General features: G+C 44.3%; 1 protein-coding gene and 1 long non-coding RNA gene across 2 annotated transcripts; one reads left to right on the top strand and one right to left on the bottom strand.

Moving 5' to 3' along the window:
• Positions 1-25,780: 25,780 nt before the first annotated feature.
• OLFM4 (olfactomedin 4) lies at positions 25,781-47,241 on the bottom strand. Its single transcript, XM_039253143.1, has 5 exons — positions 47,043-47,241; positions 42,100-42,252; positions 35,974-36,186; positions 34,839-34,998; positions 25,781-27,826 (listed from the first exon to the last, which is right to left on the bottom strand). Exons 1-5 carry the CDS (start codon positions 47,226-47,228, stop codon positions 27,024-27,026), a joined length of 1,515 nt encoding a protein of 504 aa, XP_039109074.1. The 5' UTR covers positions 47,229-47,241; the 3' UTR covers positions 25,781-27,023.
• Positions 26,111-30,027, top strand: LOC120245913. Its single transcript, XR_005531929.1, has 2 exons — positions 26,111-26,171; positions 29,822-30,027. It is a non-coding gene; the product is annotated as an uncharacterized LOC120245913 (long non-coding RNA).
• Positions 47,242-72,089: the final 24,848 nt, after the last annotated feature.

Here is a 72,089-nt window from a genome sequence, read left to right as displayed (position 1 = left end):
TGCTCTCCATGAAACTCTTCTCTCTTTCTTCTGATAGTGCTCTCTGCTCTTCCACCCCTCAAAAAAAAAAAATCTTACTTTTTAGAAAGTCTGTCATGTATACCACAGGATACACTGGATTCACTTTTGGGGAGAGAGGAATGATTCTTTAAATAATAACGGGTAACACTTATTGAGCATTTGCTATGTGCTAGGAACTAGTCTAGGTACATCATATATATTAATTCAGGTAAGTCTCACAACCCCCAATGAGATGGTCTGTTATTACTTAATCCTCATTTTACAGATGAAAAAATTAAGGCACAGAGAGGCCAAAAAACTTGCCCAGGGCCACACAGCTAGTAAATAGAAGAACTGGGCTTTGACTGACCCAGGCAGTCTGACTCCACAATCCACATTCCCAACCTCTGAACTCTTCCACTTTCCAAAAACTTTTCACCATCACCTCTCGTTTTTTAAGTAAGATTGGAATAGAATGCGTGTTAAATCTGGCCCCTTAGCACTGCTTTCTGATCCTTCCAGCATGCTGGCTATGCCTGTTAGTCACAGTGGATCACAGACACCCAGAAGATGAGAAGAGCGGAGGGCCAAAAAGAGACAAGCTGGTCTTCAGAGTTATAAAAGGAAACTGAGAGCTGCTCCCTGGGCTTTCAAACCGTTTTTCCTCCACCCCAGGGCATCATCGTGGGGGACGAGGCTCCCGGGACCCCCCAGCATCTGCCAGGGCAGCTCCACTCTCAGCTGTCTCACACACACAGGGGTGCTGGGATTTATACTGAACATAGAGATTCATGGCTCAAAAAGGTTCAGAAACCCCGAGGGATGGAGCAATCAGCTAGGTGTCAGGCTCCTTAATTGCTACGCCCTCCTCACGGCTGATTTACACAGCCCTGTATTCCCTGGAGAGGAAAGGCAGGAGGGTGGAGACCAGGGCACACGCTGGAGTCTGTCTGCCAGGGAAATCTCGATGACTGTCAGATGTCCTCGCCTCAAGCAGGGAGAGCATTCTTAGGGGAGGCGGACAATTAGAGAAGACGGTGACTTTATCTTCAACCCAGAAAGGCAAGCTTAAAAAAATGTTTAAGGGTAAATGGAAATAAGATGAATCTCTAGGAGCCCTGCAGCAAGCGCAGAGTATTTGGAAATCCATTTCTTCCCTTACCTTCAAAATTCTTTAATTCGGTTACACAGTGTCCTCCTGTGGGCCTCACACTATTTCTCACTTGCCTGTCTATGCCCATGTGATGCTTAAGAAGACCCACAAACAGAGGTGTGTGTGTGCATGTGTGTATACACAAGCACATACATAGGAGATTTAAGCCAGGCACCAGCCGGGTGATCTACCCTGGGTATATTTTTCAGCGAGGCATCCGTAGATCAGAGAACCAATGTCCTGTTGGCAACCCATAACATAAACCTTACCCACGGCACCCTCAGATTTACAGGCTTCAGAGAGGCCACAGAGCAGAGCAGCGGGGGGAATGATGGAGTTGGAATGTCCATGTTGGGTCTCAGTTCTGTCACTTACAAGCTGTGAGATTTCAAGAGATTCCTAACAGTCTCTAGAAACAGTCTCTGCCTCCCAGGTTTATCCTCTGCAAAATGGGACTAACAATAGTGCCAGTTGGTAGGATTGTGGCTCTAGGCATAAAGTGCTTAGAACAGTGCCTGGCACGTGGCAAGAGTTGAATAAGCATTAGCTATATAGCTGCCGACATGCCTGGCAGCGCCCTCGGCCTGTGCTATGTCAGCCCAGTTAAGTCCACTTCTACTCTGGCCCCGGTAGGAGTTCGGGGCTGCTCTTCTGCAGAGTGCAGATGGCCACAGTTCAACAGGAAGATGAGCAGCCATCTTTGCTGGAGACAAAACAAGTTACAAGGTTCCTGGGGGAAGGTGGCACTTCATTAGGCTTTCTTCATAGCTTAACTTAAAATTGAAAACGCTGCCTGAAGCATCCTGTGACCAGAAGAAATATTCTTCATTCACTCACCACATATTTATTGAGCGCATCCTTAAAGTAATAGCCAGGTACATATAAACACTCCCAGTATAAATGCTATTCTAAGTGCTTTCTATCCACTCATAGCAATACTTCAAGGGAGGTACTGTTATTCTTTCCCATTATGTATATGAGGATCAGAGAGGTAAGGTAACTTGCCACTGGTCACACAGTATCCAGTGGAACTAAAATTCCATCAGAGATTTGCAAATCAAAACTACAATGACCTATCACCTCACACCTGTCAGAATGGCTAAAATCAAAAACACTGGAAATAACAGGTGTTGGTGAAGTTGTGGAGAAAAAGAAACACTAATGCAGTGTTGGTGGGAATGCAAACTGGTGCAGTCACTCTGGAAAACAGTATGCAGGTTCCTCAAAAAGTTAAAAACAGAACTCTACAATCTAGAAATCACACTACTAGGTATTTACTCAAAAAATACAAAAACACTAACTCAAAGGGATACATGTACCCCTATGTTTACTGCAGAATATTCTTTATAACAGCCAAATTATGGGAACATCCCAAGAGTCCATTGACCAATGAATGGATAAAGAAGTGACATAGATGTTAATGTAAATATATGTTTATATAAATATATTAAATAGTAGAATATTACTCAGCCATAAAAAAGAATAAAATCATGCCATTTGCAAAAACATGAATAGAGCTAAGCTAAATAAATCTGTCAGAGAAAGACAAACACCATGTAATCTTATTCATATGTGGAATTTAAGAAACAAAGCAAATAAGCAAAGGAGGGTAAAAAAGAGACAAGCCAAGAAATAGACTCTTAACTACAGAGAACACATTGGTGGTTACCAGAGGGGAGGTGGCGGGGGGGGGGGGGGGGTGGGGGATGGGTGAAACAGGTGAGGGGGGTTAAGGGATGCACTTGCCGTCATGAGCACCAGGCGATTAAAATAAAAACTTCGAAATCAATCAATCAATCTAATAACTNGACTCTTAACTACAGAGAACACATTGGTGGTTACGGGGGGGGGGGGGGCGGGGGGGGGGGTGATTTCACGGGTGAAGCGGATTAAGAGCACACTAATCATGATGAGCCCTGAATAGTGTATAGAATTGTTGAATCACTGTATTGTATACCTGAAACAAATATAACTCTGTACACTAACTATACTGGAATTAAAATTTTTTTTTAAAAATTTAATGTTTTTCATTTATTTCTGAGAGGGAGAGACAACATGAACAGGGGAGGGTCAGAGAGAGAGGGAGACACAGAATCTGAAACAGGCTCCAGACTCTGAGCTGGCTGTCAGCACAGAGCCCGATGCAGGGCTTGAACCCATGAACTGTGAGATCATGACCTGAGCCGAAGTTGGACGCTTAACTACCTGAGCCACCCAGGTGCCCCTAAGATTTTAAACTTAATAGAAATAAAATAAAATTCCACCAGAGCCAGAGTTTCATTTTTGACCACTCTGCCACTTCTCTCGTGCCTAAATAATTCAGCCCTCAAAACTCCACATACTGGCAAGGTAGGCTGTCCTTTCCTCCTCTTCCTCTGTCATCCGTGAAATGGGAGGCTGCAAATCTCAATTCCTTTCTCGTGAACTCAGAAAAATCCCAAGGCTGCTTCTGTGCACACAACACACCAATACCCGAAGGGAACACTGCTGGAGGAAGCATCTCTATTAGGCCACACAAAATCCAGGCTTCAGTTTAAACTTTTTAAACAAAACCCCTCTAATCTCTCTGCCACCACATCAGACAGAAGGTGTGAAGACAGGCTTCCTTGTTTGCAAACTACTAATGTAATTGTGATAAAAACTGTCTTGGTGTGACGGTCTTAGCCATTAAAAAAAAAAAAAAAAAATCCTGGTAGGTATTTTGGGCCTTAAGCAAAGAGAAGCTATAGAATCCTTTTTTTAGAGAAAAGAAATCCTTTGTTTATTGTAATTAGCAGGCAGTATTTTGTCAACTGAACAATAACACGAGGCCTGTAGTATAGATAGTGTAATTACAGAGAATTCTAAAGGTCTCTAAAAATATTTCATAGTGACATCAAGTCAAATCATGTCTACCTCTATCCCTGACACACACATACACACACACAGGACTCAAGGACACCTTGCTCCCTGATTTAGCTACACAATTTCCATTCAAACTAGGGACAGTCACAGAGCTAACAAGCCATTCAGTTCTTTGAATTTTTATTAATAGAAAAAGAAATCCGTAAGGCAAATCCTGTGATTACGAGCATTTTTAGCACAGAGGACTAGACAGCCGTTCCTGGAAGGGTCCCTTGAATACAGTGTCATTCAGGCTCCAGGTCTCCTGGGCTCAGCAACGGGGCAGATATTACGGTCACCTCGGTTCACAGTGGCCCCTCTCAGCAAGGAAGAGGCTCCCTTCCCCATTTCAAAGGGCACAAGAGCTGCCCAGCCCTCAGTGCCCTCCTGTCCTAGCAGACGCCAGGTTGACATGAAGGTGAAGCTTTTTGGCTCTTTCCTGGGCAGCAAATCCCTGCTGGTGTTCAGCCTGGGGAAGCCCACGCTCTGGTGGCTCCCCGTCAGGACTGCAGACCTCACCACACTCCGTGGCCTGGCAGAGCCAAGGAGCACTTGGGGACCGTCACGCCTGGAGTTGGGGGTGTGGCTCTGCCTTGGGCTGGGTTTGAGACTTGGGGCCTGGGCCTGGGCTTCTCTGAACCTTGGTTTCATCATTAATCAGAGAGTGACAGTAATCCTTACTTCACAGGGCAATTGTGAGATAAAAGTGTTCTCTCCACAAATAATGATGATGGTGATGATTGATGATGATGATGATGATGATGATGATGATGACGACGACGATGGGGCACAAAGAAACTTTGGGAGACTTTCATGGCCTGAAGGTGGTGATAGTTTCACAGATGTATATTTATTTCCAAACTTATGGAGTTGTATACATCAAATAGGTACAGCCTTTTAAATATCAGTCATACTTCAATTAAGGTAGTTAAAAAAAAAAAAAGAAAGGAAAATATACATATAAATACTTGGTAAGTGCTCAATTTCAGTCTTCTTGGTTTTCTTTCTCCTCTTATGTAGTTTTCCCTTCTTGTCCTAATGGAATTAAGAACTGAAATGGTTGAATAACTATCTTGACAATAGTCTTTGGCAAAATTCTGGAAAAGGTGCCATGAAAAGGATGGGATGGTGCTTACACAGCATCCGAATGCCACTAGCCCACCACTAGCAATGGAGAGGAAACCCACATGCGAGGAGGGAGGCTTGGGCCCTGAGGCTACCCGTCCCCTTGGGGTCTTAGGGTGCTATCCGCTGTCAGCCCCATTGTTTTCATGTGCTTGTCCCTTCCCTTTGTCCTCCAGCCCACAGGTACCTTCCACCAGTCCCTTGTGACAAAGCAGAGACCCGGCCACAAACGTTTTGGAAGCTTACACTAATGGCAAAGGGATCAAAAAGATAAATCAACAAAAAATAATAAGCAATCTGATCATCTGGCTTACACACGTAGTTTATCCATCTTTAGTGTTTGGCCTCAATGAGGAGGTCTCCCGGCCTGGCTGCCTTTCTGCTTCCATGTGGTGAAGGTCACATTTAGCCCCTGCCATCCTGGAGGGATCCCATGAATCTCCACAGCAGAAATGGCCAATTCACAACCTAAAATGCTTGCATATCTTCCCGAGGCTGCTCAGAGCAGACATCACCAATCAACCACAGGACTCTTCCTCATTGAGTGCAGATTTGGACGCCGTACTCTAGGTATCAACCACCAATCAGCCGAAGTTACACCAACTTGTCATCCCTGCTTAAATCCCTTAAAGTCCTTATCAGAGAAAGCAGAGCCCCCAAGAAAGCCAGAAAACTCCCTATCATGCCTGATTAAGATCCCCTTCTGAGTTCTGGCTCCTGTCTGAAGACTACCTTGTCTCCGGGTGAGAGATCTGCCAGAAATGACACACATCAGAGGAGCTTACGCCAGCCCACAGAGGTTCCCTCTTTGCTCAACAACTCAAAACCATGCATTCGTATGAAGGGCAGTAAGAGAGAGTTCCTCACAGAAGTCTCCTCTTATACTTTCCACCTACCCCACAGGCCCAGAATCAAAACACCAGATGCCACGGTATTGGCTGGAGATGGACATCTTCATCATGTTGAAGTATTGATGTCATCACTCAAGCTATGGTTACCCTCACTGGGGACAGAGAAAAGTGCAAGCCACTAGTTGGTGAAAAGAATACCTGTGCCTGATACTGTTTTCTTCCCTAAAACCAGATGAATACCTACTAGGAATATGAAGGTTCTTGTTCTAGGGGTGTAGTTACAATGGGGCCCAAGCCATTGGGAGGAAATGTGAAGAGGGCTCCCTCCTTTTCCCTAGCTTTCCGCCTTCCTCACCAACTGGTTCTGGGGAGAACCAAAGGCAAGAGTGCCTTCTAAGTACTTTACTTGGGTCATTAAATTTTCACACAAACTCTGTGAGTCATATATTCTTAATGCCCACTTTATGGATAAGACAACTGAGGCTTAGAGAAGTTGAAAACCTTTCCCAAGGTCACATAGCTTGAAACAGGCACCGTACAGCTTCAAATCTTATGCTCTTCCTCTACCATGCTGGCCCTCACATCAAACCCTGCAAGGCACAGCCAGGGGCCACACACAAACCCAAATGATCCCAACCACGGTCCTATTGCCATAGTCTATGGCCTTAAGAGATGGAAGAAAAACTTTGACACCCAAAGGAGGCTTTGATAACATTAATCACATTATAAAATATTGTGGGATTGTTCACAGAAATAACTGGTGCTGACCAAATGCTGGAATCTTTTGATGACCCAAGAATTCTAATACTGCTTCTGTGGTCATCAACTTGATATGGACAAATGAAAGCAATGGCTAATACCCTTCTTCCAGACCAAAGATTTAACCACAACCAACTCATTGCAAGTTCGGGCAGGTTTCCTCTGAAATAAATCTCAAATCAGTCTACTTTTTTCTGCCTGCACACCCACCATCCTGGTCCAAGTCACTATCATATCCTTCAGGAGCAGTGCAATAACTCCTCTCTTGTGTCACTCTGTTCCCAGCTTCTGGCCCACAGCTGTCACACTCCTGGCTTTTAGAAGCCAATGACTGCTGTTAGAATAGAATCCAGGCCCCCTGTGATGGCCTCCAAGCTTCTACCTGTTCTGACTCCTGTCTGCTCACCTTTTATATCTGATTTATGTGCTTTGTTATCTATGTTTTTATCTGTTTCCAGTAGAAGTTTCTCATGGGAAAGGAGACCTTTCTCTCTTATTAATAGGCGAGTGCGCGTCGAATATATGAATGAAGGTTATCTATGACACATAGAGGAATACAAACTCTCCCCTATAGGTTTGCTCAGTGTGTTGGTTCTAAGGACTAGAGAAGTGTAATGACCTGGAAATCAGGAGCCTTGGGTTTAGTCATTTCACTGCTGCTTAAATTCAGAGCATGAGACTGGGAAAACATTTTAACAGTCTTTGGCCTCAGTTTCCCTATCTGTTAGTTCTGCTTTTTCCACGAACAGATGCGATCACCCTCCCGATTCAGCAAACTTTATTGACTATTTGCAAGGCACTCCACTGGGTACTGGCAATGCTAAGATGAACGACACAGCACTAACCAAGAAAGAACACACAGGTGATCTGGGACCAGATACGAGGAAGTACATAAACAACGTCTGCTATCCTACTATGAGCTCCACTGGAAACCCACTGAAGATACAACAATGTCACGATGGAGCGAACTGCTACTTTTATCTGGTATTCAGTGTGGAGACAACTCTTGAGCTGGGCTTTGATAACAAGCCGATTCCCCTGCCGGAGGATCGGAGTAGTGCACAGGAACACGTGCAAAAGCGTGAGTAGAGTCATGACCTATCTAAGTGTATTTTAGACAGATTATTCTGACAGCAGCCTGGAGGGTGGATTAGGAGGGAAGCACAGTAGAAACAAGACAGTGGAGAGCAAGCTGTGGCAGTAATCCAGGCGAGCAGGGCACCGAAAGGAGTCGCAGAGAACTGGAGAGAAGTAGCCTAGGCATGAGCATTAGGACCTGTGGTAAGTGCCTAAAGCCCGGGAGAGTTGAAAGTTCCTAGCTTGGGTGATTGGTGGTTGCCTTTCCCCCAACGAGGCATGCCGGAGGAAGGTGCACTTTAGGAAGAAATGTGCCAAGTGCCCTTTTGAACATGGGAGTCCGCTCCCACAGAAGCATACTAGCGCAAGGTGCTGTGGCCAAATTCTTGTGTTAGCGTGGCAGGAGGAGCTAGAACTGTGACCAGATCACCTCACTGTCCTGGCAGGAGGAAGGCAAGTGATGATTGTCTCTTTCCTCATGGGGGTGTAGCGAGGCTTTGTTTTCCTATTTCACGGGTGGCATCACAGCCAGATGAAAGGAGCTCTGTGAAGCAGGAGCATAAGGAGATGGGGCACAAAGAAAGGCCTACACGGCTGCCCAAAGTGTAGGAGACAGGTTTGCTAGGGGGTCATTCTGGCTTCATAATGAGATTTAAAGATCCAGAGATGAGAATCAAAAGATACAAGCAGCAGAAGATGTGGATTCATTCTTTCTCCAGATGGATTAACATTTGGATTATTTTTCCCAGATGTGACCGGCCAGGATTAAAAACCTACCATGCTTCTCTCGCAAGGGGACAGCATGGGGAGGCAGACCCAAAGGGCTCCGAAAGACAGCTGTCAGCTCAGCAGCTCACTGTGGGGACCATTCTGTGCAGAGGTGTGGAGGCTGGGACCAGTCAGGCTTCAGGCCCGAGAGATTCAGCCCTTCACCAGCCTAGGGAGCCACCGCGGGTCCCTCCACCCTCACAAAGCCCAGATGCCTGGAGAAAAAAAAAGAAAAATGTGCTTAGTACTAAGCACCAGATGGCTCCTTTTCAGATAAGACTTTCAAAGTGTCCAGAGTGTTCTTTCTTCTCAGCTCACCCCTGAAGCAGCCTCTCTGATGGCACCTGCCCCCCACTCCCCCACAAGCTGCTCCTCCCTGGGGCCTCTGTGAAAATGGGTCAGCCTTGCTGTGTTCTAGAAAAGCAGCTACCCCCCCCCCCCCGCCCACTTACCAGTTTCTGGAAGAAACAGCACCTTCTTGTGCCTGCAGGGCTTGGCTCCTTCATATTCACCCTTTCCCTCCATCCCACTCACTGCCTAGATTCTAGAACTTGAGTCTTACCCATCCTTCAAGGCCCTGATAATCACACCTCCCCCCAAAGCCTTCCTAGATTGCTTAATTGGAGTTTCTCTCTCCTTGTTCTCCTGTTGCACTTTATTATAAACCTGTGTTAAGTCTACTTGCATTATACTTCCGTGGCTCTAAGTTTCCCTCATACACTTGATTTTAAGGCCTTGGAGACCAGAGCTGTGCTTGGCTCACCATGTTAGCCTCGGGGCCTGCCACAATGAAGCTGCTTAATCAATGTTTGCTGGGTTCATTAGATTAGGTGAGTAAAAGCTGGAGGTTTTACTGTTGCAGTGAGGAGAGGCAGGTGTTCTCAGAATGAGTCTGTTCTGCTAGAGAAGGCTGGATTTCATAACCTGGCATTATTGCAGGGGGACTTAGGGATGTCTGGCAGGAGCCATGGTTATAGGTGTGGGAACATCCACTGGTCAGTCCTGCCGGTAGGGAGGAGGAACCACATCGCGGCCCTGGGAAGAGTTCGGGCTCAGATATGGCGGGTCGAATCCTGGCTGCCTATACCAATTTTGAGCCCTGAAATAACAGGCAGGTGTCTTCTCTTGGTCTGATCCTCCATTTCATTATCTGCAAAATGATCATAGTTATTCCTACCCTTGCAGGTAATTGTAGGAAGATAACTGTAGGTACACAGTGCCTGGTACATAATAGATACACAGTGAGTTCTCTGAGTAATTCATTCAATGATGGAGAATATGAATGAGGACAAGGCACTGCCTGGAGACAGGAAATCCACAGCCTGTGAATAAGGTGGTTCTTGTGATACAGGTTAGTGACCATGTGTAGGTGTGGATACATCTGTATGCTGAGCCCCTGAGACCTGAATTCTGTCCTTAAAAGTCTGGGACTCATAGAATATGTCAAATAACTTTTCTGAGCCTTGACTCCACTGGGTCAAAGCTATGCTTCCCATTACCTCCACATGGTTCTTGTGAATAATAAACCACCACAAGCTGTTGAGTCTTTGATGAAATGCAAACATATTGCACAGCCCGGTGCCCATCCCCTAGTAAGCAAGCCATGAATAAGGGTTCCTTTTATTATGATCTTTTTTTCCCTCTAGACTCTAGGTTCCATGGAGTCAAGATCTATGTCTGTTTTGTTTCCCACCCTATACTCAGATCCTTAACACAGAACCTGAGAGGTGGGAGTGGAGTGTGCTTTATGAATATCTATTAAAGGAATTAATACCCATCTGGCATTTTTTAACTCTAGAGCATGGAGTCTGTGATGATCCTCAATGTTAATTTCATTCCATGGCATTCAATGATTTCTAGTCAGATGAGGGGACCAGTTCAGGTCAGGAAGTATTTCAGCCATTAAATCTGTGATTGCATTGCCTCATGAATAAAAATAAATCAACATTTTTTTTCCTTTCTCTCAATCTAGTTATTATCTTTGTGCAATAATTGGGGATTGGGAGAAGTTCTTGTTCCTTCTCTGTTAATGTTGACCAACAAACTTGTGAACTTGAATGCATGTTAGTAATTAGTATTGATTAATTTGATTTACAAGCTTGGGCACATAACTTTACCCTGGAAATTCTGCACATTTTCTTGACCACAACACAGAAGGACAGAGAATAATTGGAATCCTGATCACTATGAGCTTCCTCTGGACCAAAGACCCACACTTCTGACCCTTCCCAACCTCATGCCTCCACTAGTGGAAAGGAAGAGGGAAGCCACAATTTGTCATGTGCCAAACTTTGTGCAAGGACTTTGCATTTCTCTAGTAGTATTTCATGCTGCCCACCAACAAGTAGTTTAGATCTTCTTCTGGGTACATTTCCCTTCTCCCTCAAAGTCAGGTTTAGCCACATGATTTGCTTCGGGCATGGACGTGTGAGCAGAAGAGATGCACATTCTTTCTGGGATAAAGTTTTGAAAGCCAGCATGCTATTTTGCACACTCACTTTCTCTCTGCCATGATGGTGTGCCACAGGATGAAGCCTCCTTCAGGCTTGGACTCAGAGTGAGGATTATCTGGAACAGAATTCCCAGCTAACCCCCAAGAGTGAGTGGCATTAGCAGGAAGAAAGTCTTTGGAGGTTTAGGACACTGAAACTTGGGAAGTCATATCTTACCGCAGCAGAATCCAAACTATATAATACATTAGTTCATTTAATCCTCATAAAAAAAGATCCATGAGGTGGTATTGGGAGATGATTCTTCATGGATCTCATGCATTTCTACGTACATGTCTTACAAGCAAAGCTATAGCTCCCTTTATTCCAGAATATCTTCTCAAGGACATCTGTATAGCAAATGGCCTGGAAAGGTAAAGATAGTATCACCGGCCAGGGGAAAAGGCAGGCATACTTACTGCTCATTATAAATTCAGGACCCCTAAGCCTGGGGTCACTCTCCTATATAACACTGCTCACTGTGTGTGCAGGTAACCAATGATGCCATTTGCAAGAAGTCATACAAATATGGTGATATTCATGTTTTTCTATGCCATAAGTAATAAAATTGGTTGTATCTGACCCAAAAGTCCATGTCTTCTGCCAGCATCTTTGAAACTGTGACAGGCTAACATGTTAGATGCAAGTAAGGTAAGATTTCAGGCTTTTCACAGTTCTTGATGGTGGGTATTAGCATCACTATTTTAGATATGACAAAACAGAATCTCAGAGAGAATAAGTTACCTAAAGTCCTGCTACTAATAATCGGAAAATATCATTTTTCCCATTATCCCCCATCACTTACTTTGAAAAAACAAAATTTTAGCTACCATTTATTTATTTCTATATTCCTAAATTCGTTCATTCACTTATCCAATTAATGTCTACTAAATAACTAGTTTTCAAGCACTATGCTAGAATGCTATTTTCCAGCGTTCTTTAAAAATTAGTATTGAATTATCCCAACATACCTAGTTTTGATACCTAAAGCAAGACATGTGAAGTTGTCTCAATCTCGGCATACACCATACCCATTTGCAACTGCCATCTCTCCAGCAAACAGATGACCTAGAGAGTGTATCAAACTGTCAGATTTCCCATAATTTAATGTCAAGGATACATTATGCAGTGACAGGTCTGGGAGCTCTGAAGATCTCTGGAGGAAGTACAGAGTATGTGTAGACTCAAAGACCTTTGGGGGCACCAAGGGCGCTCAGATCCAAGTAGTGGCCTCACTCCATCCCCCTGCCCTCCTGTAGGCACTGCAACAGGATGAAAAAGCACTGGGGGCTCTGCATACCTAGCATAACTGAGCTGCAGTGGAAGCATGCACCTCCCAACTACAAAGCCCAAGGCTCTCAGTTCCCAGGAAAATTGAACAGGAGCCTCTCACCTATCTGCCCTCACGCCATCGTTTTCCAGTGGGACATAATGGAAGGGACTCGGGCCCATAGATCCGGGTTCAACTCTTGATTCAAACTCTAATCTATGTTAGTGATCTGGGTGCAAGATTTTTAACTTTTCCGAACTTCAATTTTTTGATCTGTAAAGCAGGATAATAATATCTCTAATTTATAAGGTTTTTATGGAGATTAATGAATGAGATCCCATAAGTAAAGCACAATGTCCAGCACATAGGAGTCTTTCAATAAATAGCAGCAACTCTTATTACCATCACCATTTGCTTTGACTGAGTAGACAGAACATCCCGTCAAACAAAAAGAAAATTAAAAACTAGGTGCAGAGCCACTGGCTGAACGCCAAAGGGGAAGATAAAGCACTGTAATTGCCTCTCCTGGGAAAAGCAATAAATCCAGACAGCTGTGCTGCTCCCACTCTGTGGCAGAGAACTTCTGTCCCAGAACCCGAGCGTACGCCATGTACAAGGCACTATGTAGGGGTTATGTAAGGGGTACAGAGAAGACGCAAGGGCTGTTCAGCCTTCCAGGAGCTTATTATCTACTGAGACTGGCACAAAGGGAGGATTAGATAATAAGAGATACATAATAAAGGTAGGTAATCTTTATTATCTACCAAATTTTGGACAAAGGGAGGATTAGAAAATACTGCATTATGGGGAAAACCGAGAAAAGGGAAGTGATGTGCACAGGTGTTCACGGAGGGTGAGCTTTCATTCTGGTGACAGGGCGTTAAGACATTCTTCATATATGGATATTTCGGATGGGTACTGATGAAATTTCAAGAACATGGGAAAAGGGAGGGCAATTCAGCAAAAGGAAAATAATGAATCCGACAAAGATTGGGTCCATTAGGGAACAGAAAGTAATGTGGTTTGGTTGGAAAGTGTTATGGGGTAACCAAGAAACAGAGTCTACACAATGGATGGCCCTGAGGGTGTGCTTAATCCGGTCCTCTGTGAAGAGTGACAGGCTTAGAACTCTGTCTAAGCAAGACTAACCTGGCGGCTCTACATGCGACAGGCTGGAGGAGGAAGACTTTGGCCGCAGAGAGACCATTTAGGTTAAAGTATGAAGCACCTGAGGCCAGAAGAATGGGAGCCTTGAATTGGGGAAGCACCTGCAAGGATAGAAAGGGTAAATCCAGGAAAGGTGAAAATTCTGGATTCAAGGAAGAGAAGCATGAGGAGAAGCTTAGCAATATCTAAGCAAGTAGCAAGCATCCCTGGGCTGGACCTAGAGAGGTCTCAACAAAGCACCCCTGTGATGAGGTCACCACCCACACACTATGGAGACCGCGTGCCCCAGGGATCCCTACTAAGCAAGACCAGATTTGTCAAGGGTGTAGGGAATGAACTGGAACAGCAACTTTCTAACAAATAAGGGGTATCATCCACACAGCAATAGACTTAACAAAGAACCCATAGGCTTAACTGTTCTGAAAGCTTTGAAAGCTGGGCATGATGAAGAATGTCATTCCACTGGTCAAAAGACTGAATTAGGTCAACTGAACTTGCAAGGTTGGCTCGGGTTTGAGTGTCTCCAAACCAAAGTACACAAGGCTTCCAGAGGAGGAGATTCCAAAGGACTCCCCAATCAGGGACATTTCCAACAGTCCTATATGCAACCCAGGAAGAAAAGGAAGAGGAAATTAATTTTCAATTGACTACAGATGTTAAGTATCTGACTACCCCTTTTCCAATAACAGCCTAGTGGGAAATGTTGACATGTGCAGCTTTGGAGGATGAGCTTTACAAAGGAAAGCACTGCTTCTTCTTGCAAAGCAACTCGCAGTTTGAATTGAGATTCTGACATATGTTTATGTTTTGACCCAATAATTTTACTTCTAGGAATCTAGCCTAAGAAAATGATCAAAAGTACAAAGATTTATATGCCAAAATATTTACAAAGGGAAAAAAATTGGGGAAAACACACTGAACTGCAACAATAGGGGCAGAGTTAAATAAATTATGGTATGTCTATTTATCAAATATTTTGTAGACATTAAAAATCATGTGTTTGAAGAATAAGAGAAGATGTTCGCAAAAGAATGCTAAATGGAAAAAGCAGCCTGCTAAATTATACATACATTGTGATACCATGAGGATTCCACAGTGGAAAAGGAGCAAACTCAGAGGGAGGAAATCGAGGTGGCCTTCCTTCTTCATACTTTTATGAACCTTCAAATATTCCTATAAGTATTTATTAACAATAATCATAATTAACATTGGTTGAAGACTTAGTGTGTGCCGCTTACGGTCTTAGAAACTTTATACATATGTCAAGTCACTTAATCCTCATAATGCCCCTACAAAATAGGCAGTTATCAAACCCATATTATGGTTAAACAGAGCCTTGGTGACAAGTTCTTCATTCCAAGTCATCCAGCTAGGACATGGTAGAGGTGAGACTCGAGGTTAGGCCCCTGTGGTCCCAGTCTCCCAAACTTCCTATAGTAACTCATCTCCAGGATCAGTAAATATACAGGTGGGGGTAATGCTCCTAATTTCAAAACCGTCTTTCCTTCCCCCCACCCCCCACCCGCCGCCCCACCACTCTACTTTATAAAGGAATACCTGGTGTTTGGTAGAGGAAAGCCTGGCCTTCAGGGACTGAGCTCTGCTTTTACGCCAAGCCATTCCCTTTTTATGCCAGCGTCCCCAAAACGCAGATGATTGGACTTTCCTTTCTGTGGGAGGAACAGGGATTATAAAAGTTCAAAGAAAATTACTTCACATTGCTAGCAATTAGCTAATTAAGTAAATTATGTGAAGTATTTAACACTAGGACTAGTCATTAGAGTTTACAAGTAGATTAAGAATAAATAGGAATGGGTTTTGTACTTTGGAATAAAATGAGATGGGAAAGAGATGCCTTTTTCTCCCCTGGGAACCCTTTCTGCTCTGAGAAGTGCAATCAGGCTCTCAGAGGCCCCAGGCCCAGCCCCTCATCAGCTGAGTAAGGACCTCGGTGAGTCACTTACCTTCTCTGGGTCTCAATTTCCTCATGTGTAGGACAAAGGGGTAAGTCCAGATGATTTATACATTCTTTGCGCTGATTACCACTGCTTCTGTGACAAAACTGTCATTGCTTCTATGACAGAGGACAAACCTGATCTGAAATGGGTTGGTAGGTTGACTCTCAGGCACAGGAATCCAGCATTTTGCATGACCTTTCTCCTCTAAAAGAGGACCCCATCTCTTCTCCCCAGCCTGGAAGCCCAGCTGAGATCACAAGCCCTTCATCAGAGCTTTTGGCGAGAAAGCAGCCGAAGTCGGGGGAGAGGCTAGGAGAGAAGGTGGGATCGGGGAGGACGGAGAGCTTTCGGGTGCTGTAAAGATCTCTAGAGAGTATTCCTACCCACGCTTCCTGATTGGAACTGCCCAGAGAACTGTATTCTGATTTCTTTGTTATTGTCTCTTTTTCCCCTTTAAAGCACTATCTATGGGAATAAAGGTTCATAATCTCAGGGATCGCTGAGCTAATTTATAAAATGAGTAAAGGAAGTTATTTTCTGTGCACATAGCATGATATTCCCCCTGACGATGCACACACTGGGCTGGCAGTGCCTGGCTCGCTTCTCCAGCCCACTTGATATTCTGCTCACAGTGCAGAACACAGGAGGGTCAAGGCCAAACATAGATGATGCACAATAGAAACAGGCCAAGAGCAGGCTGTTTTCTGGGGACCGAATAATGTCACCGTATTACTGTTTGGGGCAGCAAGAAACAGAAAGAGGAGCGGACCCTCAGTGGTGTCGGAGAGACAAGCACCCATGCTAGATCTCAACAGGAGCCACCTGCAGGAACCTCAAAGAACAGAAACCTATCTCCGAGGGGCTTGGCCCCTGCTAAACCGGTAACAGCAACTATACATCTAGCCAGCGAGGGTCCGGGCACAGAGAGGCCCCACGGAGTACATGGAGTTGGGTGAGTTGAGGCAGAGGTGGACGCTGCAGAGAAGGAATATGAAAACAGACTCTGGGTACAAGATCGCCCGTGGGCATGCACCCTTCTCCAGGAGAGAATACATTTCCTCTTCCGCAAGTCTCAGCAGAAAGGTTCTTAATGCTAGAGCTGGAGTTAAGGACGAGGAGAAAGTGGGGACTCCCATTTCGTGACTGACGCTGTGGACTAGACCCAGTGCTATGGACCAGAGTTATTTCATCAGCCAGTCCTCCCAAGGACCACATTTCATAGTTAAGGAGACTGAGACTCAAAAAGTTTAAGAAAGCTGACCAAGCTAACACAACTAGTAAATCACAGAGCTGCAAGGGGGTGGGGGGGAGGCTGGAACCCGAGTTTGATTGTTCCCAAACCAGACCTAGTTGCATGATGCCACATGGTCACCTCCCAGCCATGTCGAGAGCTCGCTATATAGTAAACTCTAGGGATAGTAGTGAGAGAGAGAGATTATGTGTGTGTCTGTGTATAGAGATCTCCCAACCCTCTGGGATCTGAACACAGATCAGCCCTGCGGACCAAACCGCCCAAACCTCTGCTTGGCCGTTTTTCCTGATTCCAAGAACCGCCCCGCTATGAAGGCAGCCAGGCCAAGTTACCAGTCTTTACTGCCAGAAGTAAAGGCTGGGAGCAGATGGGATTGTGTCCCACCCCCACTTGTGTGTCTCATGCTACTCCCCCCCACACGGACACCTCTCCAGCACATTATACCTAAAAAAGTTCAATGCTGGCCACTGGGCCATCCGCAAGCCAGCCTACCATGCCAGCTTCCTGAAGCTTCTCTCCTGGTGCCAGGGAGCGGAGGCTTTGGAGACGGCAGTCGTCACAGTGAGCATCGGAGGGCTGAGGAGGAACCGCGACCCGTGTTGCACTTCAGCCTGCATTGTTGTGCAGCTTGACTTTCTTTAGGCTTGCCTTGGTTTTCCCCCAGTCAGCGCATGTTTCTGGTTGTCACTCCCTTCCTGTGTAGAAGCAGAAGCCTGTGTCTCCTTGCTGCTTCCCCAAAACAAGAGAGAAAATGAAGAGATTAACCGAAAGAAACAAATGGCATCTTCCTATGATGTGCCTACGGGCAGGATGCCTGCCTATATCGCGGGCAGTTCGAACTGGAACCTTCTGAGAGTGAAGGCACCCCGCCCCCCGCCCCCACTATTAATAATTACGTCAGGACAGTAAGCACAAAACCGACTGGTGCATGCAAGATGAGATGTTTCAGTGGAATAAGTCTCTGTAAACAGGGTCCGTGTCACGGCTCTTTCCTGGACAGCATGCGACATATTAGGAGGTAGTGGTAGTGGTGGTGGTGATTTTCAGTAATAACCTATGAAACAAGAAGAAAAAAAGCAACAGGGTTGATTAGAGGGGGCTGGCCGCAAAGGTAAAGTGGCCTTTCCTGCTATTGTCTCCCCTTGCAAACTGTAAACTGTCAGAGAAGTCCCCCATCTACACTGGACCCCACTTTCCTCAAAGCCTTTAGGCTCTTTTCCAGCCCCTTTCTGAATCAATTCTCTGGGCCAGAGATATTTGCATGACAACTGTGAACAAATCCCTGAGGGAGGGGAGTGGCTCTCAGCATCCAGGGACCTTGGAATCCTACAAAAGGTAGACTGAAGCCTACTCAAGCTCCCCCTGAGGTGAGTTTTGCAGAAGAAAAAACACCTCTTCCACCTTCTTCACTTGTCAGAGGGTTTAAAGGGAATAACCTGGCACTCATGAATACTTAATCCTTAGGATTAACTGGCTCTAACTTTTGTCGATTCAGGGTTAATGAGAGCCAAACGCTAAAAATGCATGATGGGCCAGGCTGGCATTCTCACCCACGCAGGAGAGGGCCAAGGGAAGTAGCACCTCCAAGAAGCATAGCCCTGAGGTTGCAAGATTTTTCTACCTCAATACCCAGGGTTCGTCATGGCTGGAAGAATGAACAGGTGGACACAGAATAAAACGTGCAACAGACAAAAGTCTATTAGAGTTTAAGATCAGAAAGTAAGAATAGCAGGAAAGCTCTCTTTCTGGGGAGGGGGGGAGCATCTGAAAGCGAACGCCTACGGATTATAGGCAAGGGACTCATTTGATAGGGTTTGGGTTGGTCCCATTACCTTCTCCCTGGTTCCTTCTCCAGTTCTGCCCTTATTGCGTAGGTAACTCTCAATGTCTAGTCATTCCTTTCTTTTTTCTTTTTTTAGGTTTATCTATTTATTTTGAGAGAAACAGAGAGAGAGAGAGAGTGCACAAGCGAGGGAGAGACAGAGTGAGAGAGAGAATCCAAAACAGACTCCGTGCTGTCAGCGTGGAGCCCGTTGTGGGTTTCAAACCTACAAACCGTGAGATCATGGCCTAAGCTGAAACCAAGAGCTGGAAGCTTAACCGACTGAGCCCCCCAGCCCCCCTAGACATTCTGTTTTGACTGATTCATTTCCATTGTATTGAGGAGCCTAAGTCACATCATTTTGAGATTAAGGCCTCCATTAAGGGCAACCTGGGGCTGCACATAGCCCCACTTCCAGGAAAAGCCTCAGATTTCTCAAGGCTGAAGCCACCCTCAGACCACCCTCAGATCAGCCCATCAAAAGAAGTTAAAAACATTCCTGTGGTCTGAGTCAGGAACTGAAGATTATAGACAGTTACTTTGTACAAACTAGCTAATCACTCACCGCTTGCCTAAAACCCCACGTGGGCCCTTTGAGCTCATCTCATAATTGGTCATTTTCAAAAGATTCTCAAAGGTCATGATTGGGTCCTGCCGAAAGTAACGGACACCTCACAGATACTGAATGGTCAAAACTGTTACCATGGGCACTATACAATTATGATTGGTACTTATGTGATGATGCTATACATACTATGTGTGCACTGTAACACCCCCGTCCCTTACCCCATAAAAATTCTTTTTGCTATTGTTTGGGGCTTCACCCTGCTGCCGCTGCGCCGGTTGACGGGTGAACCCCTGCTTGAGCTTGTAATAAAGACCCTTATGTACTTGCATCGGTGTCGGCTCCTTGGTGGTCTCTGGGGACTCACGATTCGGACACAACAGTATGAGGGGTGGTCTGTGACCATACTGTTCCTTGTGGGTCACGTGTTTTATGGTCTACTTATTTTTAGTTAGGTCTTTTGTCAAATTCCTGAGGGGAACCTGAGGGGGAATAGCTGGCGTCTGTTACATTCTTAAGAGGAACTTTATGCCTGAGGGAGTTTGCTCGGGGTCAGACGTTCCCAGGAGAAATGTTTTAAAATATGTGTTTTTCCGACACCCAGGGACCTTCAAGCCCTGGCTTCTCCCCCTTTGCCTACGGAATCCTATCCTTCCCTACCATACTGAGATGCCCCATGGTCCCGGGGACCACTCCAGAATCTGCTCTCTCCTGCTGACAAAAATGAAGTTTCTCTCCCCGCAGGCAAAGAAGACAGCCATGCAAACCAGCGCTCTGCGGCCGCTGGCCTGCAGACACAGGACAGCAGAGCAGCACCAACAGAGCTTCGGGGCGGGGGGCGGGGGGTTCGGAATTGGGTGCATGAAATCCAAAGTCTACTAATGGCCATTTAAATACCAGCACCATTAGCCGTATCGCTGTAGAACTACCTTCCAGATGCGTAACAGCCATATTTACTGGTCTGTTCGCAGCTGGTTGTACCTTCTCCGGGCTTATGCCCCATTCATTCAAATGACTCTCTCCCCATCTGCTTCCACGAGAGCCTCCCTGCAGCCCCAGGCCATGATGTCCCATGTGCACCCCAGGGAGACCCAGCACAAGACCAGGAGGGGAGCAGTGTAGAGGTCAAATGACTGCTACCATCTGAGTTTTATTAAAAACAACATTTAAACAGAACAACCATTCTATTGCCACCAGAGTATTTTATTTTTCTGCTGGGAGAAGAAAAGCTCTGTGAATGTTTTATTCAGCAGGAACTAGAACACTGTTATTATAAACTTTCTTTTCCAAACTAATTCCCTGAGCTTCTGCTGCCAGAATTCCTCCTCTCCAGGGCAGTTCTGCCTTCACTCATTGACTTCTGAGATCCTTCTAGAAAATCTGTCACCCGGACTCCAGCAAGCAGCAGATGGTCTCAGTGGGACTGTGGAACTTATTGTGGTGCAGCCCTGCCCAGGATGGCTCTGAGAAAAGCGACAAGCTGTGTTATCATTGGAAAGGAACACCATGCTACTGTCCTTACCATGATTCTCTTCAGGAACAGATCAGAGCCTGGTGAAAGGCCATCAGGGTCGGGGAGAGGTGTCCCTATCTGCACTGCCATCTCAGGAGTTCTGGATAAAGCATCACCTCCCAAAGTCAGCCTGTCAGCCAAGGACCCCCTAAGTCAGTGGAGGGAAATATCATCTTGGGGGAGAATGTGAGACATGGTATACCCCAAGTTCTAGAAGTTTCGAGATGGTCCCACAAAGAGAACTAAGAGCCTCTCATAGGATACTAATGGATCCCTAGGATGATTCACCTTTGATGTTGGTACCAGTCCAATATCTCTGATGGAGTCTGGCAGAGGAACTATATAGTTGTAAAAGCCAGCTTCCCTTTGAAAGTTCATTCAGATTGACCGCTGTTGGAGAAGAAAGTCTCCCATTATGGCAGCATCAGGCAAAGCCACCACTGGGAGTGAGCATGAAAAAAAAAATAGTGATGAATGACCAGGAGATGATGAAGGACATGCTAAAAAAAAAAAAAAAAAAAAAAAAAAGCAGTGACCAGAGGCAAAATGGGAACAGCAAGAATGGTGAAAGCAGTGGTCACCGAACAAGGCTGCTGTGCCGGAGATAGTCTATAGGCACTGGTATCAATTCCAACTTCTATCATCTTCCCTTTATCCCAGGGAAAGGAAGATTGAAACCACATCTCCCAGTCTCCAGTATAGGTACATTTCTGGGTTCGTGCAGGTTCAGTGAACAAGACCCACTTGCATGAGCTTTGGAAGGTGGAAGGCTTTGCAAGTGGGCTCGTGGGTAAGTGGGCACCAGCAGAGGTGAGGGTTGGCAGCAAATGGGCTCCACGTGCCGATGGCTGGTCCCACTTCGGAGGGTGCAAGGATGACACCAGAGGTAGGGGCAGTTGACAAAAGATGTGACCTCAAAGCCAAATGTTAAATGACAGCCTCTAGTTGTCATGCCTCCAGGCTTTCCAGGGCTTTTGTAAGCATTTACTTCTCTATGTTACATGCTTTTTGCAATACCTAGAGTGGTGAAGCAGACTGTCTGGCTGTTTCCCAGTGCATTTTCTTTTCTCCTGTGTACCCAACTAGACTGTATGTCTCCTGGCCTTCCTTAAGATTAGGTGTGACCCTTTGTTAATGGACTGGGACCCATCACAATCCATCACAGTTGGACACCACTTTCAGATCTGAGCTAAACAGCCAACACCTCAAAGCCTCCAGACCCTTCTCCCTTCTACTTGCCTAATGCAGACAAGCACAATGACCTTGAAAGCTACATGTGGAGACAGTGGAGCCACAGGACGGAATAGAATGAGACTGGGTCCCTGCATCACTGTTTGGAAGAGAAGCTCTTGGCCATCATGATGGCACTAGGCAAAATCAGCACCAGTCTTTGAGGTGGGGGAAAGATGTTATAGACACCATGACCAAGAACAAAATGGTGAAAGTAGCAGCCACTGAATAAGGGAGAAAAAAAAAAAAAACTCTGCTATTGTGGTAAGTCTCTAAGGCCCTGCAGTTTATTTAATATGGCAGTTAGCAGCACCTCAGTTAAAAGACGTTTCTGTTTCTGCTTCCGCACTGAACCGACTGATATCAGCTACGAAGCTGAAATCAGTAACCTGATTTCAGAGTAAGTCACTAACAATACATAAAAACATTATAGGCACAACCAAAAAGAACACATGAGCTGGGCACTTGTGGGGATGAGCACTGGGTGTTATGTGGAAACTAATTTGACAATAAACTATTTGTAAAAAAAAAAAAAACAAAAAAAAAAAAAAAACAACAACACATGAGCTGGAAGAATCTACCTAAAAAAAAAGATTTGGAGTCAGTTTAAATTTCCCGAGTGAAGCCTCAGGAATGAAATTCCTTTGATGTCATTTAAAGCCTGGCCCATGCCATCATCCCATCCTTATCCTCCTCCACCTGCTCCAGACAAGCCACATAGAAGCCCCCAAGCAAAACACAGGTCTTTCTTTAATGTTCCGCAGAGGGCCTGGGGCCCAAGAAACCATCCTTTCAGGTTCCAGGTCCAGAGATGGCACCCAAGGAGAAGCCTCCTGCTGGGCAGATTAAAAGCCGTCTTTTTCCACAGTGGACCTTGATTCTAAGAGCCGTTCCCTTTGAATGAGCTCCAGGAGCAGATGCAGATCTCAGAGACAAGTGGGCACATCCCAAGCTACAGATGTGAGGCCTGGCAACTGAACTGACAACTCAAATAGCATCTCTCATCGATTAGCCAGGCCAGCTGGTCTGTCCCACTGGCTGGGAGTGTGCCTCACCAACGTGCCTGCCTTTTATTTTCTGATGTGTCACAATTTACCCTTTTGTTGTTTCGGAATGTTCTAGAGCCCGGGAGGCTAATCATCCCTCGTGGTGTGACATCTGTTTGAGATGAACTGAGGGCGCAGGCCCAGAACCTCCCTAACATCATCCTGAAGGCAGCCACACAGTCACCCTTGGTCCATCCACTGCCATTTCCATTTCAGTGGCTCACGAATCAAGAAGAGACAGAAAGGATATTCTTCAGATTGGCAATGTAAACAAACCCTAAAAGAGAAATAAACTGTACTAAAAGTAAAGTTCAAAATGGATACCCATCCCTGTTTTGAGAAGATGATGTCCTTGTTGACTACAACAAAGCAAGTGGCAGAATGCGTGCATCTATTTTGTCCCACCCCTGATGAAAGCTAGCCTTCACTGAGGTTTTCAGGGCCTCAAAAGAAAGGGAAAGGGGCCTCAGGTCCTCCTGCTGGTGCCAACCTGTGTTTTGATGTCAGAACGCAACAAACATCGGCTCTGAGGTAAACTCATGGAGTTGAGGACAGAGAGAGAGTGCTCCCGCCTTTAGAACTCTCATAAGAAAAATGGCACCTGCTTGAAGAGGTCCTACTCACAACAAGTCTTGTAGAGGAGAAGATGTAAACTCTGACCCCAAGGAGCTTTGTATCTCATCAACCCAATGACCCAATGACCTAAATTTCAGAATGAGAAACAAGGATAACAACTCTTTGTTGAGGGTAGAACATGTGCCGAAAACTGTGTTGAACACTTTCTATATTTACTATCATCTAATTCACCCAACAGGATCCTGAGGTAGGTGGTTTTATTCCATTATACAGAGAATGACACTGAGTCTGAAAAATTAAGGAAACTGCCCAAAGCCATACCACCTGTAAGCAGCAGAACCAAGTCACCGTTTTGCTCGACTCCAAATCTTGTGCTCTTACCCATGTGCATCTTTAATAAGGATCAGGACTCATCTGGGTAGAGATGCTTGCAGGTCAAGGGTAGAGTCAACAAATGTTGACTAAGGCTGAGGACAAAGAAGTTTTAGGTTTGGGGCATGGCTGCCAGCTAGGTAGGTTTGATTGACACCCAGAGCTAGGTCCTTCCCATGGCAATTTCAGGCCAAGGGGGACCATGTAGAAGGAAGGAGGTCATCACAGCTCTCCCCAAAATAATAAAAATGTAGGGAACCCTGAGAGCAATGCTGAGTTACCCCCTGGGGTAATTTCAGTCCACAAGTTCTCTTTTTCAACCTAAAGAAGCCAGACTCAAAAAGCTACATATTGTATGATTCCATAGAGATAGAAAAGAGATCAGTGGTTGGCAGGCACTAAGAGGTGAGGGTGGGGTCTGACTACAGAAGGGCACAAGAGCACTTTGGGGAGGTGATGGAAATGTCTTACATCCTAATTGTGGCAGCCTTTTATGCAAGTGTGTGTGTTTGCCAAAAGTCATTTGAGTGTACACTTAAAGTTGGCAGATTTGGGACACCTGTGTGGCTCAATGGTGAAGTGTCTGACTCTTGATTTCAGCTCAGATTATGATTTCACAGTTCATGAGTTCGAGCCCCATGTCAGGCTCTGTGATGACAGTGTGGAGTCTGCTTGGGATTCTCTCTCTCTTTCTGTTCCTCCCCCACTTGCGCTCTCTCTCTCAAAATAAATACATAAACTTTAAAAAATTGGATATTTTACCTCAGGTAAATTACATCTCAATAAAGCTGATTTAAATATATGCACCCAGTGTTTTCCCCCAAAGGGCACTAGGTGATGAATCCTGAGCTAAAGTTTCCACTGTGTAGCTATATTGCAATGAACTCCAGAACCAGAATCCTTCAGTTAGTTGTTCAACCTTCCCAGTAGGGAGACTTCCAGCAGGCAGCCTCTTGCAGCCTGAAACACCACACTCAGAGGGAAGAAGGTTCTGAAGGGAAATGTCAGGCAAATGCTTCCATAGCCATTTAAATAAGAAGCTGATTGCTAGACTTCCCTTGGCTTCCTGCCTTCTTTTCCGGACCTTCAGAGGTCATACTATGGATATGGTAGAAAATTCATCTGGAAAATTGCCCCCAGCCAGATTAATATAGCATCACTGTTTTTTAACTTATATCTTACATGAGATCCCCGTCTTTAACTGCACATCTTGTTGCATTTTGAAGGCCATACCTGTCTCTGCGCTCAACCTGAAAAATACAGAATCACATTGCTAAAAATACTAAATATCGTAGCTACCACCTGCCTCCAAAAAAAAAAAAAAAAAAAAAAAAAAGGATGGCATGTATTAAAAATGAGCATTTCAGTAAGACTAACTACACTAGCCAGGTCTATCTTCCCTTCCAGATCTAGGTCACCTGTTCCCCTATACGTCTTTGGTAAAGGTATTTCTTTCTCCAACATGGCCAGTTAGTCCCTTTGCTTTCTGGCCAAGACCTTCTGGTTAGAGAAGATCGGGAAGCTTCTGACCCATTTTAACAGTTCAGTTGGAAAAGGAAAATAAGCCACACAAATATAGTCTAACATTGGAAATAATCAGATCAGTCATGCAAATTAATAAGTACATAAGGTCATATCCCAAAAGAAAAGAGTGCAGTCTCATACAACAAAAGCTGCCAGAAAGAATGGATTTTAAAGGGAAATGAAAATGAAAGAGCCAGCCCTGACTTTGGACTCTTCTAAAAGCTCTTGATGTTATCTGCTGTTAGGTGGATGATCTCCTGGGCATTGGTGTTTGGGAGGTAGCCATACTCTGTACCTCACAAGCAAGGTGGAGGCCACCCTACTAAGAGGCTTTTTATAATAAAAATAAAAGAGTTTAAAAAAAAGAACAAAAGACAACATTTATATCAAAACACACTTTAATCATTTATTAAAAGGGGATGGTTACAGCATTTAAAGAGCCAGTCCAAGAGACTGGGACTCATGAACATCAAGGGGAAACAGGCCAAGACCAGATGAGAAAGCCGTCCAAAAGCACAGAAGCACACACACCTGCTAGGTTTTCAAACTACACTGACTTACTAGATATTTTCAATTTCAAGAAAAAATATTTCTTCCTCAAAAATAAATTTATTTTCTTATAACTTTCAGGATTAACAAAGACAACACTTGCATGAAACAACTGATATGACTTAATACAAATGTCACATATGCTCCAAGGGCTTTGTCATGTAACCAGATACGGTATTATTTTATCACTGCCATCTGTTCTTCTTACAGTCCTGGAGTCATGTAAGTGAAATTTCGTGATGAGACAAAAAATGTAATTTTGTTTTTCTTATACTCATTCCATAAAAAATGGGTTAATTTTCATAAAAAGCAGGAGGTAGGAAATGGGTGGAGGGAATTAGTCGGTGAGTCTGGTTCTAATCTTCTGTGGTGCCTTTGGAATGGGTTTATGAGGTAGGAGGGTTCTACTGACTCTTCTATAGGTAGACAGAGGGATAAAAGACAAATCAAATCCCTCATCAGCACTGTTTACAGTGCATAATTTAACACATAAAAGAGCCTCTCTCTAGAAAACCCTGAGCATCTTACAGATATAATACAAGCAGGCTAAGTTTACTAATCTGCTGCATATAAAACATTGTTCAGGTGCTAGTAACAGAAACCAAAGATGGCAATTTGATCCCTCAAGGAGCTTCAGGTATTAATCTGCCTAACTGAGCCCAGGTTTCCTTCAGGCATGGATGAATTAGCCTGGCTACATGGAGGAGAACTGGTCATTGAGACCCAGCTTACAAAGAATCCCCAAAAGGCACAGAGTTCTCTTTAAGTTCCTTGATTTCCAGAGCTGTCTCACTGACACCTTCCTTGAACCTATAATGCCCCTAGACCCTCACAATCCCATCTACCCTTGAAGGACCTTATTTTCACTAAGGAAATGCATTCTCTGGAGGCAGTTGGCTTCCAAAGAACTTACCAAATCAAGGCAAATATCCTAAGTCTTCAGCGTGATAGAACTATGCTCCAAAATATCACTACTAAGCAAACACACTTCCAAATCCCCCTGCAGATAGCTAAATAAGTGGAAAAGACCATTTTTTCCAAGGAATATTTTCTTTCTCTCTCATTCTATCACATTTACTTGGGTTCCTTGTTAAAGACCAGATCATAATTCAGAAGGTAACCATCATTATAGACAAAAAGTTTCCGGTCAAAAGGGTGGTAGTTAATGCTCTGCACTCTTTCCTGCATCTTAGTCATTACAATGTCTAGTCTGCCCTCTCTCCTTGTATTTGTATCATAGTAGTAGAAAATCTCTTCTGTTTTGGTGTTCAGAGTGCGAGTGGCATACAGAACCCCACATATCATGAAGGCGTTAGAAACCGATGGTTTATACTGCCTGGTATGCCAAGTGTTTAGCACCGTGAGTGTGGTGTCATTGAGTTTACTAATCACCATGTTACCAGTGCTGGCTTCAGTTGAATAAATCACCCACAACCCAGTCTCATCCACAGCCAAGTCAATATCTTGCCAACCAACATTAGCATATGAAAAGCGGTTATTATAGGCCGCATCAGGGAGAGTTTGAGTCACTTCAACCCTGTTGTTACTCAGGTTAATTTTGGCAATATTCCGGGTGTTGTACCAGTTGACATACATGTAGTTGTTATAAACTGCTGTACCACCACCTTGGCCATAGGTAACCCGAAATTCTCGGGCATTTATATATAACAGCAAATCATCCAGTGTATTGTGGAGTCTGTAATATTCCAGAACTCTTCCATCTGTATTCAGAGGTGCCACCCAATACAGCCCTCCATTTGGTTGCTGGGGAGAGTAATCCCGACCCCAGGCACCATACTTATAGGAAAACCCTCTCCAGTTGAGCTGAACTACAGCCGGCTTGCTGATATTCACCACACCACCATGGCCACAGCTCCCTGTACAAACAAGAACATACAAGGGCATTCTTAGAGAAAAGTGAATGATGAGATGCAAATGGTTTAATATCCTAAGAACCAAGGAAGCCATAAATATTTTTCTTGTCAAGGTTCAGTGACAGCAGTGGTTCTGATGGAGAAGAACCAAAACCTTCTTTTAGTGCCAATCTCAATGCAAACCTACTGTCAGCTCTAGAGAAAACCACCTCCTATTTCCATGAATGGGCTTTCATTCCAGAAATGGGGATGCTAAAACTGCCAAGAGCCATATTAAAAAGGTTTGAGGGCCTCGAGAGAGGAAAGGAAGACTTGGTGGATTTGACAGATTTTCTTCTACCAGAAACCATTTTGCAATTTTTTTTAGATTTTATTTTTCTTCTAGAGAAATCAAAAAAGCAAGGTCATCCTAGATCCTACCCTTTTTCCATAAAGCCATAAGGTGCTATTTACCAGGATGAGGAACAACTGTGATGAAGGAGGAGACTGCCCTGAACAAGTGTTCATGCCCTTCACCCTTCTGCCCCTCCCTGGAGCCCCAAGTGCATATCCACGCCAGGTACCAATGCTGCCCCAACCCAATCTCAGAAGTTTTAAACATGATATTTGAGAGATACAAAGAGATGGTCCTCTAATGGTGGGGTTTTAGCCTAGAGAAACCACGTAAGTTATTTTAGGGCAATAGAGCCTGATCTGTGCCCAAAGCATAGCCCATTATGTAGATCACTTGGTGACCATCTTGCTGCAGTTGTAAGGTAGGTCTTGCTGTTTGTACCACATATTCTACTGGGCCATAGAATGACAGGCAAGACCTTCACCTTCCTCAATCTGACACTGTCGTCACAACACCATGTACAATCAAGTGGGACCAGACTCGTCGGTCCACTGAATCTACCTTCCCTGTACCACCAGTGAACAACCCAGGCCGGACAACTGGCCCTGCATGTCACATTCTGAAATGCCCGCCCACCCAAATCATCTACGTGCTACAGAAATAACATAAAACTCCTCCAGGATTTTTATAATAACTATCCAGAGTTGAACATACATTTTGGGGAATCTTAGTAAATACCTCTTTAAAAATGGGTAACATTGTTTATTGGATGACAAAGAAAATTCCACTTCAAGTACATTTGAGGTCATTTTCCCTCATCCTACTGCCTGGAGCTGAGCAGGTGAGGGAAGGAGGAACAGAACCTGAATCATTTGATCTGGGTTTGAATGCTTAGAGGGAATCAGGGAGCCGTGGAGAGCACATGATGGGGGCTAGAGCCAAAAACAGAGCTCCAAAGAATTGCCTGATTTATCATGGGGGGCAAGAGGTTGGTTACGAGAGAGCAAAGCTCTGCCTGTAAGTCTGTGCCTCTGACTGATATGGAAAGACCCATTCCTTTCCTTGCTAAATGTCCCCCCCTCTCCCCCTCCTCACTCAAGGACTGCTCAGAGGTGAAACCATTACTAGAAACCCTGCTTTTATTTTTCCAATCTGCTGGGGCTTTTTGGTCCCAGAATTAAATACGTGCTCCTTAAATGCTCTCATAAATCCGCAGTTGGTGGGAAAACCAGCCAACCATACAACAGGTAGAGAAATGAGACCATTCTGTACCCAACCTCAAATAATTTTGCATATCATTAAGCAGAACACAGTCGCTGGTTTATTTTAATAATGCATGCACCATTTCATAAATAAAAAAAGCAACGTGTGTTCAGCCAAGAGACTGCTCTCCACCAAAGAAATAATAAATAAAATTATAAATTATTATTTCTTCTCCTAAAAGTGATCTCTCAGATGAATGCTTGTTTGCTTTTGTTTATGAAACAATGCATGAATTATTAAAATAAAGTTAGTGGTGTGTTCAGTTTAATGATAACAAAAACTGTTTGAGTTTCCATATGCTACAAACTGGATTTTCTAGTTAAAATATTCTTCCCAAGAACTTATTTATTTAACTACATTTCACTCTAAGGCAATGAAAGAAAGTCACGTTTTTCTTGCAGGTTGGAAGACTTCGGAATTGTTTGCTTAACTGAATCTTGCTTTCCTGGAAAGAAAATATCCCAAATGAAGAGTAACAAAATACTTAAGGAAAACTTATGTCTGATCTTATTCAAGCACTATCATGGGGTTAAAGATAATAGTGTCTGTCCTGGATGTGGAAATCCTTAGATATAAATGAATCAAAATAAACTTCTCTTAAAAGTTACTACTACTGGCGTGCCTGGGTGGCTCAGTGGGTTAAGCGTCCGACTTCAGCTCAGAGCATGATCACACGGTTCGTGAGTTCGAGCCCCACATTGGGCTCTGTGCTGACAGTTAGTTCAGAGCCTGGAGGCTGCTTCACATTCTGTATCTCCCTCTCTCTCTGACCCTCCCCTGTTCACTCTCTCTCTCTCTCTCTCTCCAAAAAAAAATACTACTACTACTACTACTACTACTACTACTATTACTACTACTAATAGCTTATCATTTTACAAGTTGACCAGGAAATTAAAAATTGTACCTGGTATAAATATCAAAATTGTATGAAGCCTAAATCTCTTTTTCTCACTGCCCAACCACTCCTAAACATTCTCCTACCTTTTTTTGTTATACCCCTCTTATCCTCAATGTCCTTTGGGCCACATTTAGGGCCCTAGCCGTGGTCAGAGGAAGCAGAAATAGGGAAGAGAACTAAGCACTGTTGCCAATACTACAGATGTGGCCACAGCAGTGACAGACCAGAGAAAAGGCTATGGCAGGCTTCCCTGGCGGGCAGCAAATCGTCCTGGAAAGGGTACTGAAACTGAGAGCCAGCCTGGTGCCCACTGCCCCTTTGGCCCAGCCAGAGCCTCCATCCCTCCTCATCCCATCTATGCCAAGCTTCCCCCAACCCTCCCTTACATCATACCCCTTCCCAGCCCCTTCCTTCATGTCAGGGTCTTAGGGCTACCCCATTCCCTACTTAGCCATCCCAAGTTTACACCCTGCCACAAGCACAACCACCCCTCACTTAGCCAGAATCCAAGAGTGTGAAAGTCCAATGAATTGTTTCGCATTTTTCTAGTGCAAAAGAACATGCCACAGAACTATGAGTAACAGTACACTTTTAGCGATTCCACAAGCAAGGAAGTAGAGCTAAAGTGCTGTTATTCGTGTTGGTGAGTTGTTGGAATGTTCTCGGTACTGTGGGAATCATAAGTGCACCTCTCTACCAGAGCATCTACGGAAGGCAGCCTGGTACAGGGAAGATACTAGCAGACAGACTCCAATTCAAGTCCCAACTCCAGTACTTACTGGCTGGGTAACCTTCTGAGCTTTAGTTTCTTTGTGTTAAAAAAAATAATAATAATAATACCTACTCTGTACAACTGCTAAGAAGAGAGAGAAGGTATGTGCATGTAACTCAACAAATTATACCTATCAGCATTATAATCACATCATGTTATAGCTGAAAGCTCACATGATGTCTCCCTTCCTACATAGTGGGTTCTGGAGGTTCCTGTATCCATCCTGGGAACCCCAGCTCCCAGAACAGGACCAGCCAGGCCGTCGCACCAAGTTATGTTCCTAGAATAGAAGAATGAACGAATGATCAAATCCCCCAAACCCAGCTTACCTTCTTTATAAAACAACTGCACTCTACCCTGCTCCATAGCTCAGTTTTACAAAAAGTCTGGGATTCACTCAGCAGAACATAAAGCAAGGAATCCTCCACACAAGTGTTGCCTCGGTTGGCAATCTAACCAAGATTCTAATGCAGTTCATTAGATCTTGCCGTGATATTCTGAAATAAGATTTTAACATACCCTAAATTGGCCTTTTTAAATTTTTATTTCTTTAAGATTTTTAAAATGCTTTTTATTTATTTTGAGAGAGAGAAACAGCATGAGTGAGGCAGGGGCAGAAAGAGAGAGAGGGAGAGAGAGAGAGGGAGAGGGGGAGAGAGAGAGAGAGAGAGAGAGAGAGAGAATCACAAGCAGGCTCTGCACTGTCATTGCAGAGCTTGACTCAGGGCTCTATCTCATAAACCATAAGATCATGATCTGAGCCAAAATCAAGAGTCAGACGCTTAACTGACTGAGACACCCAGGCATCCCCTAAGTTGTCGTTTTTAAAGTCTCACAGTTAGTAGCATTTTTCTTAAGTCAAAGGCTATATGCAGAGGAAACTGAATTTTGGATCTATCAGTGCAGTCTCCTACCCAGACAACTGCACTCTGAGCAAAGAGGAGAATACAATTCATTTGGGAGAATCGGGCAATTAACCTGATCATAATCACAAAATGATGAAGACTAAATTGATTCTGAATTACTGAATCTATACTCCCCAACACTCTGCTTTTCCTAAGGCTTGGGATTTTGGCAGGTCACCCCATAGCTTTCATCAGCCATTTACTGAGCACCTACTGTGTGTCAGCACAGAATCTAACATCATCTCCAAACATAACAGAGTTCGACCCCTGGGGTGTACGTACATTTTGCCTGTCTCCAGTCATCTAGATTCAGGGCGAGATCAGAGAGAGAGTCAGTTGTTTTCAGGAAAAAAAGGTTAAGGAGCAGAAGGGCAATTATTTTAGATTAGAAGGTTCTATGAGATGAAGCAGAAAAGGATGTTGTTTGCAGCATAAACCAACTATGAAGCACGCGTTCTTGAACCCTCACTACATACACTGGCTCTAAGATCAAGCTGACCACACACAGCAATCTGCAAATGCAAGAGAGGGGCCCCAAGACCACAGAATTCCTTTATAGCTGAGACTTGCCTGCAGTCTTTTGTTCTGTGCAACTCCGCAGTGAAAAAAAGCAGACAGGCCAGATTTTAAAGTCCCATAATAGTAAGTAACTTTAATTAAAGTCTCCACAGGCTCGCAACTTTGTGGTGCCTGGGGAGTTTCCAATTCTGCATTATCAACCAATCCAAACAGAAAGAGAGCAAGTAAAAGAAATTGATTTAAAAACATGACAAAAAGTCAGTTTAATATAAACATCATAAATATAATATGAACAAAGCTGGAGGAGGGCCAGGTGGCTTGGCCGGGATCCAGATACAGCCAAGGTTGTGGGAGAGTGAGAGGAAATCTGGGTCCAATTTGCTTAAACAACACAGCTGGGCTGGGATGACTCACAAAAGTCTGAGTGTGAGGACCTAGGGGAAAGTTCTCAAAAAAAATGTCTAACTAAAATAATCCAAGAGACTCACTTGTTTTCCTCCTTAGATATACTAAGAAGTGTACTTTCTCTCCCACTGCCAATTCTTGGGTCACTGCCATCTGACACTCTAGGTCCTACTTAGAGCTACTCCCTACTCACCCAGGGAGTGAGAGGCCTTGCATTTCAGCCTCAGCCCGGCCACTAGCCACCCGTGTGGCCTTGCCCTCACCACCTGAGTTCCTCCTCTGAGACATGATGGACCTGAGCTAGATGGCCCTAAGTGTCCCTTCCAGTTCTAAAATGTCCTCACTTGAAGGAAGGAAGGAAGGAAGGAAGGAAGGAAGGAAGGAAGGAAGGAAGGAAGGAAGGAAGGAAGCAAGAAGGTAGGAAGGAGGGAGGGAGGGAGGAAGAAAGAAAGAAAACCTTGCTCAGGTGTCATCAGGGCTTGTCATTGCTTTGACCCCTGTCCTCAAGGAGCCCTGCGTGACCCAGCAGAAAGCTCACATTTTCAGTGCACATTGACACCGCTGATCTCAGACTAAATTTAACCTTAGTTTGTTCCAAAGGACAAGGCATGGCCTTTGTCCTGAACTTCCTCTGTATGTCATACTATGACAGGTTGCCAACAGCAGAGGGAGGGAAGAGCGTCTCCTGAACACCTCCCAGAGGTTTATAACTACGGCAGTATCTAATTAAAGCCTGAAAGAAGCCAGTTACATCGACAAAGATCCAGAAACACAGTCTAAGAGGAAACAGTTTATGGAAATAGAACTTAATGAAAGTAACAAGAGCTCTACGATTTGATGAGAAGGTACAGGCCCTTTTCAGGCTGAGGGGCTCACGACCCGCAGGGAGGGCTTCCCTGTGACAGGGCTGCACACGGAGACAGAGGCGGGCTTTAGTTCACCGGGAGGGCCGCGCTGAAACACACAAGGACCGCTTTTGTTCACAGCAAGGTTTTCACTTCAATTATCATGATTAATAATAACAAATTCCGCATGTAAGTGCCAATCATAGAGTGCTGTGCTTCCCAAGACTTGTTTAACCCACATGGCAACACTGCAAGGTAAGTAGCATTCTCCTGTTTTATCAAGGGGGAGATGAAGGATCTTTTGCCGTGGCCACATAGCTGGGAAGCTCAGGTCTTTGGGGTCCCAAAGCTATACTCCTGACCTCTACGCCCCCCTGCCTCCATTCACAGAGGTATTATGGAGCCCCCAACTCTCTGCTATACCTGGCCCCAGGGATTATCATTAGAGAGTAGAAGGCCATCGGTGCCCTCCAGGAACTCACAGAGCAGGCTGAAGGCAGGCAACGCCCACAAGTAATGTACATGTGGACCATTAAATCCTCCCTGAATCCTCAAAGGCGCTAAAAAAACAAACAAACAAAACAAAAAAACCCAGCAAGTGCATTTAAGGAAAGTGTAAAGGAAAAATACAGAGGTGGAAGCAGGGACAGAAAAAAGAGGAAAGGAAGGTTCAAGGCATAACCCAGCTCATCGGATACATGAGCCAATCAGCTCTTGCAACCCAGGAGACAGCGCCTACACCGTGCAGATTCTAGAGGTTTTCACCAGCCCCCCCAACCCCGCCCCCAACAACAACTCCATCACCACAGAGATGTTTTCCTTGTTAGCAAATGCAAAGAGGACATGTGTAACGTGTGGGTTTTGTTTTAAATCAACTCATTGCTGGTGCTTCTCCTCTATGAGCCCTAGAACGTGCCAGCATGTGGAGCTGCTAGGAGAGAGATCTCAGAGCACGGAAGACCAAAGTCGTTGCCAAAATCCAATCCCCGCTTCCACAAGGCAGTTCCAAATCCCTTCTCCGCCCCACTCTCCACTCCTAACCGGGCCTGGCTCGGGTGGGGAAAACATGCTTACCAGGGGCAGGAGGAGGCGGGGTGGCAGGAACATTTTCACCTTTAGAGGCTTCACATTCCTTTAGCCTGTTCTTCAGAGCCAGGATTTCCCGGCGAATGGCCAGGACGTTGTTTTTGTCTAGCGTCTCAAGCTGCTCTACCAGGAGACTCATATTCCTTATCTAAGGAAATAAAAATGCAGAGTGACTTTGTGTTATTGTGCAATTTCTTTCATAAACATTCCAGGGCTGAATTTGTCACTTAGTGAAACATTGCTAGAGAATACACCCGAGATTCTTCTGAATGGTTTCATTTGGAAGAATACATTTTATGGTTTAGCGTGAATGCCTGTCAGATCTCAGGCAGATGTGTGTGACAAGAAGAAAACGGCAAAGATTTTAACAGATTTAATAATAGAGCACAGGCTCAGTCTACGCATCCACAAAGGTCCATTAAAGTTCATTTCTAATAACCTTCCCCTATAAACTCGTGTTTACTCATGTTATATTATAATTAAGTTTTAACAAATGGCGAGGGCCAGAGAAAACTTAAATTCTAAAATATGTAAGTATGATTCTCAATTACAGCTCACATCATGACCATGCTAGTAAATTCTCGTTGAGATAAATTGCCCAACCATAGCATTAATGTGATGGTCTTTATCCATAGAACTTAAATGGCTTCACTAAAACATAATCGCACAAAATTCCTTTAAAGAGGTTTGCCAGTATGTGAAGAAGTGTTCCAAGAGGGATCAAGGATTGCATGATCATTCAAAAGGAGAAACAGACCTAGCACTTCCAGAATCAGGTAAATCGTAGCTTTCTAGTCCCACAAGGATAAATGCAGAACAGAGAAGGCAACCCATCTTACTCGGCCACGGAGTTGTTCACATTTATATCTTCTCCTTTCTAGAGACATTGAAAGGCCACTTGGTTCTGGGGCAGGACCTCTGGATGACACCTGTTTCTCAATGAACATGTTCCCATTGTATGTAACTCACTATTCAAAGACAGAGGTCCACCAAAAGTGGGACACAGGACATGCCACGTGGTCATGAGACAGGGCAGAATTGGAAGTCAGAAGAGAGATCCACAGCACCTGCCCACTGAGGAGAATTTATTATTAACACTCTCGGAAGTGAGCTCGTGACTTACCTCCACTTCCAGCTGGTCAACAATTGTCGAACTTCCAACAAAACTATCCTTCAGCTGTATGATCAGTTTCTCCATCTCCTTCACTTCTAACTTGATCAGCTCAAAGTCCAGTTCGGTATAAGAAATGGTATCCTTTTCCATGATCTCTACTCGGACAGTTAGGTTTACAAGCTTCTTTTCATACACGCTGATTAATTGGACATACTCCCTTACCTGAAAGGGAATCAAAAAGTTTAAGTCAATTTCCAAAGTAATACTATACAGTCTTCCTCCACTACCAAGCCCGTGGGGACTACTTGTTTGCTGTCAATGTGTTGTTTCCTTTTTCTTTTTTTGGTAAATAAATGGATCAAACATATCAGGGTGTCGGGTGACTCGGTTAAGCATCTGACTCTCGAGCTCAGCTCAGGTCTTGATCTCACTGTCATGAGTTCAAGCCCCATGCTGGGCTCCACGCTGCATGTGAAGCCTACTTAAAAAAGAAAAGAAAAGAAAGGGATCAAAAATATATTTAGCAATATATTTTTGCAAACACACACAAAAAAAACATTATTACAATTGGTGGGGCGGATTTTGCACTTGCCTAGACTAAAAATAATTTTGCTTTGGAGTCATCATTCACATTTTAATTTCCATTTCAATGTTTGAAGGTATTAGGTCTCCAAACTAAACTGGTTTGAACCAGACTCCCTTGCCCATCTCCCTCCTCCTTTCCCCAAGGCACATGCTGTATCTAAATCAGGGTTTCCCAACCTCAGCACTATTGTTATTTTAGGCTTGACCATTCTTTCTTGTTGGGGGCGGGGCTTTCTTGTGTACTATAGGATGTTTACCAGCATTCTTGGCCTCTAGATACCACTAACACCCACAGACCTTCAGCCTTGACAACCAAAAATGTCCCAGACCTTGCTAATGTTCCCTGGGGGCAAAATCACCACCACTACCACCCCCCTTCCTCCGTTTAGAAACACAGCTCTAAATCTAAGTATTTTCTAGAAGCGAGAGAAATGCACTAAGTAGAATTCCTTCTCTGGTGGCCATATGCATTGAGTTTTGAGCCTCTCTACCTTTTACGAAGTGGCATAAGGACCTAACTTTACTACACAATATGTGAGTGTATACGTGACTGTAAAGTGCACATTTCATTAGTGCATCCACATTTATTCCAAGAACTGATTATTGCAATCAGACCTTCACGCATTTGTTGCATATATTTGAATGTCTGATCATTAAGTTAAAATACTTCCAAAATTTCCCTTGGTGGTTTAGTGTATAATTGGAAGCTCCACATGGATATTTCAATAAACACATTTGGTGGTTCTTTTTGTATCTGATCTCTAAAAGAAATGCCGTGGCTTTTTTAAGGACCTGCTCATTAAAAGTTGCTGGTTTTATGTTCTTTTTAAAAATTTGAACATAAGTGATACTTTTCCCCAAACTGTGCTAATGTCAAGGAGCTGATCCACAGTGTCTGGATGAATTCAGAGCCAGATGTTGGCCTGTAATCTTCCCAAAACCAAAGGCAGCCCCAGCTTCTGTCATTTTAGCCCTTCCACTTAACCCCACTGTGCAAATTAGAGCAGACTCATAGGCCACAGACCTAAAGGGCTAGGGCTCCAGGCAAAGAGGATTTTAATGAAAGTTGAAAATGCAGCCCTTGGCACTGCTAGTGTATCTCCTCAGGCAACTGATGCTCACTGCCATCAGATGTGCCATCATCGGAGGCTGATAAGGCTGGTGACATTTTGGGGGATAAGGAGGTTAGAAAAATATATAGAAAACCTAACGAGTTCCCTCTCAAAAGTATGAACACAAATATAAAGTAGCCAGGTTTTTAATTTCTATGAAAATCAAGCACAAAACCTTGCTTATAATAATAATAATAATAATAATAATAATAATAATAAAAGTGCCAATCCATGGCAGAAATGGAAGTTTGCAAAATGAATATTCTTGTTGGCATTTGGCCTTGACAGCTCTTGGAACAAACGAAACATACTCTGTTTTCCTGGAACATGGTGGTGGCACATCGCAGCTGTTGTTCTACAAAAATGAGTGATCCAACTGTCATCTCTGCTAAATAAAATGTGACTCTTGCAGATTTTCACTGAAAGCCAAGGCATAACCTGGGGTTTGCTGCCTATGAAGATGTATGGCATGCCTGCCCTCATTCAGCCCAATGAAGAGTCTCTAAAGATCTGCTTCGGGAATAAAACTCAAGCTCTTTTCAGCTGACATTGAAAAGAAAGCTCAGTGATGTTCAGGAGAACTAGAATCATCCATAGAGTTATTAGAAGGCAGGAGGGAATTTGTGGACTCTACTGACTTAAGTAGATTGTTCATGTAAACCCTTTACATGCACTGGTCTCTAGTGTTGAGCTGGTGTGGGCAATTTCCAGAACATCTAGCTCTCCCTGGAAGTGCAAGTTCAGAAGCCACAGTGAAACTTGCACAGAGATGTAGAGCAAGAATACAGGTCTAGCCACAAGGCTAGTTGGTTGAGTGTCTGACTCTTGATTTCCGCTCAGCTCAGGTTTGTGAGTTTGAGCCCCATGTTGGGCTTCATGCTAAGTGTGGGGTCTGCTTGAGATTCTCTCTCTCTCTTTCTTTGTCTCTCTCCATCTCTCTGTCTCCCTCTGCCCTCTCCCCAGCTCTCTCTCTCTCTCTAATAAAAATAAAAATAAAGTAATAAGGGTCTAGCCCTAAAAGGACACCACCCTGTGTCAACATCTTTACTACAAGTTCCTCATCACTAGGAGTTTGAGCTTTAAAAGACTCATCTATCCTTGCCTTCCAACCACCAACCTAACAGAGCTTCCATTTTATTTGTTATGCACATACGATGTCACAGGTGTGCTCCAAGAATCAACGGTTGTTGGTGTGGGGGGAGTTGTTTTGGGGTGTTCACTGTTGTTCTGCATGGTAACTGTGGTCTCGAACAGATAAGGATGCAGCACAGCTGGCTGTTAACCTGAAGAATCAGTCTGGCTCATGTTCCTGCCTCAAAACCTCTGATCATAATTATGGCCAGATTATCGGAAACAGATAAATGTAATTTCCAATGTGCTGTTATTTTACTATATCTTTAACAACAAGATGAGTTGAGCTCGAATTGACCATGAAGACATAGGAAATACTTTGGAGCTTGATCCACCTAAACTCAAAGCTGACTTCAGTACTGAGTAGGCAAATCACTTCATTTCTCTAATGAAGAGAGAATAAACCTCCTATAAACTGGCGGTAATGGTAAACAAGTTTACAAGATTATTGTAAAGACCAGGGATTATGCATACTAAGTGCCTCACTTACTAGATGTCTACAAGTTACAGCAATTAGAGAACCATGATTTCAGGTTTTTTTCAGTCTCACCTTTTAATTTATTGTATTTCACTGCACAACACATCGTTCAATCGATGTTCTTTGTTTATAAGTTGCCCAAATGTCTCCCAGACTGCCTCGACCTTCTCATGCATGAGGATCCATCAGCAAACGTGTCGTACTAAATAACTTGCCCCAAATGCCACAACCCTCCGGACAAAGAAAACCCTGAGCTGTCTTTCTGTCGTCCCCTCCTGAGTACAGTCACAGGAAGACACACCATAAACAACAGAAAAGTATACAATGCTTTCAGCCTCTCTTGTAGAGGCAGCTCCCTGTCTTCCCTGTGTCCTGACAGATAATGTATCAATGTAAGGCAGTCACAACCCTCTTCTGCGAGCCTGTCCAATCAGGCCTTCCCCCCAGGCCTCCAGATGAATGGTGATTTCCAAGGCAACGTAGGGATGGCTCTAATAATTCACCTGAAAATTCAAAAGCCCTCAGCGGAAGAGATAGCTTGGGAGTGAAGGCATTACCACCCTTCTGCATCTCTCCTTCGAGGCTGCTAATAGCATGGCAGAGAGAAAAAGGACTTAGGATGATGTCGGAGACCCAAATTCCTGACCTGGCTCACCCAGCCAAGGGAGGAATGACCTACACATTTATGTCTCTTGACCTTCATGAACCTTCATGTTTCCCTCCCTAACATGGGAAGAACACTGGCCCATCTACCTTAAAGAGCTGCTTGAGAGTAGACCAGGACTGAAAGCATTTAAAAACACAGAGAAGAGGGTGCTTGTATGTGGCTTAGTCATTAAGCATCTGACTTTGGCTCAGGTCATGATCTCACAGGTCATGAGTTTGAGTCCCGCTTCAGATGAAGCACGAGCCCTGGGTGAGCCCCACCTTTCTCCCTCTCACTCGTGCTCTCTCTCAAAATAAATAAATAAATACAATTTTCAAAAAGCAACAAAGGAAGCTGTTATTACTGTTGTTATTATCAATGTTGCACAGAATTTCTGATGCAAATCTCAGCTGGCAGGTCAGTACCTTTCTTAGGCCTCAATCACAAATTTCTTTAGGACCAGTTACTGACATTTTTGGAATGAAAAGTTCTCCTACCTACTCCGTACTTCCACCTCGCCAAATATTAGCAAGGCAGATGCCACCTGCCTCCTCCCAGGACTGGAATTCAGTGTCCCATACTCTTAGCCCTGGCGAGCCACACACTTCCTAGAGCAGCGTGGGGTTTCAAACTGCCCTTCACACTCTTGCCAGCAAAGAAGACATGCAAATCAGCAGCTTCCACTATTTCAAAGCAAATGACTCTAACTGAAAAGATCTTTACTTAGGATTTTCCTCCACTTGTTATGTTTTTATGCATAACTTCTTATCTGTACTTGATTATGCTGGAATAAGGCTATGAATATTAATGATTGGAATTTATAATTTAGTGCTGTGCCTTTTCTGCTGATTAATTCAAGGACATTTTATTTCTTAAGAAGCTAGGTTCCTAGAGTAGTCAAACACATTTTCCTGGACATTCATCGAGACGTAGAATATTTATCTCCCAATTCGGGCTAAAAGCAGGGTCTCAGCCTCATCATCATTTTTGTCTTAAAAGATAACTGTGCCAGATGGTGAGGTAGCTAAGTTTAAATTTCTCAGGAAAACTTATTTTGAATCCTGCAGTAAAGTCAGAGCTCCTTGTAAATTAAATGGCATTGTGTTAAATAATGCATAATGTGATTATAGCCTAGCTTGGACTTCACCTGTGCAGAAAACGGGAGCCTCTCTAATTGAATTTTAACTTGGCTAAAAATCAATAGAAGGGGTCAAAACTGGAATGCCAGGTCACATTGCCCCAGCAATGTGTTTCTCTGAGGATAACTTCCTCTGGCTAGAAAAAAAAGCCCTGACCAGGGGGTTGGAGTCAGGGTTTTTACCAAGGCTGTGTGACCTATTTGAATCGATGCAAATTCTTCAGTTTCAGTCTAATGTGGGACACGCCTACTATAATGTTCCCGCTGAGACAACAGAATATAACACATGAGAGAGAATAAGAGAGACAGAGACAGAGAGGCAGAGAGAGAGTTAGGGGGAGAGACAGAGAGAGGGAAGGAGGGAAGAGAGTAAATTGGAAAGAAAAAACAAGAGGAAGAGAAAGGAAAAGAGGGAGAAAGGAAGCAGGGGAAGGGGAGAAGCTTCCAAGAGTGCAGGGGTGGAGGAGGGGAAGGAGGAGGAAGAGAAGGGGGCGGGGCTTTCCAAAAGTAAGAGAAGACCAAACAAAAAACAGAAACACAAATTAGGAAGGAAAGGGAGAGAAAGAATAGAAGGGTGGACAAGGAAGGGGGAATGAACAGGAATAGGAAGAAGAAGTGAAAGAGAAGGAAGAGAGAATAGAGGACAGAGGAGAGGACAGAGAAGGTGAAGCTGGAGGGAAGAGGAAGAAGATCAACAGGAAGAAGAAACAATCAAACCAAAACCAAAAAAACTGCAAGGCTGAGTTTTGCAGGGAGAGCTCAAGGCCTCTTTCCAACTGCACGCACATGATACTTAAGTGAGTTTATCCGTGGCGTGCATAATCTCCATCCCATTTTCTTCCTGCGCCCTCTTTTCTCCTGCTATAAAGAACCCCATAGGTGGACTGTGAAATAAACGCTCACGCCTCCCTAGGCTGCAAGCGTGCTGGCTTTGGCACAACCGAAGAAGCCTGCTTACAAAGTCCTGAATAAAAAGTGTCCTGCTTTGTTGGTTGGTTTGTTCTTATCAAAAAGTTGTTGGAAGAGGAAGGAAAGCAATGCTTACTTTAGAAAGCTCTTTCTCGAACTTCTGGTAGAGAACGTGAGCTGTGACTTCCAAGCGTTCCACTCTCTGCACGGGAAAGGTGGTGTCTGGGAGGGTCACAGAGCAGTGGCAAGTCCCGTGGTCATCCTCGAAGCCAGTGAAATTGGAAAGCAGCTGTAAATAAAAAGAAGTTCAACATCAGGAAGAAGCTGGGAAATGAGTTTTTTGGTAACTGGAGTGACAGAAATTGGCCTGTCAAAGATTTGGGCTCGGAGGCAAGCAAGTGGAGTCCAGTACCTAAATGAATGACATTGGAGACACAAGCTACAAGCTCCAGGTTTCACAGGCAGTGATCACACTCAGTGTTTAGCACATCTCCACCAGTCAGGCTACACCAGTGTCAGAGACCTATACCTAAAGGAAGATTCTCCTTTCTTGAGGAGGTTTCAAAGAAATTATTACTATTCCTAAGTAAGGTAAGAGAAATAAAGAGGTGATGCACATCCTGAGTTTGAATTCCAATTCTACCACTTACTGGAGGTGAAACTTCTGTGAGACACTTCACAGGGCCATCCCCAAGTAATGTAAACCAAGTCCCTGCACGCTGTAGGTGATCAGTAAATGTCACTTTCCCTTTCCGTCCATGTACTCACTGTCTCTTCTTTTACCCCCAACCCCAACCCAATGCCTTCCAAAGGAAAGAGAAAAACCTCACAGATATGGGTTACAGGGAAAATATACAATGCAAATTCACATCCTCACTTGACCTGCAAAATTGTGTAATTAGCATGCTTTAAAATGGAAAAAAAAAAACACGGCCATTTTTAAAAGACTGAACAATGTAGGAGTCTGAAGGATTTGTGCAAAAAATTTTTTAAGTTTTCCAGCTTACCGCTTGCAGAAAAGTCATTTTAAAATATTTGATGTTTCTTTAAGATATTCAGGCTCACACTTTGGTGCCGCTGCATATTTTAAAATGACAGGTTTGAAAGATCCTGTTTTTCTTTTGTCCCCCTTGAACTTCCCCAGGGGGATCCCAGCACAATTAACATTTTTTTTTTTTTTGTCACTACTACTGCCTTCTGTAACTCTTGGCAGCAGACTGGCTGTGCTTTACAATGGTTTCCTCTGATGGCTAGCCCAAAGCTCACCTGTGGAACAGCAGCCTGAAGTATCTCTCTGAAACTACCACAGGGAGAGCAATGGTGGGCAGAATTCGAAGAGATGCGGCCACACCTCTCAAAGTTTAGGAGGTCAGCTGGCTACAGCTGAGGTGTGCTCTGTGCCTTTCACCTCTACCAACCTCCGTGATTCCCGAGCAAGCTGGACCTAGATGCTTCTATAATCAGGATATATTCTGCCAGTGACCTCTGGACCAATTAATTCAGGCTTTTGCAACTAAATTGCTTGTGAATTTAACCTAATCTTCTTTAAGATGAGCAAACATCACACACGCAATGCCCATATATATTTATATATATCAGGTAACTTCTTGACACTGGCCTTAATTTTTTTTTGCCAACAACATCCCCACCAACAGGAATTGGGGAGTAAGGAGGAGAGACAAGCAGGTTTATGCTAAACATGGGGGCTGGGAGGGGGTTAAAGTAAGGGTCTATGCCGGGGATGAAGGACCAGACTGGCCACACAAGAAGTCTGTCAGGGAGACCAGCTTCCCTTGGAACCAGCTTTATCACCCCTACTAAAGACGGAGTCTGGCTCAAGCATGCCAAGGCTCTTACAAGAGGACCAATGTATCATGGACTTTTGGGGGAAAAAATAGCTTCTTATAACAACTGTCCACCCCCCCCCCCCAAAATGTCTTGCATTGCATTCTGACAAGGGGAGGTTAATTAGCTGCACAGGACAGAGTTGAACCATGCGTGGACTTCTCCAGAAAGCTCTGTCAAATCAGAAAATAGTGGAGATCATCAAGCAGTCTCTAGACAATCAACTAGCTAACAACTTTTAGTCCTGAAGTTCACCTGAAAGGCAGGCAAATAATTATGAGCCCTGCTGACAGCCATTCCACTGTCTGCTATTGAACGTCTCTGTCCCAGCACCGTGGACTCCCCAGCTTCCATCCTGCTTATCATCAGCCCAGCATGCTCAGCTGACATCAAAATGGTCCATAAGTTTGATCAGTGTCTCCCATTAGAGATATTTCTGCTCCTCACATTCAAAGACAATGAAGCTAATGGTGATGGGTCTCTCTCTGCAGTGAATGCTTAAACTCTGTGTGAGTGTAACATGAGGAGAAGCAGACGTGTGCTTGTCCCCTGGCCTCCGAGAGCGTATGCGGTCCCCCTGTGGAGGACAAATAGGACCCTCTGTACCTCACAAGACACCTCACACTCATGGGGTCTCACTCAGCATGCGTTCAATTAACATTTACTGGTGTCTACAACTTGCCAGGCTTTGGTGTTAGGGAGACAAATAAGACCCAATTCCTGCCCGGTGAATCAGCCCCATTGTCATTAGAGAGCCTCAGTGTCCTTTTCTCTGACAAACCCAAGCCCCTTAGCCTGATGACGGAAGACATGACTCCTGGGTCCGACTCTGCCAGTTATCGTGTGGAACAAAGCATGGCGCCTTTTCTTGTCTGTGAGATGAGGACCTACAGGCAGCCCCTTCTTTGGAGGGGGACATCTGAGGCATGTGAAGTGCTCTGAGCATGAGAGCTGAAGGTGTGACTCACATTTGTGATTTAAGGTTGCAATCGGCTCTAATTAGCAGCCAAGCCTAAGTGCCTGTAAAGATTCAAGGCATAAAATAATGGTACTCAACATTTTCAAAGTACAGAAAATGATACGTTTGGAACTTGCTCAATGACAGTTATAAAGGGGTTTTCCACCACTTTCCAAAGAGCTCATCAAGCTGACGGCCAGCCCTAGAAAATTGGGTTTATAGTAGAAGTGACACCTCGTCTGCCATAAAAAAAGAAGTTGGGGTAGTGATACTGACTCACCAGAGGGAGATAAGTGAACTGGGAAGGAAATTAAAACCTCTAAGTACAATTTAACTACCATTCCTTATATACTTTTAAATATTTGTCTTTTTGCCAAACAATGGGTATATTGAAGCTCTCTGTTTACTGACCTATATTTTATTTTCTGTTATTTTAGCTCATCATCTCATCCAAATGCTACTTTTCGATTGGTGATGAGGTGTCAAAATAAATTATTATTATGGTTACCCTCTTTTTTTTTTTAGTGTTATTCAGTTCTAATTGTCTCCAGAAATTATTTAGAATCGTGGAATAAAACGATGCATCTGATTTCTGGCTACAAAGAATATTTATGCATATTCATGATTCCCAAACCATGTTCCTCCTAAAAATTAGCAACTTTTATCTATACTCCCCCAAAACATAGAAAACTTCCTGGAGCGAGATGCTGAAGAAGATGGGCAGACTAAGTTTGAGTTCTTTTTTTTAAAAAAATTTTTTTTAAATATTTTATTTACTTTTGATAGAGAGAGAGACAGCGTGAGCAGGGAGCGTCAGAGAAAGAGGGGAATCCAAAGACACAGAATCCAAAGACAGGCTCCAGGTTCTTAGCTGTCAGCACAGAGCCCGATGCAGGGCTCAAACCCATGAACCATGAGATCATAACCTGAGCCAAAGTCAGACGCCCAACTGACTGAGCCACCCAGGCACCCCAGTTTGAGTTCTATAATTTGCTGGCTTAATGACTTTAAGCCAATGATGGCACCTCTCTAAGCCTCAGTTTCCACATCTCTAAATGGGACCATTAATTTTACCTGCCTCTGAGGGTTTAAATAAGATAATACATATTATGTACTTAACTGAGTCCTGGCATTTATTAGGTGCTCAATGAACACTGTTGTGGCAGTTTCTATTTGATCCTTATCCAAACCATTTGTTAATCAACAAATTTTTGTCTACATGGTTCTGATGGCAAAATGAAAACAACAGAAAAGCTTTTTCCTGTCCTTATCCCTATGGTCCTTCCATTCAGACATAATCATGTAAGCGGCAACCTGACCTGTGAACAATGATCATAAAAGTGCAGGAGGACAGGATTTGGGGGACTTAAGACTCCTCCACCCCAAGGAAAGCCTGAGTTTTCCGGAGCAGGGCTCCTACAGAAAGGCCCAGAGCTGACGCAGGCTGGCTTGGAATAAGGAAATGCTTCCTGCCCCTTGGTACCTCTTCCCCTCTCCTCAAAGGAGATACAAAGAGGACTCATCTCCCTAGCACTAGGCTCAGGGCGTGGTCTAGTGACATACCCTAGCTGGGACAGTCCCTTCCTAGCACAGGCTTAGGTTGTGTTGTTGCTGATTTTGTTTTGCCTGTTTACTGCTACTGTGCTGTTTTTGTTTTCGAAAATGGCTCTTGTGATTCCCTATAAGGAAAATGGAAGAGAGTTAATACTCTTCTGGGGACATATCTGTGTGCAAGAGCACTTTCCTGAATACCTCCCCTGCTTCTGCCGTCCATCTCCTTTACAAACTAGGCTCAGAGACACCTCAGGGCTCCAGCTGGAGCAGAGGGGCTCTCACTCCCTCAGGGCGATTCTTCATCATGCCCAGGGTTCCCAATGGGCAGCAAACCAGACCAACTTTTCTGGAGCTACTACAGGCAGGGCCCCTTTCCTAACAGTTCTCATCTGGGACAGGACCTGGACATGTCTGTTTTTAGTGTACCCCTTCCATCCCTTCCCATCCCCGATTCCAAAGTGCAGCCAGGTTTGAGAACCTCTTTAAACCTTAGATGCTTTCCCTAAATCCCCCAGGGGAAGAACCAAGATGTCTTCTCTCTTGCTAACAGTTTAATTATTTTACCCAGGTTTTAATTCATTTCCAGGGTGCCTACAGTTAACAAAGGGAGTCGTAAATCTTTTAGAGTGCTCAGGTCTAGCCATCCATGAAATTATATTCAGGCCCCCAAAAAGTGAGAGGAAGGGAATTAACACAGCTCTCAGACTGGGGGGCCTCCTCACCTGATACTCGGAGTCAGAGCTAGGACTGAAGCTGTCATTGGAGCTGAAGCCGGAGATGAAGTTGGAGCTGAACGCAGAGTCAGGGAAAGAGCTGGAGTCTGGCCTGGGGACCAGGGGCTCCAAATCCCCTGTGGTCTGGCCAAGGAGGAACAGAAGGGCTGGAAGGCAGAGGAGGCCTGGCTTCATCTTGTGCTCTTAGCTGGAGCCACTGGCGTCTACACAGAGCCCAGGGGCTTCTTATAGTGCCCAGTGGGGATTTCCCCACGTCCAGTTTGTAGGAAAAGAGGAAGTCGCCAGAGAGCATGTGACCACCCCAGGAGGGTCAGGACACCCAGGAACCTGAATCACCTTTACACCTTGTCGCTGAGTCCCACTCTGCCAGCTGCACTTACATCTAGATATCTCCTGCCAAATATTAACTCAAATGTACTTTTTCCAGCCCGGTATCTGGTTTCCATCTTGACACTTCCTTGAAGCAGATGGGTTCAAAGTAATCTTTATGGATGAAGCAGAATGTGGAGGTCCCAGGAATGAAAAACCAGCCTTTGTCCTTTGCCCAAAAGCCACTTCTAATTGTTTCCCCCCACCTCTGCCCTCACCACCCATTTTACTGAATGATGCTTTTCAGAGGAAGTTAGGGACCTGGTTTAGAGACTGTGACTTTCCCTAGGGGACATACCTCTTCCCTTGCTACTGCCCAGATCGTCTCTGACCTCCCTCTTAGAGTCTGCTTCTGGACAGTTTTCTCCCAACAACCTTAGACAGAAAGAGACACCAGCAGCATTTTCACCATAGATACTCAGGACTCTGCATTACCCAGCACTGGCCACCAGGAGCCTGATGAAGGAGAAAGAATCCAAACAGAAGGCTGCTCCAGACCCAGTCAGGGAGGTCCGTGTTGAACAGTTTCTCTCTCCAGAAGGTTCTGTCCGATCCCCATGGTTCCAGGCCCTCTTGTGAGCTGGTACCACAAGGCATATTTGTCATGAAACTGAGAAATAGGGATGTATCTTCGGGCTCCATTTGGAAAATCTGTCCTCCTCCCTATAGAGTAAAAATGTGTTGGCCTGAATATTAAAAACCAGCTTTCTTACTCATTAGTTGGTGGCCTTAGGCAAATCACTTAGCCCCTCCAGTGTTGTACAATTCCTAAGTTGTTAGAATTAAATGAAATATTATATGAGAAGTTGCTTATAAGCTTTGAAGCACTATAGAAATGTTAGATTTTATGCTTTTTGGTTTTATTTTTAATTTCCTAAAGCCTGGCCCAATATGTAAGATTGTTGGGTTCACATCAGGGAAAGAAGGCCGCTGCCCCACTCCATTCTCCACCCTGCCAAAGGAGTGCTTTGGAAAGCCTGATCTGAAGGGTTCTTTTACCTCATGGGCTACATGAGGTTTCAGATGTTAATGTGAAAAACAGAGCCTTAAACTTTTGGCACACTATTCAGAGTCTCATGGGAGGGGACAAGCAAAAAACAACAACAACCTATTAATGGATGAATGAATGAATGAATGAATGAATGAATGAGGGAAGAAGGATTGGGAGGGAAGGGGAAAGAAATGTCTCTTTTTGTGGTGCTCCCAAAGCCCATGGGGCTGCCTCCCTGGTTCAGTGCCCCACATTGCCCTTTGACCTGGGAGGCTGAGTGGATGCCCACCTAGATCAGTCTCCCCAACTTTAGAATCCAGCCAGCCAAGCTATCATTGCTGCCTCCCTGTTGAAATACACCACTTGAGCCACACAGGAGGACTTCGCAAACCAAGCTTATACCTGTAATCATGTAGATGTGGCGATCAGAGGCAGTTAGAGTAGACCCAGGAAGCACAGGAGCATTTTCCCAGAAGCTTTCTGGAAACAACTTCCACCTACATTATCTAATCTGTGTGGAGACTGAGGTCAGGGGCAGGTAATCCTTGGCCAGGGTAAGAGGAGTATTTTGAAGCCCCCTACCTCTCATATTCTCCCCCTCTATAGAGTTGTCAGATTTAACAAAGATATGGGACACCCAGTCCAATGTGAATTTCAGAAAATGAATCATTTTTTAATTCAAGTATGTCCCATGCAATATTTTAGACATACTTATACTAAAATAATTGTACATTTCTTATTTAACATTCAAGCTGAACTGGATGCCCTGTATTTTATCTGGAATCCTACCACTGACGGCTGCTTGCAGCACCTGGACAGAGCCTCCTGGGGCAGGCTGTGAGCTGCAAAGTTCACTGCTCCCCACGGGAAGCAACTCAGCCTTGGCCTCTTTGGCTGAATGTTCTAGCTATTAGATGCCCAAACCAAAGCAGGAGAAGCACAGGGCATCTGTGAGAATGAAAACTGGTACACTGAATGCATTATCCTGAGACTGAACGCTATGAACATGGATAGAAGGAGGAGAGCTTGCCTCTCCCTCCCATCACATTTCCCCTCTTCCTCCAGATTCACACCAAAGCAAAGGGCAAAATCTCTTCTCATTTGCCAGCCTCTGTCTGTGGCTATAATGAGTTTTCCTTGTCCCTTTTATCAAGGAGCATGTCAGTGCCCTTGTCAGGGGACAGGAAAAAAAAAACCCTCATTAACAATAGTAGTCCATAGTCATGACTACCTTCAGGGGTTTCTACGACCTTTAGGAGACCCCTTTCCAGAGGGGTTATGTTCTTACAGGAATGAGGCAGCAATTCTCCCAAATGCAATTGTGCCCCAGCCAGAACAGAACCCCCCACCCCCCACACTGTGCCCACGAGCTGCTTTGTTCCTGTGTGCCTCCAGTTTTCAGAATAAAACTTTAATCTACTTGGTAGCCTCAACTGCACAAAAGAATTGGTGGTGCCTCAATAATGAGATTATTAATAATAATAGTTTGATCAGGCCCTCTGCAAATAATCCTTGTCCTAAGAAACAACAAGCCTCCTGGTTATACGACAGCCTCAAAGACAGGAGAAAATTATCAGCACTGAAAAGCAAACAGTGTTTTATTTATAAAAATGTGTCCTGACACTGGGTTCTCTCTCGAGTAAGAGGTCACTGAAACTCACTTGAGCAACACAGCACTCCTCACTGACAGCTTGAGGGAAAGTTACTGTATGCACTTAATCAGGAAAATCCCTAAATCTGTCTTTCTTGGACGGTTGCAACACACACAGAAGATGTCCGTATAAATATAGGCTTAATTTAATTCCCTTGTCACTAAAAACCAATGCCAAACATAACTGTGGTTCTTTCAGAAGAGAGTGTCATTAGGGTGTCTGTCTATGAAAAGATAAGAGAAGTCATGTTTAGTCTACAAACTAACTACAGAGATTGTGTTGGGGGTGACCATTGTCATGTCTGTTGACTCTGTCCCCAACAACCCTCAAATCTCCATTAGCAATGCCCATAATCATGTGCAAAAATAATAATCACTGACACCACTCATGCAACCTGGAGAGGTTAGCGATGTGCATTAGGCCCTCATTAACAATGTGTATTAGGGGCACCTGGGTGGCTCAGTCAGTTAAGCCTCTGACTTCGGCTTAGGTCATGATCTCACAGTTTGCGGGTTCGAGCCCCGCGTCGAACCCGCAACTGACAACTAGCTCAGAGCCTGGAACCTGCTTCCGATTCTATGTCTTCCTCTCTCTCTGACCCTCCCCTGCTCACGCTGCCTCTCTCTCTCTCTCTCTCAGAAATAAATAAAACATTTTTAAAAACCCTCAATAAATCTTAAAAAACAAAACAAAACAATGTGTATTAGACCCCACTCTGTGCAAAGTATCAGGCCCTATGAAGAGTTAGCAAGTAAGAGAAAAGCATAATCTTCGCTAATGACAATGTCTAATCCCTCTGGGGAGGCAGGGCCACTTTCAAAGAATATTCTAGAAATAATAACAAACTGAACACAAAACCAATTACATCAATACTGAGGAATGACTGGATAGACTATGGTGACCCAGTCCAGGTGGTGATGGAGAAAATCTCACCAGGTGATGAAACATCTTAGGATGGAGAGGAAGGCCTTGTTGATTTCGAGCCTGAAAACCTAGCCCAGGGCTTGGCGCTTGGTGTTCAATGAATATTTGTTCACTGGAAAAATATATTGAATGAATGAATGAATGGGGTGATTTAATAAGAATTGTGAAGGAAATTCTTAAACTACTATTAGAGAAAAATACGAATTTTTTCAATTACTACTAGGGAAAAGGAAAATTACATGAGTGAAAGAACTCAGGCAACCTGAATTCTCTGCAGGGCCATGATTATGCCCATGCCTCGGCAATCTCACATTGCCAATCCTAGCAACTCATCCTCAGATCAGAATTCCTAAGGTTGTTTCTTAGCCTCACCCAAAACACCAAATCAACATTTCAATTCCATAAGCATATCCTATTTCGGGAACTACCCACTTTGGCTATCCCATAACGGTTTAGAAGATTCAAACCCCAAATTATGGAATTTTCAACCAAATACTTACATATTCAGTCTGCAGGAAAGTCATCAACACTGACAAAATGCAGAACGAAGTTAGTTTAAAAAGGCGTGACCTGGGGCTCCTGGGCAGCTCAGTTGGCTGAGCAACCAACTCCTGGGTTTGGCTCAGGTCATGATCTCACAGTTCATGAGATGGAACCCTGCATCCGGCTTTGTGCTGACAAGCGTGGAGTCTGCTTGGGATTCTTTCTCTCAAAATAAATAAACATTTTTTCAAAGTTTTTTAACGCATACCTAATGCAAGCAGTGCAAAGTTCTGTGCAGATGCTGAGAAGCACCACCAACAAAAACGCGTTGGAAGGTAACACATAATGTACTAATTTTTAGTAAGGAAAAAAGCTTTACACTTTTTACAGAGACAGTTTGGACTAATGAGCCATGTAAACCTGCTCGGAGTATTTCCCTCAGGGATTCTGGCGTGGAGTCAGGAGCACACACTACCACTAGGGTGGATGGCCTCAGGCTTATCTCTGGAGCCCACAAGAGAGTCTCTGACCAGAGACCTAGGACCAGGGACTGACCCCTAAATTCCTCTTGCCAATCTGCTGACCACTGCATTGAGGCACCCCCTCACTGTGTCCTCATAGCAACACCTGAGTTTGCTATTCAATATTGTAAGTCACCTGCTAGTCCTCAAAGGCCAGGTGAGTCGATTTTCCCAACCAGAAGTGAAGGTGCTTTCCCCTCTCACTTCTCTCTCCCTTCACAGAAGCTTGCCTCATATCCAAACCACCTGGGTTATGAAGTCAGGCTTCTCCACTAGCTTATAGTTAGTTGTACGTGTCTAGCTTCATACACCTCTCACTGTGAGAAAGAGTTCAACTCTTTCTGCATCCAAGGAAAGTTGTCACCTGGAAATTCTGTATGTGACCACTGCAACCACGACAGCGTTTTCAGATTTAGTCATGTCTTTTATTTAGTTTTGCTGTTGTTTCCATTACTTCCCTGGCCTGAATCTTCACAAACCCTGCAAATGCCAAATCCAAGTTAGGAATTCTGTACTTAGGGGCAAGTCAATGTAGTGAGAAGGACAAAGAGTCCAAAATACTGAGCAAAACTATTGGGTCTGAAAAAAAAAAAAAAAAACTATTGGGTCTGCCAACTTCCTAGCTGAGTGACTTTGGACACTTAAGCACAGCAGATCATGTCAAACCTGAGCTGTCCAGCATGGTAGCCACTGGCCACATAAGTCTATCAAGCCATTGAAATGTGGCTTGTCTGAACCGAGGTGTGTTATAAGTAAAAAATACATACTGGATTTCAATGGCTTGGTATGAAAGAAAAGAAGATAAAATATCTCATTAGTAATTTTTATATTGATCACATGTTGAAATGGTAATGTTTTTAGATATATTGAGTTCAATAAAATATTTTATTAAAATTAATTTCACCTCTTCTTATTTTTTAATGTGACTTCTAGAAAAATTCTAATTCCATATGTGGCCTATATTATATTTCTATTGCACGGTGTTATGATGGAGCATACAGCATCATTAATAGTGATGGAGAAGCTTTTGGAGGTTACTGAAACATCGGAAGTTGTACCAAATGGCTCTTTCCATTGACAGGAGGTTAGCTAACCAGGTGGGTTACTCTCATTGGATTTCAAATTTAACATTTCTTCATGAGTGTTAAATGTTACAAAAATTCTCTCTAAAGAGCCTCAAATGAAATTATAGGTAATTTTTTCTTTATCTTAAAAAGTTTATCATGTGAGAGAAAAGCAAGATATTTCAGAGCTATTGGGGACAAAGGGAAGGAATTATATTAAGAATTACCTCTACGACAGCAGTCATGTGGCTTTTATTTGAGCTCAAGAGATTAAAAACTAAGGTATTTCACATAAATTTCTGTTCAGAGTTCCTTTGGGGGCAAAAGAAAGATACAGTAATGGCGGGCCTCCATTCCCCGTCTCAATGAGCAGGAGCTGGGAAGCAGCTGTCCCTGTAAACCACACACCTATTCCCCAGCTGGCCATGCTCCATATCATTCACTAGATCCCTTTCCTTTATGTGTATGACCTATCTAGCTTTTATAGGACTTTAGGGTATGCAATTACTATTCCAAAGATTTCACATTTGAGAAACTAGTGTTTCTGAGGCAAAGAAAATTTTCTCAACACACACACACACACACACACACACACACACACACACAAGAATGTGGCAATTTAGATATTGCATTTCCTCAATTTCATCAGAAGAACAGCATAATGTTAAAAGGTATTACCACAGATTACATACCATATTACTAAACGTAGATTTATGAGTTTTGGAAAACAATCAGAACACAATGAGACAAAATTTTGAAACTGCTTTTTAAACAGAACAAAATTTAATGAATCATAAAATGAAGCAATAGCCAAACATGTGCAGGAAATTTATGCAAATATGATCACAGAACTATCAAATAACTCAACCTCATCTATGATCATTTAAACATAATTGAAGTTGGCTGTTGGCTTGCCCATCCTGGGCCTCACTTAACTACCTAGCCCAGCTTTGACTTATCAGGGAGTTGGCCCATGAGGGAGACACAGAAAAATGAATATGTGGGTCTCTTGTTCCAAAATGATTAAGAATTCTAAGTCATAGCAAAGCATCAAAGCAACTGTGAGCCTCTCCTAAGTGTGGGGCCTGTGGGACCTTACAGGTTGCATGCCCATGAGGCCGGCTGCGACTATGAAAAGGGCATCTAATCAGTTCTGGGCAGGGGTTAAGTCTTCCTACAGGAGTTAAGTCCCAAGACAATACCTGAAACATCCTTTTCTAATCTCTGTCATCTAATCATGGACTTGGCAGCAATGAGTTGGAAAAGTTAGTCTCCAGCTATCACCTGTGCCTATCAAGTAGGAACTGGCAACTAACTGCTAGAACCTGAGAGATACAGTAATATTGTGATGAGAAGGACAGAGCCTCCTCTGATTTCATCTCCCTTTTAAGAATTTTGCATTTCAGGGGCGCCTGGGTGGCTTAGTCAGTTAAGCGTCCGACTTCCGCTTAGGTCATGATCTCGCGGTTCGTTCGTGGGTTTGAGCCCCGCATCGGGCTCTTTGCTGACTGCCCGCTCAGAGCCTGGAGCCTGTTTCAGTCTGTGACTCTCTCTCTCTCTGACCCTCCCCTGCTCACGCTGTCTCTCTCTCTCTCTCTCTCTGTCTCCTAGAAATAAATAAATAAATAAACATTTAAAAAAATGAATAACTATTTAAAAAAAAAAGAATTTTGCATTTCAATTGCTACATAATGACATCTCACAGTTTCAACTTTCCTTACAGGACAGCTTGCTACTATACTTAGAATGAATGATGGCAACTTTGATGTCATTCAGAAAAGTAATATTTAATGAAAAGTTTTCAAGATTATTTAAATTTTTTTTTAATTTTTAATGTTTATTTAGAGAGAGAGAGAGGGTGTGGGAGGGGCAGAGAGAGAGGGAGACACAGAATCTGAAACAGGCTCCAGGCTCTGAGCTGTCAGCACAGAGCCCAACACAGGGCTCAAACCCACGAACCATGGGATCATGACCTGAGCCAAAGACAGATGCTCAACAGACTGAGCCACCCAGGCATCTCTTCAAGATTATTTTTTAAATAAGTAACATTTATAAAACATTAACTGAATTTTTAGGTGTACTACTTCATTACAATCCTCTAGCTACTAGACCAACTATTACCAAATATAAGCAGTCTATGCATATCTTGAACCAGATCATCCCCTGGGTCAGCACACTGATGATGCTCTACCTGTTCTTAGTTAAGTTTCATTTTGTTTGTATGAGTAGGTATCTATGTGCGCATGTGAATGTTTGGTGTTACTGAGTTCCCAAATCCTTTATTCATAGAACGGAGGAAAAAATAATCATAATGTTTACTTAATAGGATGATCCATTTATTTACAAACCTTTAATGGGTATGTCCTATGTGTGAGGCAATGTTCTAGGTGTTGGGTGATATAGTAATAAAAATAAAAATCTCTACTTTTGGGGATCTAACAGTTTCATACCAGATGGACAATGAACAATATAAATAAGTACAGTATATAGTATGTCAGATGGTACTAAGCACTGTGAGGAAAAAACAATGTAGGAAAGGGAAATAGGAGAAGTTTGGTGCAGGGGTTGCATGTTTAAATAGGCTGGTCAGGGAAGGCCTTTGTGGGAAGAAGACATTTACGTAAAGGCGTAACAGGGGTAAGGGAAAAAGGCATGAGGTTATCTGAGGGGATAGCCTTCCAGGGAAAAGCAAATGCAAAACCCCAGGGCAGACATGACACCGGGAGTTGAACGACAGAGCAAGGAGGCCATGTGGCTGGCATGGAATCAAGTGGAAGAGGGTTGGTGGTGTCAGAGGGAATGCCACACTGCACTGGGCCTCAAGAGCATTAGAAGGATGTTGGCTTTTACTCTGGGTAAGTAGGAGCCATTTGAGTAGAGGAGCAACATGGTCTAATGTGTGCTTTAACAGGATCACTCAGCAGCCTGTGCTAAGAAATTTGAGGAAGCTTCCAAGAGGATCCAGGCAAGAGACAACATGGGTCTGTCCAGAATGGCAGCAGTGGAAATGGTGTGAGAGATGAAAGTATTTGCTGTGGGCTGTAAAAGAAAGAGAGGAGGAAGGCTAACCCTCAGGTCTCTAGTCTTAGCAAATGGAAGGATGAAGTTGGTGTTAACTGGAAGGAGCACATTTAAAGGGGAAGTTCCAGACTGTTGGGGAATGTCAAGGTGGAGATATTTTTTAGACATCCAAGTTGTGAGGTTGTGTAAGTAACTGGATCTATGAGTCTGGAATTAAGAGAAGAGGTTCAAGTCCATGATATATATTTAGAAATTGTTAGCATAGCGAGGATACTTAAAACCATGAGACTCGGTGAATCACCAATAGAGTGATTATAGATTTTTTAAAAAGGGAAGACATCAGAAATAGGAGATCTGAGATCTGGAAGGTTTCAAAGTGAAAAATCAGGAAGCAGTGAAGGTAACAGCCCAGGAGATGGAGAAGGAGCTGCCCACAAGTTCAGAAGAAAGCCAGGCAAGTGTGACATCTTAAAGCCAAACAAAGAAAGAATTTCAAGGGGGAAAGAGTGATCAACTATGTCAAATGACTCAAATGAGTCAAGTAAAATGAGTAGACTGAAGAGTGATGACTGGATTAAGCAACATGTAGGTTAGGGTGACCCTTTGGGAAAGGAGTTTCAACAGAGGGGTGAGCCTGAAAGCATGACTGAAGGCGTTTATAGAGAGTAAGAAGCAAGAAATGGAAGACAGTGAAGTATAGACAATTCCACCAAAGACATTTGTTTACAAGGGCACCAAATAAATACAAGGACCGAAGGAAATAATGTGTGTACAGCATATTTTGAAAACTATAAAAGTACCCTGTAAATGCTGGCTGTGAATGGAAATACCCAAACCTGTTGTGTTCTAAGAATATGGCTTTCAGATTTCAGCCAGACTCAAGAATTTCTGTGCCCAGTTTGAGCTTTGGCACATTAAAAATCTGGGCTTCATTATACCTATTGCTGTTCCAAGCAACCACTAAATCCTCAAAAAATCAAAGTTCGAAGACTCCTGATAGTGATAAGCATGGTCTACTAAACTCACCGTCCCAACCTAGTTTTACAATCAGCTCACAAAGTACAAAATGAGGAAAAAGTCAGAATATAGACCCAAAGAAAAGCTACAGTTGCACTTTAATAAAAGCCTCTTTGTTCTTCAAGGTTGCAGAGCCTTGGAAAGTGCCCAAAATAATCAATACATTCTACTTCATTACAGCATCAAGATATTATACAACAAGAAATTTCCAGTAAAAGAAGTGTCCTCACCCCCTGCTGCTGAGAATGAACACCTCTGATACTATCAAAGGGTGTTGCAATTGTTCAAAATCAGCATCTGTCCTGTTCCCAATTCAGGATGTCAAGTTAATATTTTATTCCAGAGATATGAGGAAGGTCCACAGTGTGCCTGCGGGAGTCATGGGTTAAGGCAGGATATTCTACCCCAGTTTGCTCCATCCCTGGGGGACAGAGGCCCACAGGTCACTTAGAGCCAGACTGCCCAGCTCAGAGCACTGAGCATGAGGGGGCAGTGGGGCCACACTTGGAGCAAAGCCAGCATTTAAAGCAACATAAAGCAACATGAGCTGAGGCTGCGGAGGGATCTGTGCTTCTCTATAGATCCATCTACCAACTCATTCACCAGACAGACGCACCAGGCAATACTCTGTAGACCAGCGCAGTCCAACACAGATATGATGCAAGCCACAAACGCAAGTCTCATACATGATTTTCAATCTTCTAGCAGCCACATTCAAAAGAATACAAAGAAACAGGTGAAATTAATATTAATAATACATTTTGTTTAGCCCAGTATATCCTAAGACTTATCAGTCCAATGAGTAATCTATATAAAAAAATCATGAATGAGAGTATAAAATTATTTCACTTTTTTTTTTTTTTTTTACTGAGTCTTTACATCCAATGTGTATTTTACACTTCTAGCACATCTCAATTGAAGTAGCCACATTTCAGGTACTCAGTAGCCGCTTGTGGCTAGTAGCTACCATATTGGCTAGTACAGCTCCAGACACTGGGGACTCCATTGTGAACAAATGATGTCTTTCCTTCAAGATTTAAGAAGATTGTCAGGGGAAGACAGGACTCAGCCAAGAAAGCAGGCTGTCAGAATCATGCCAAATGAAAGATATAGGCAGCGTGTTAGTGGCCTGCAAGAAAGTAGCACTTCATCGAATCTGAGGGTCCAAGGTCAGAATGACTGCTTAAAACGTGGAAGTCTTGGCTGAGGCCCTTAAAAGTAAATAAGAATGGAAGGGAGTCAGAAGCAAGACAGGGCACAGGAAATGTGGTGAAGACAAAGGAGCTGCAAAGTCCTGGGGGTAAGAGAATATGGCATGTCTGTGAACCTCAAGTCATTCATTGCTACCAGACCTCAGAGTCTGAGGAGACTGAGAACAAAGTTCTCAAGGTAAAGAGGGAATGAACCACAACAGGCCTTGTGAGGAGGTTGGGCTTCCTCCTGAGGATGATGAAAGTCCTTAGGGAATTCTGAGAGGCTTCTTGGTCACCCCACTTTCCAGGTCCATCTACTTCAAGCCCCTCTTTTTCAGTGCAGAATGGGTAGCCTCTACAGGGGAGGTGAGCTACTTAGAGTTCTTTACTTGCTGATGTCAGAGCTGAGAGCAGAGCTCTGATTGTGACCATGATCCCACAAGATCTTTCTCCTTTCCCATCAGCCAAGACACAGGTGTGTCTGATCAAGAGGGGAAACGCCATTGCTCCACATGGCAGATTCGATAACAGAACTGATCACACCAGCAGGTGAGGCAAGAGAGTCCAGAACTAAGCTCCTGTGGGAGGAAAAGGGAGAAGTGGGATTGTCCAGGAGGGCAGTGGGCAGCCAGCTGCGGTTCTGCTCACCTGTCTGAGCAGGATTGGGATAAAGAGAGAAGTCCCATCCGCTGAGAAGGGGAAGTACAAATGTTAAAGTAACATTTCAGATGGACAGAGGGTAGGGGAACTAAGCACGTAGACTATGATAGTCTTGCCCTCAATGTACCAGGAATCTGGAAAGCCACAGGATGGCTGTGCTGTGTTTTCTAGTTGTATCTGTTTTATCATTTTTTAAAGTTTATTTATTTATTTTGAGAGAGAGAGGGGGGTAGGGGCAGAGAGAGAGAGGGAGAAGAGATTCCCAAGCAGACCCTGTGCCGTCACCATAGAACCCGACATGGGGCTAGAACCCACAAATTGCAATACCACGATCCAAGCTGAAATCAAAAGCCAGATGCTCAACTGACTGAGCCACCCAGGAGCCCTAGGGTGTACCCATTTTAAATGCATTTTTATTTTAAAATAAGCATGGGCACATTTCAGACTCACTGTCTCACTTGATGATTTTTTTTTAATATTTTTTTTATTTATTTCTAGGAGAGAGAGAGAGAGAGAGAGACAGCGTGAGCAGGGGAGGGTCAGAGAGAGAGGGAGGTACAGAATCTGAAACAGGCTCCAGGCTCTGAATTGGCAGTCAGCATAGAGCCCAATGCGGGGCTCGAACCCACGAACTGCGAGATCATGGCCTAAGTGAAAGTCGGACTCTTAACCGACTAAGCCACCCAGGCGCCCCTCACTTGATGATTTCTGGGCAAGGTTGGGCCTCAACCCCATCTCTGGAGGAGGCCTCCAATTACAGCCTGTGAAATGCAGAGAGCATATTAATCTGTATCTCAGGCTCAGAGAGGTTAAGTGGCTCCTTTAAGGACACCCAGGAAGTTGGTGGAGAAGCAGAGTTTAGAACCCATGTCTCCTGGCTCTTTGGGCTCCCAGAGTAGAAATGTGCAAGGGGAGTTAACCACCCAGTAGGAAGCCAATTCAAGGCCACCAGTATCATCACCTAACTGTTACACTATGTGGCTTAAAACCTTTGGGTGTGATGTGTTTATAGCCACAGAACTACCCTTATAAATGAAACCATTTCCAGGAAAGGTCCTATCTTAAATTATTATCCATTAACGAAGATTATGTAAGATAGAGAATGGGATACAGAAAGAGCTAACGACCAGGAGCCTGGATATGAACCCAGGAGGACACAATGGGGCTCTGTAGGGCTATGAGAAGGTACCAAGGCCAGCATCACCCTCTTACGGGTCCTGAAAACAACCCATGGCCATTTCCTGAGCACCTAATATGAACGAGACACTAAGCGATATGCTTTGTGGGATACATAAAGAAGTACACGGATTGTCTTTGCCCTCTACATACTCAAAATCTAGTTGGGGAGTATACAATGTTTCTATTGCTGCTGTTAAAAAAAGAAAAAAATGCCACAAAAATGGGTGGTTTAAAACAACACAGATTCATTGTCTCACAGTTCTAGAGTGCATCTCATTGGGCTAAAATCAAAGGCATTGTCAGGACTGTGTTCCCTTCTTGAGTCCCTGAGGGAGACTCTACATCCCTATCTTTTCTGGCTTCTAGAGGTTGTTGGGCATTCCTTGGCTCATGGCCACTTCTTTCATCTTTAAAGTCAGCAGTGTCTGGTCAGGTATTTCCCATGTCATACCTCCCTGACATAGGACTCTTTTCTTTTCCTCCCTCTTCCACTTTTACGGACCCTTGTGATTACATTGGGGCCATGTGGTGAATCAGGATCATCTCCTGATGATGTCAAGGTCAAGGTCAGCAGATTAGCAACCTTGTTTCCATCAGCCACCTACTCCCTCTTTGCATGTAACATAACATATTCACAGGTTGCAGGGATTAGGATGTGGGCATCCTTGGTGGGCAGTGGGGAGAATTATTCTGTCAACCACAGGGAGGTTAAACATTCAAATATAAAATTATTTCTGACATAAAGTAAGAGCCACATGGATCATAAGTGCAGCAGAGTTCAGGAGGGGAAAGGCCCCTCCCTGCAGGGGCACCCGGAGAGGCCGTCCAGGCCAAGGGCCACTCAATGTGCAGGAGACACCAGGACATGCCGTGGGGTGAGGGGCTTGATCTCTGTGACCCCTCGAGTCTGTCCAGTGCTAGAGCATTATGTCCTACAGAAGCAACAACAGGAAAAGTAGCAGCAGTGGGAAAGGCCGCGCAGTGATGAGGGTGCTCTACGGAGATGAGGTTCCAGGGACCGGTCACAGAGGATGTGGATGCTTGTCCCTAAAAGCACTGAGCAGTAATCGAAGGCTAACTGAAAATGCATCAGATGGTGATGCGGGGGATATGGGAGTCGAGAGGGATGAGGCGGGAAGGGCGACATTTTCAACAATCAAGATGGATGGAAAAGGGAGAGAGCTGGCTGGTGGTGGGGAGGGGGCTGGAAAAAAAAGGCACAGGCACATGAGCTTCTTACAGGTGAAATGAAAGGATCCATGGGTTGTAGAAAGTGGCAGGAGCATGCGGCAGAGGGAGGCAGGACATCTTAGGAGCAGGAGTTGAAGACATGGGTAGATCCCCAGGAGACAGTATTCTTTTTTTTTTTTTTTTTTTTATTTCAACAAGAGAAAATATTCTTGTTGGCAGTGAAAGCACAGGCTGTGGACTGGGGAAGTGTCAGGAAGGAGCTAATGTCTATGATTAAGAGCAATATAATGAAGGGGTGTGTGTGTGTGAGGACATGACCTTGGGTGACATCCTATTTAGGGGTCTGGAGGAGCAAAGCAGCCACTGAAGGGGACGGAAGCAAATGACCCCTACGGACCACCCGGAGGAGGCAGAGCTGCTCTGTGCCTTATGGCACTATTAAGATATGAACACCTTATCGTTATCAGCCAGGGTGCTTATCAGCAACTAGTCTATTGAAAAACCACAGAGAACCAGGAGGATGCTAAGAGTTTGGAACAGGTGAGTTAAGAGTGACAGAACGTCCCAGCCTGGGGCTTTGCCAAGAGGCTGCTCCCGAGCCAGGATGCCACGGAGCCAGGCACAAGTCAGGAGCGTTGCCTTCGCTCACAGAGGGCTTCTGAGACGACACCTAGGGGCTGGAGCCAGCTCTGAGACCGCTGTGGCAGGGCCCCTTCCCCGTTTCCCCACAGAGCCTCCAGGTTGCTGTTCTGTAACGTCTCTTGGGCAACCTGTGTGTGTCCACAGCCGCTGGCACAATGCCCCATGTGTAAGACACCAGCTGTGTTTGCTGATTGCAGGGACAGATGGGAAGAGGGGATAAAGCCACTCAAAGTACTTCCCATCGTGGCATTTCTTTACACAAAACTATACTATGGCGAAAGAAGGTACACTGTATTGCCTCATTATATAAAACTCACAATAAAGGCACAGCTAACATGTGGGACTAGAGGTCAGGACGGGGGTACCCCTTGGGGGCAAGGCGTGGTGACAGGGCTGTGGCACAAGGAAGGCTTCTGAGGGGTAGGAATGTCGTTTCAAGGTCTGGGGATGCTTACACAAGGAGGCAGGTTGGTGAAAATTCATCTGAGGTGTAGTCTAGGACTTGTGCACTTTTCTGCATGTATACTATATGGATAGGAAAGAGTTTGCTTTATAAACATGCTATGGTGGAAGACTGCCTCCGGAGGTCTGGAGCCCCGGAATAGGAAGAGGAGGAGATGCCAAAGGGAGGCCGAGGAACACAGAATGAAACCTGGGCCATCCTATAAGGGCCACACTTGGCTTTTCTTCAAAGGAGACAATCTGGTTGATGGAGGAAACTCCCAACCGGGCGAGCTCAGCAGGCGCGGCCAGTATGAGAGGCAGCTTTGGAGTTCACTGCTTGTCACATGAAGAAGGCACTGCGGACCCCACAGTCAGCAGGACGCTGGCCTCTGTGTTGACCAAATTTATACATCAACTCAGCTGCGCCATGGTGCCCAGTTGTTTGGTCAAACACTAACCTGTGTGTTACTGGGAAGGCATTTTTTTAAACATGATTAACATTTGCAATCAGCTGACTTTCAGGAAAGCAGATTACCCTCCACGATGCAAGTGGGCCTCTTCCAATCAATTGAGGAGCTTAAAAACAGTTTCGCCAAAAAGTGGAAATTCTGCCCATAGAACACAGCATAGAAATTTTACCTGAGTTTCCAGCCTCCAATCTCAAGACTGTGACATCCGCTCTTCCTTGACTTTCCAGCCTGTCCCACGGATTTTGGATTAGACAGTCCTCCACAATCACATGGGCCAATTGACGTCAATATTGGCTTATAGAGCTCCTGTTCATTTGGTTTACGCTGCTGGTCCCGTTTCTCTGGAGAACCCTGACTGAGGCAGTCTCCAGGAGGCTATTTTCCAGAATCTCAAAGCATCTTTCTCAGGCCTCCCAGGAGAGAAGACAAGGTGGAGACAGCCCTTTCGTTTTGGAGCGAAAGCCTAAATTCAGAGGCTCTTCATAAAGGAAGGAAAAGGAAGCCACAGCCAGTCCAGGCATCTAACTGCTGGCTTTGTCGTCTCTCAACTCGGTGAATGTCGCCAGGCACATTCCAGCTAGCACTGAGGAAAAAGGAAGTGCAAGGAAAAGGAAATATTGAGAAACCAGCACACTTCTGGTGTTTCCAGCTAAGGTTGCCTTTAAGACTTGTTCTGGGAGTCCCCCCAAATTCCAAACACACAGCCACATTCCTAGAGAGATATCCAAACCCACCTCAACTCTGACCCAGTTAGATGCAGCAGAGGAACTGGGTGAAACAAACAGGAATGTTTGCAGGGCTTTAATCTTCTCCAAACACTGAAATATTGTTGAGATGTTTTATCTTCTATTGCACACGGAGGAGATTAAAAAGCCATGATAAATGGTGTGCTCTCTGGGAGGGAATGCCATATATAGGGCAATACATAATTTCCTGCTTCTGGTACCATTCAGGATAATTGTCCTGGTAACGTGAAAACAGGAGGGATATTAATTTAAGATTAAAGCACAATTATAAGCCCTGTCATACTGTTAATTTCTTTTAAATGTTCCTCTGAATAATTCCACCTTGCAAGATGGAATAAGCACACAATTAAAAACTGCATTAAATAAATGAATAACTAATTAATGAATAAAAAGAACTCTGAAAATAAAATGGGCCATGCAAATTCTAAACAATGATTTTAACAGCAGGCCAGATCCTAATCCTTCAGGTCTTTGAAGGATTGCACTTGGGTGCAGATAGATAGCATTTCTCTAGATACAGCTCTCAAATGGCTGTGTTTTTCGCTCACACGTGGCCAGCGAAAGCTTTAGGTGGATGCCCTACAGACAACGAGGCTACATAATTGACCAACCTGAACACCATTCTCCCTCTCCAAACCTTAACACCACTGCCTTCTCCATAATGTCTGAAAGTCTACACTTTGCTGTGTCCTCCAGCCAGAAATTCTACCAGGGTGATTCTGCCATTGATTAGGAATTCCATTACAAAATGCAAATATTCCTGTAAAGCTTAAAGGTAGACCATTCATTAGCACAGTGATATGAATCAATTTAATTAGATTGCTTTCCTCCCAACACCTAATTGAGGCCAACCTCTACAGGGAGTGGAATGAAGGACAAAAGAATGGTCATTTGCAGCAAAGAGTAATTGTAGGCTGAGAAAGGTGGAAATGCCTGGTGCGGGAGCGTTCTGGGAACCCAGGGAAGGTGAGAGAATCAGTCTCCATAAGGAGCCTCCATGACACTTCTGATAAGGTTTTGGGGTGATAGTGGGGTTCAGAGCTGACAGCCAAGAAATAATTCTTGAAGATGTCTTTGGCGCAAAAGGTGATTTTATTAAAGCCGGAGGCAGGACCCACGGGCAGAAAGAGCTGCACTGAGGTTGTGCAGAGTGACTGGTTCTATACTAGGGAGTTGGGGGAGATAAAGTCAAGAGGAAGTTCCTTAAAGGAATTCCCATATGCTAAAGAAGACTCATAGATTATAGGAGGCCTGGCTATTGTCAAGCTAGTGTTGTTTTTTTCTCTAGCGAAGCATTAACATCAAGACCGTAGGGAGTTCCTGGACAGTAGGCTATTGATAAGATTGTCCTTTTCTTGTAATTGCACTAAGATATTTGTAAACTGGTGGAGACTCTATCAGTGTAATCATTTGTTTTCTGTCCTTTCTTTTGTTCCTGGGCAGCCAGCAGTGCCTGTGGAATATGACACATATCCCCCCCGGGGTGAGGGGAGTGCTAGCTTGTGCTATGCCCTCAGCTTGCCTTATGGTTCCTCATCACTTCCACAAGGGAAGAGGAAGAACTGGAGGGCACTATCATCTAGGATTGCCTTCTGCGTGCCAAATGAAGGTCATTAGGATTGCGTCTGACTTGGCTCAGGTCATGATCTCATGGTTCGTGGGTTTGAGCCCCGCATCGGGCTCTGTGCTGACAGCTAGCTCAGAGCTTGGAGCCTGTTTCGGATTCTGTGTCTCCCTCTCTCTCTGAACCTCCCCTGTTCATGCTGCCTCTCTCTCTTTCTCTCTCTCTCTCTCTCTCTCCCTCTCTCAGAAATAAATAAAACATTTAAAAAAAGTTATTAATAACTAAGACCACATAGTAATGTGTTATATAGAAGACAAGAAATGAAAACCTTGGTCCATCTGTCCCTAAAAGCCATGTTCTTTCAACCCCACTACACATCTGCACAGCAACTTATGAATTAGAAAGGATTGCCCCCGTTTTTTAAATGAGCAAATCAAAGCTTCTAGAAGCTAGAGAAGTTGCATTACTGGGTAGCTCCAGGTTTGCAATCAGCAAACACTCTGAACCCTTGTACTTAACGTACAAGACCAGCAGAAAGCAAGGCTAAAATGTTTCAAGTGAGGCTATGGAAACCAGGAAAAACCGCTAATGTTACCCTCAAATCTATGAGTCAAGCTCAAATCCTTGCCTCCAGGCTCGAACAGGATGTTCTGACCTTGAACTAACACAAGTTGCCAAACCTGGGAGAGAGTCCAAGTTACACCCAAAAGCATTGCTTTCACTTCAAACCATCTCGCCCTAACAGCCATTGATAAGAGCTGCAGTTAACAGTTCTGTTATCAGGGGCGCATTACCAACATAGAAGCCTGTGGTTATTAAAATTATCACTTAATTATGGGAGGATTGTGAGATAACCCTTTTCACCAGGTGCAGGGAAATTCTGAGAACACTGGGCTCACGGGAAAGCCTGTCACCCTTACCCAAGGAACCTTCTCATGAGGCCGACTACAGCAACAGAGCCTAGAGCCGCCCTGCACGTCCAGCCTCTGCGGCTCTTTCTTTGCTTGCCTGATAGGGTCCCTGGGAAGCCGTCCCAGGCTGGAAGACTGCTAGCAGCCTGACCTGAGTGCCCACCAGACGCAGCCTTCTCAGCTGGCCACCGCCAGCCCCTCTGTGTCCCCAGAACCTTCCTTCTATCCACTCTGCTCCAGCTGGTTTCCCCAGGTCCTGATCTTCCCTGGCTCCCCATGCTTGGTGACATCTTCCTCCCCCAGGGACTCCACCATCCAAGCTTCCCTTACTGGGGAATAGGGTTTCCAGCAGTATCCTATCTTTCCTCATCAACCCCCAGTCCCTGGCCTCCCACCTGTGTCCCTCTCCCCAGTCTTCTCTACCTTTTAGAGTTAATCTGATAAACTCACTCACAGTCCTCACTATAGTTCACTCCCTGCATCCATCATGAATTGCAGAGGGTTGTGGCGATGCCTAGCTTCCATCCATTTGTTAAGCTCCCACTATGTTTGGGGCCATCTATCCAGTGGTGAACAAAAAGGCAACATGTTGGGGGCACCTGGGTGGCTCAGTCAGTTAAGCATCTGACTTCAACTCCAGTCATGATCTCATGGTTCATGGGTTCAAGCCTTGCATCGGGCTCTGTGCTGACAGCTCAGAGCCTGGAGCCTGCTTTGGATTCTGTGTCTCCCTCTCTCTGCCCCTCCCCTGCTTGCGCACGTGCGCTCTCTCTCTCTCTCTCAAAAGTAAATAATGAACATTAAAAAAAAATTTTTTTTTAAAGGCAACATGTTGGCCCGTACAGTGAAATGCCTTTGAAGGCAGGGTCAAGTTGTACTCATCTATGAAGTCCCAGCCTGTATTAAGGCACCTTATACATAGTAGGTAGTCAAATTGCAATATTAAATCTAAAGAGTATAATTACAGCTTACAGACGTTTTTGATTACTGTCTTAAAATGCTTGAGTGTAAGTGGCCAAAACAGAATCAATAGGTTTTCCATTATAGATAACATATTTACATCTTAATGAGAACCATTAATCCTTTAATTAATCATCACTGTTCCCAGCCCCCGACCCCCACTCCATACACTAATGGTTAGGATTTCAGTTCCTGGAAGGCCTAAGAAGAAGATATTTGAAGGAGAAGACCCTCCAAACCACACTGAATTATCAGCCTTCTACTCTATGCACATGAAGAATAGGCCTTGGTTGACCCATCTGGACTCCCCACAGGACAGCTAGTAGAGAACTCTACTTAACATTTTTTAGGAATTTAAAACTCATGGCCCAAAGCCAAATTCAGCCCACAGATGTTTTGTAACATCCACAGTTGGTTCCACATTGTTTCATAAAACTTGAATTTTACAAAATGCACATCTCAAGTGTGCCATGGGCCTCATCATTCTCTATTATCTTACATCTGGCCCCAATTAACAGATATATGTTACTTGCTTGGCCCCCACCCCCACCCCCACCCCAAGAGGTAGTTGGATTTTTGATTCTCAAGTAATATATAACCATTTAAAATTACTTTGATGCCCACAATAACCTGATGAGTTAAGTAGGGAGGTATAATTACCCCTATTTTGTGGTTGAAGACCCTGAAGCCCAGGAAAGAAGCGAGTGACTCCATTTTTAATCATTGTTTTTTTGTGGTTTGTGTCAGCCTGGCTTGTAGGGTTTTGATAGGTTATGTTGGTGGCAATGGCCAGTGACTCCAAGGCAGTGATGGCATCAAGGGTCTAGCTTCCTTCAGAGACTTTTAACCTGGTCCTTATGTACCCTTAGAGGTTCCAGAGCTAGAACATCAAGGGTTCCATCAGACCTTTAAAATAGCACACAATTTTAATTAATTAATTAGCACAATTTTGGTGGATGTGCCTATGCTGGGGAAATGTCTACAGCCTTCATTAGCTCTCATCAGTGTATAACAGCAGTGTAAGGTGACTACCTGGTCAGCAATCATTTCCTGGAGAATATCTCCCTCATACCCACAATATATAAAGCCACCTGCTTGGGCCTGGAAAGGTCCCTGGGGGTTTACAGTTAACCAGGTGAAAGAACCATTATCTGTTCTTGCCAGTAGTCCCATGCATTATCTCTGTAACTGGTGGGCGTGGGGAAGGGTCTAGCCAGCCCTCATGAGTGTCTTACCAGGAAGAGGACCCAAGCTTTTCTGAATTATCTGGCACTAGCAGCAATGTAAAATATTGCCCAGCAACAGATTTATCAAAACTAATAGGAAATGAAGGCACTGAAAGTTTCCTAAAGATAGTGGGGGGCAGGGGGCAGGGATCTAAAAGGCAAAATTGGCCACGCAATACAAATTCAACAGGCCTCAGCAAGACTGCCACATAAGACCCCTCCTCCCTGCTGGAGCTTCTCCTTAGACCTTGCCCCAAACCTCACACTCATAATCTTCATGACCCGGCCACCTTTCATTCACCCATCTTTATAAGGCACTTGAGTGGTCTTTTTAAAAATGGAAAGTAAATTTCATACTTCTTATGCTTAAAACCTATTGCTCTGACCCAAACTTTACCAAAGCCTATAAAACCTTACACCATCCAACTCTTGCTTCTCCATCTTCATCTCCCACCTACACCCAGATTCATTTATTTCATTTACTTACCGGTGTGAAATGATCTTTCCCATTCATTTATTCAACAAACACTTATTGAGCACCCAATATCTAGCTATCAGGCCTACTCTAGGTGCTGGCAACACAGTGATGAACAAAACATATTTTAAAAACAAACAGCTTACATTCAGATATCGACAAATAGGGAGTTGGCTTACCTATTTATTTATTATTGTTTACCCAGTTATCTCTTCTGCTAGAATATAAACTCCTTGGGCATAATTTGGCCATCTTGATCTGCTGTACCGCCACTATGTAGAACCATGATCGGTCGTAAACGCATAGGGGCACCTGGGTAGCTCAGTCAATCAAGTGTCTGACTCTTGATTTCAGCTCAGGTCATGATCTCACGGTTTGTGAGATCAAGCCCCTACATCAGGCTCGGTATTCACAGTGCAGAGTCTGCTTATGAGTCTGTCTCTCCCTCTCTCTCTGTCCCTCCCCTGCTCACACTCTCTCTCTCTCTAAACATTTTTTTAAAAATCATAGATGCTTAATAAATATGTATTAAATTAATAAATGAAAGAAATTTTCTTGATTCAAGACCTTATCCTCTATTTTAGAACATGTGTCTGATTACACTTTCCTCTGGAAGTGTGGAAGACCATCTGAGAAGATCCTTCTCACACTGGATGTTACCACACACTGGGATACAGGACAGTACAGTTAATTCACCCTGGGCCTGCTTCTAGGCTTGGGCAGTGAATAAGAGTTGATTTTTCCTAGCCAAAGTGTTTCAGTCTGTCCCTCTGTCTTGAAGGAAGCCAGGCAAAAACTCCCACTTTGGGCCCTCTGGCTACCCCATTCTCAGTCATGAGGCCCCCTTCCTTTATCACCAACCCCTAAGACAAGAAGTCTCAGAGGGGCCACTGCCTGCTCTGGCCCTGGCTGCATTGCTGTCTCTTTTGGGTGTGTTCAACCACCACCCTCAGTTCATAATAAGGTCTTCCATTTGAAGTGAGTAGATGAAATTGACCTCTGTTTCCACCATCAGACCCCCACTACCACCATCCCCCTACCGGCCATTTTACTTTGGAGAATGGGTTGCATCCACCCAGACCCCGATTAATGGAGGAAGATCCCTATTACACAGAATGGGTTAAAGAAGCTAACTTTAGAAATAATGCTTAGCACCTTCTTCTGCCAGAGCTTAAAACACTTCACAGGCAGCATCTAATTAATCTTCACCAAGTCCCCAAGAGGGGGGAAAAAAAAGCTTTTATTATCTTCTTCCAGCAGCAGAGAAAACATGGAGAATCAGCATTTTCCTCCATGGAGTCGATCTGGGTCCAAACTACGAGGCTGCTACCTCCGCAAGCCAATGCTGGCCATCACACCACCCTGCCCTGTCCTTGGGAGCTGCAGAAGAAGAAGGGACACAGAAGAGAAATCTAAAGGCCCACATCCAGCTGTGATGGGAGAAGGTGTCAATGACACGCCATGTCGCAGCAGCTCTTGTGACTCTACTTTCTCGCTCTGTCCTTGGGAAGCACCAGCGTGCCTTGAGATGTAACAAGCTTTCATACTGAAAGATTCTTTTTCATCTCCCTGGGAAGTTAGGATACCTGGAGACTAAGTTTCGAAATACATATATTGACATCCAATTATACAGCTCTGCCTCCATGGTGTAACTCCCTTTGTCAGATCACTCTTGCTGTTATGATCTGCTCAGACCCTCTTCACTTTCATCGGGATGACTCTCTCCCTCTCAGTGCTTCTCAGCAGCTGGCTGCCCCAGGGAGAAGTGACTGAGCAGAGGAGGAAGCCCAAGGAGAGAATGTCAGGCTTACATGGGTTTTGGAGCAGAGCCAAGCAGCCAAGAGTCGTTGAGAAGAGGTGCCCCAGGAGAGTGATTTTGTGGAGAAAGCTGGTCTCTAAAGACACCTGTTCCACTGTCTGTGTCCTCTCCGCTAATTCCCTCATGGGACGCACCAGCATCCGCTGAGTCTGCCCTCCCAGTGATCCAGGTTCTAAATGTGACAAGTCAAATGACTCCTGCTCCGTGGTCACAGGCCTCGGTGGTGTAATGTGATGGTTCAACCAGGGATAATCTTTTTTTTTTTTTACAAATAGTTTATTGTCAAATTAGTTTCTACATAACACTCAGTGCTCATCCCCAAAGTGCCCTCCTCCATGCCCATCCCCCCCTCCCCCCCACATCCATCAGTCCTCAGTTTTTGTCAGCATTCAAGAGTCTCTCATGGTTTGCCTCTCTCCCTTTCCCCCACCATTTCCCCCCTTCTTCTCCCCCTTGTTCCTCCGTCAAGTACCTCCTAATCCTCCTATACGTGCAAACATATGATATTTGTCCTTCTCTGCCTGACTTATTTCGCTCAGCATAACACCCTCAAGGTCCATCCATGTTGCTACACATGGCCAGATTTCATTTTTTCTCATTGCCATGTAGTATTCCATGTTATATATAAACTACATCTTCTTGATCCATTCTTCTTTTGATGGACACTTAGGCTCTTTCCATGTTTTAGCTATTGTGGAGAGCGCTGCTATGAACATTGGGGTACATGTGCTCCTATGCCTCAGCATTTCTGTATCCAACCAGGGATAATCTAATCCGAGCCCCTGAAGACACAATACTCTCTCACCTGGAGATCCTTCATCTGGATTTCAGAAATTTACAAACTTCCCAAAATTATAAGCAAAAATGTCTATCCATGTGAATATGCCCGTGGCTCTGGAGAAGGAATCCAGTTTTCATCTGATTCTCCTAAGGTGCTATCTCTTAACAGTGTTAAAATTATATATCAAGAAGAGTGACCACAAGGAGAAATTTTCCAATAGTATGACCAACAAACTGAAAGAGAGATGAGGGACAAGGGAGTCCATTCACTAATACTAATGGCTAGTGTGCATGGGAGATTTCCCAGATGCCAGGAATTGTTCTAAGTACTCTCCACTTGGAAATTTGGGGCATCTAGGGGTGCCTGGGTGGTTCAGTCGGTTAAGCATCTGACTCTGGCTCAGATCATGATCTCACCATTTGTGGGTTTGAGCCTTGCGTCGGGCTCTGTGCTGACAGCCAGCTCAGAGCCTGGAGCCTGTTTCAGATTCTGTGTCTCCCTCTCTCTCTGACCCTCCCCTGCTCACACTGTCTCTCTCTCTCTCTCTCTCTCTCAGAAATAAATAAAAAACATTTTAAAAATTAAAAAAAAAATTTGGGGTGCCTGAGTGGCTCAGTCAGTTGAGCGTGAGAGTCTTGAGTTTAGCTCAGATCATGATCCCCGGGTTGTGGGATCGAGTCCCGTATCAGGCTCCACACTGAGCATGGAGGCTGCTTGGGATTCATTCTCTCT

The sequence above is a fragment of the Hyaena hyaena genome, unplaced genomic scaffold, assembly GCF_003009895.1.
Source record: "Hyaena hyaena isolate Hyena2069 unplaced genomic scaffold, ASM300989v1 scaffold_440, whole genome shotgun sequence".
NCBI lineage: Eukaryota > Metazoa > Chordata > Mammalia > Carnivora > Hyaenidae > Hyaena > Hyaena hyaena.
This window is presented reverse-complemented; position numbering and strand designations above follow the sequence as displayed.

Excerpts from the sequence above, each read along its gene's own strand:
- OLFM4 (XM_039253143.1), bottom strand. The coding sequence starts at position 47,228 with ATGAAGCCAGGCCTCCTCTGCCTTCCAGCCCTTCTGTTCCTCCTTGGC. Across the intron at positions 36,187-42,099 it reads TCGAGAAAGAGCTTTCTAAA|GTAAGGGAGTATGTCCAATT; the intron begins GTAAGCATTGCT and ends ATTCCCTTTCAG. Across the intron at positions 34,999-35,973 it reads TTGACCAGCTGGAAGTGGAG|ATAAGGAATATGAGTCTCCT; the intron begins GTAAGTCACGAG and ends TTATTTCCTTAG.